This window comes from Lissotriton vulgaris, chromosome 2_2, assembly GCF_964263255.1.
Source record: "Lissotriton vulgaris chromosome 2_2, aLisVul1.2, whole genome shotgun sequence".
Classification (NCBI taxonomy): Eukaryota; Metazoa; Chordata; class Amphibia; order Caudata; family Salamandridae; genus Lissotriton; species Lissotriton vulgaris.
In genome coordinates, this window is record NC_141688.1 from 83,164,152 (window position 1) to 83,236,240 (window position 72,089).

The following is a 72,089-nucleotide window of genomic DNA, read 5'->3' on the forward strand; positions in this document are numbered from 1 at the left end:
GAAGAGTGGGACTCCCTAGTAACAGACAATGATATCTGCCTCTTTCAAGAGACATGGGCGAGGGAGCCGGTCCTTAAAACTGGCTATGCCATATTTGAAATCCATGCTACCTGGAATGGTAAGGGGAGGCCCTCGGGTGGGTTGGCGGTGTGGATAGCATCTCATATTGGCTGCAAAGCGGAAACTATAGTCACGTCTTCCCAAGACATCCAGTGCGTTCTACTGAACTGGAAGGGCGCCCCCAAGTTAGCTATAATAAACGTTTATTCCCGCCCAGTAGGACCAACGGCGGAGTCCACCACATTAGATGATCTAGCGTCTTTTTTGGGCCAGTTGCCGACAGACATCAAGGTGGTATTGGGTGGTGATTTTAACTGCCACTTTGAGCCCCTAGAGGGATTGAGGGAAGGGGCCCTCACCACAGAAGATGACTACTGGGGTATACCAGTGTGTCACTCGCCCCACCCTAGGTCCTGGTCTCCACTTGCGGTTCAAATAATGTCACTAACTCTTAATTTTGCGTTAAGAGCTTGCAATGGACGCACTCCTTCAGACACCCCTTCTAAGTGTACATTTAATAGACCCAATCAGGAGTCACGACTGGACTACATTTTTGTTGATACCAGTCTATGGCCAAAGGTGGATGATTTTACTATAATCCCCCGCACTGATAGCGATCATAACGCTCTCTTACTCTTCCTGGCTTTTCTCCCCGAACCTGTAGGACCCCCTCCCCCAGAGGAAAGAGATGAACGGGGAAATTTGGTACTAACTTCAAACAGGCGTAGGGTGAGATGGCAGAAATTTTCCAAATCGGAAGAAAATATTGGGAACATTTACCATCTGGTGCTGCCCAAATTTGAGGCCTTGGAAGAACTAATTAGTCTATCTAGTACCCAGGTCTTGCAGAAAACCCTACCCTCTATTCATGAAGATTTAGTGGGAGCACTGGGAGAGGTCCTCTACCCAGAGGTGCCTAAGCCCAAGCACAATACTAGAACATCTACTTGGTATAACTCTGACTGCAGAAAGGCCAAAGCAGACCTTATAAATGCAATCAAAGAGGGTCTACCCCGGACCAGGGTGTCCACTTTGCGGCGACAGTATAAAGACACAATGGCTCGCGTGAGGTCAGCAGCCCTAATAACCAAGGACTCAAGAAGATTCTGGTCCTTGGTTACTACTGGCTCAGGGGAACCCAAAGCTGCAGTTGAACCCAACATAGCAGCACAAATATGGGAAGATCATTTTGGGAAACTCTATGCAGATGTCCTTGAGAATACTGATGCCACTGTTGCAACACTCCTCTCCCTCCCTGGAGATACTCTGGAATTCACGCTAGGGGAAGTGACAAACGCAATAGATGGCTTAGCGATGGATAAGGCCCCCGGCCTTGATAAATTACCTGGTGACCTTTTTAGGTCCCACCCACAGATCTGGGCGCCCTACCTGCACATCCTTTTTAACTCACTTGCACGTGGCATGGCGATCCCCTGCACTTGGCTGGGGGCAGAGATAGTCCCTACCTTCAAGAAGGGCTGTCCTCTGCTCCCATCCAACTACAGGCCGATCAGCCTGATAGATGTCCCCCAGAAGATCTATTCGCGACTCCTACTGGACCAACTGTTGGACTGGATGGAAGAGAATGAAATCCTAAGTCCACTCCAGGCTGGCTTTAGGAAAAATACGTCCACCATGGATCAAATCTTCCGCCTAGTTCTCCTACTCTGGAAAACTGTGACCATCGAGGGCGGGAGATTGTACATGGTGTTCGTGGACCTAAAGTCAGCATTCGACCTGGTACCGCGAGGAAAGCTCTGGGAGGTTTTGAAGGAGTTGGGAGTGCCCACTAATTTACTACAGGCTATAATTAGACTGCACCAGGGCAACTTCGCCCAGGTACGCTGTGGGCGGGGCGGAGCACTGACAAATAGGTTTCCTGTCTCCCGGGGTGTTAGGCAGGGCTGCGTCCTTGCCCCTACTCTTTTTTGCCTATATGTGAACAGTGTCATCTCACACTTAGCCAATGTTGGGGATAACGACGCCCGAGTCTTGGCAGGCAGGAGGGTACCAGCAATCATGTTTGCTGATGACACCCTCCTGCTTTCCAAATCACCCATGGGTATCCAGAGAATCCTTGATGGCTTTGATCTCTTCTGCAGGCAGCACGGCCTTGAGATAAACGCAGGGAAGACCAAATATATGATTTTCAACCCCTCTTCTACAACTAGACCCAACCCATCCCTAAATTCTACGGTCTTAGAGAGGGTTAAAACTTTTCAGTATTTGGGTGTAACCCTCCAAGAGAACCTCCTTTGGGGCCCTCAGATCGCAAGCTCGCGATTAAGGCTCTCTCAACTCTCCGGGGCTATCTTAAAGGTTACTAACACCTCAACATATAAACCTATAGCTCCTGCAGTCGAGATGTATAAAGTGCAAGTGAAACCGGCTGCAATTTATGGTAGCGAGTTATGGGGGCACCAAGCGGCAACAGAGTTGGTAAGTGCCGAAAATAGCTTTATGAGGCGTCTTTTGGCCCTCCCAACTGCAACTCCCCTGCTTCCCTTACGTCTTGACCTAGGCTTACCTTCCATCAGGGAGGATCTCAAATCTATGCCCACAAGATTCTGGCATAGACTTTGGTCAACAAAGGAGCTTAGTCACTATAGGCAAGATCTTGTACATGTTATGAATCTAAACCACAATGACAAGATCCCCTGGCTAGCCTTTGTCAAAAAATAATTGTTTAGGCTTGGCTTTAATGATCTGTGGGTGACCCCAGAAATTGGTTGTAATAAGGTTTCCAGGAAAAAACTAGTGAAAGTATATAAGGAACAAAATCTTGTATCCCACATGACTGCAATTAACACTGGCACTTTAACGCATTGTTTTACCCAATCCAAAAACTCTTATAAATTTGAAACCTTTTTGGATTTTATCTATCCGATCATGGCAAGAAAGCTGTTTATACAGTGGCGGTTTGGCTCCCTACCCATTAAATCCTTCACAAGTAAATGGACCAATGGAGGGGATAAACTATGCCCTGGCTGCAACCTTTGTGATGAGGAGGAAATCCATGTTCTGTTTTTCTGCCCCACCTATAAATCCCCAAGGAAATATTGGTTGGTGCCCTTATGCAGGAACATGGCTATAAGGAATTGTTTGACATCCTACAGAATATTGAAATCTGACCCCTCCCCCCACATTGTTTTTGCAGTTTCAAAATTTCTCCTTGCCATGTGGCGCATTAGGTCCAAGTTGGTTAAGGATAAACCAACTTAGAATGAATGTCCTTGCCATCGCCCCACTGTAACCTATGGCTTCTGTTGGCAAATGCCTTTTTAAATATTCTCTAAATTTATCCTCATGCCATGAACTGTGCTGCTCCTTGTGTATGTATCTTAACTATTCGTTTTTTTTAAATTGATGTATATATTTGCATGTATCTTTTATGGTCTAAATGACCGAAATAAAGATTTTTGGATTGGATTGGATTGGAATACTAGTCAGGGACAACATTGGCGCTACATACACCCCTTTGAGGTGTGTTATAGATTCCTCACACATTAGCTAAAACTCACAAGTGTAAAATATGCTCCAAATAAGAAGCTTTTTGTGGTTACACTCATTTTTGCCTTTGTTTTATCCACAGCTGTGTCGTCAAGTGGGCATCATTTGCATGAATTGGCCTTTTAATATCTGTGCTTGTTTTGTGTCCACAATTTATTTGTTGTATGGTATTTTTGTCTAGGCATTGACCCTACATGGGTTGCGCAGCACTTTCTCGGTTTTGTCTCATGTGGTAATTATTGCATATTCTTTCAAAAATGTGTGTTGTTGAATATATTTATTGAGTTTTTGTCTTGTGCCTATGTGTTTATATGTTTGTAAAAATGTTATTTATGTTACACCTCTTTTCAGCCCTGACGAAGTTCAATCTCTTTGAACGAAACACGTTGGCTGAAGCTTGTTGCACATATTTGTTGATTACCTAATAAAGAACGTTTTTCAAAAAAGAAAAAATCGACCTTGTTACTGAAACAAACAATTGGGATAGTGCACCACTCCACTTGTTCTTAACTTTTATATATCTGCCTGGCAGTTTGCATCTCCCAATGGCAGGTGCAGGAGCAGTTTGTGCACACGAATTGTGACTTCATCACGAATTACCAACAACGGGAACGTAACTAAGAGGTGTGGCCATTGGAGCCCGCCATTAATCCTCGCCCTCCTCATATGCTGCTAATCGCTTGTCTCTTAAATTAGCATGGCAGGGATACTGTTCTTAGGCTTGTAAGGGAGAAGAGAGGAAAACTCCCAGGGATCCTGGGAAACCACAAATTAGGTAGGTGCAAGATGTGGATATGATCGATGACAGAATGGAAGGAAGTGGGAAGGGTTTACATTTAGGTACAGCCTGAAATGCTGCAATACATGTGTACACAAATAATTCCGTTTGGGAAGGCAGAGATGTGTTGGTGGAGGGAGTTTTTTTGTATAGAATGTGGTACTGACACCATTTGGCAATCTTCTGGGTTGGGGTAGGCAATTGAAAACTGCCTCAGGAATGCAATGGGAATGTTAACCAAACTGACACCCGGAACAGCACTGTTGGAGATATGGAAAGAAAACACCCCACCAAGGTATAGCAAAATACTATATGACTAGGTCTGGTGGTGGCAAACAGAGACATTGCCATGTTATGGGGTGTATGGAATGATAACATAGACTGGTGAATGATGACCAAAAAGTGGTGTACGAAGGAAGGTGATGCCTTAAGTAAATAGAAAGGGCCTTATGAACATCTTCGCTGTGTAGACTGATTTGATCCTCTGAAAATGGATCTGGGGAAAAACTGATATCTCCCGAACAATGAAATTTAGAATAGAGTTTAGGCGAAAATAAGGAACTTGGCCGAAGGGCCGCCTTGTCTGGAAATCTTAGAAAAGGCTCTGCATAAAGTAAACCCCAATCTACCAGATCCATTCCGCCAATCTAACCTATCCATCTCCCAGAACAAATGGACACTAAACATTTTTTCATGCTGAGAGAAATGTCCACTCTGCTGACACCAGTGGTTTGAATGGAGCACAGTAGGACTAAAGGAAAACCACATTGAAAGAAAAAACTCTTAATCAAATAAGAAGCTAATCTTATAAGAATCCCAGAAAACTTGAGATCGGCCTTTGTTCCCACACCAAGATTCAAAACTATGCCAATGGGGATTATATACCTTCAATGTAGAAGGTCTTCTAGGTTGTTGGATATGCTCAGCCACCTCTGGGGAACACCCATGAGCTATGAGATCCTCTAAAGAACCATACCCCCAGATTTAGATACTTGAGGCAAGCTGGATACAGAAGATGGTATCGCAGAGGAGGAGGATGGATTTGGAACTGCCAGTGAGGGAGGACAGATATTTGTAGAAGAGGATACCATGGCCTCTGGAACTAACAAGAAGACCTCTTCATGATTTTCCAGTATCTTTTGCATGACTTTGGGGGTTAACTGGAAGGGTGGGGAGTATAAAGTAGACCTGAGGGACAAGGTAGGAGCAGAGCATCACCCACACAAGGCCTCTGAGTTTGGATTGCAATGCAAAAATGAGGAAGCAGGGAGCTCTATTTTGTGGCAAAATGATGTAGCCTTGAATGGCGAAACATATCCATGGTCGTTTGAAAGATGAGAGGACAAAGGCAAAGAGCCACCCTAGGAGGAAACATTTGACTGAGTAGGTCTGCATGCCCATTCTCTTGCCATATATAATACACTGCTAAGAGAGATATGAGAGTCTAGTCTGCTTACAGGCATGTTTCTTTGGAAAGGAAAGCCAGAGAAAGAACTCCAATTTCTCACTGATGATTAATGTAAGACCTCACATCCTTGTTGTCTGTTTGGACACAAACAGTGGGCTACGACTGAGGAGGAATAATTCATTACAATTGGAAGAAGCACTTCTATCTTGCCTGCTTCAATGACCCTAGGCTTTGATAACTTTCAGGATTGACCCATCCAATTGTCCTTGAATTTATGGTGAGAACCAACAGAGGAGGAGATGCCAGCTGAAATCCATTGTCACAATTTGCCACCTTCAGCCACCATTGAAGTTCCTGCCAGATCTGTGAAGTCAACAGAACCAGGATTTTGTAAACCTAGGAAATTGGACTCCAAAACTGAAAAAATTACTATACCAGAGGGTGCAGATGGAGACAACTCCTAGTAAGGATGAAAAGAGTGGCCGCCATCGCTCTGACGCTCCTCCACCATTTCCTTGCCTTTGCATGAGTTTTCACTATAAGATTGGGCAAATGGAACATAAGCAGGTTCTCTTGTTCTTCTGAAAGATAAACATTTTCAAAATCTGTGTGAAACTGGAGAGTCTGAGTAGGAGCAAGATGGAAATTCTTGAAGTTCATGAAAACCTGTGGCCTTGTAGAACTTTGCCGACTTTCTTTATATCTTTCTCTGCCTTAAAGAAAGAAGAAAATGCAATTAGCCAATCATCCAAGTAGTGGTTGACCTGAATTCCTTGACCATGTTGAATACCCACCAGATGTGCCAAGAGTTTCATAAAAACTCAAGGAGGTGAAGCCAGACTGTCAAAACTCAGAACTGATTATAATTCCCAATCACAGTAGTTGTAGAAATGTTTGAACAAGTGCATGGGTTGAAAGTGGGACATGAGGTTATGCATCCAATATAGCTATTGAAGTAAGGAAGCCTCTAGGCTTAATCAGGGAAACGTGTTTTTTAAAGACTCAATCTTAAATGTCTGATGGACAATATATGGACTTAGTCCCTTGAGGTTGAGAACTGTCACACTAACGGCCACTCACCTGAATTGCCAGGACTTCTGTGGAAGCGGAGATCTTCCACTATTCCCTCTTGAGATTAATCCTTAGTTTCAGAAGAGATGACTGATACCGGTGACTGTCCCTGGGGGGAGAAGGGGGTCGGAGAGAGAGAGAGAGAGAGAAAGACAGGGGCATGTTATGGTGTACCTGGAGCTCCAGTGAAAAGGATAGATGGTGGGTGTTTATCCTTCTAAGCACGATCCCTCAAGTTCTAGTGGCAAGATACACTCCTTCAGTCAAGAGAGGTACTCTGCATCAAGAACACAATCATTTCAGATAATCATAAATGAATGCTTTACCCCCAAACTGATTCCTGAGTGTGTATCCTTTAGCCTCTGCACTGATGAATCCTAAATCTGTATCTTTCCTTGACAATGTGTTACTTTACACTACTATTTCTTTCCCTTTAGCCAAGGCCTTCTTATTCAAATTCAAATTGCTAGGGTGTTCTTGAATAAAAAATTGGATTCCAACCTCAGAAGTGCCCAGTTAGTGAACTAACCTGAGGTCCATGCAATAGGCCAGAATATATGGAATGTCAAACGGTGAAAAGATGGTCATAGTCAAGGTACCCCGGCAGATCTACTAGGTTCCAGGATGGAAGCTGTCTCAAAGGGATGGAGTTCCAAGAGGGGTGCTGGCCGCCGGCCTCCAGGTAAAGATGTTCAGGTTATTCTTGTAACATGCGGTGGGACTCTGAATCCTTCAATTACGCTGTTCGGAGACATATTTTTCTCTCAAGATCAATCAACGAAGCCAAAGAAGTGCACTGCGTTTGATAGTAGTATTTATAGCCTGTCATTCAAGTGTTAATCTAGACAAGGCAGTTGAACAAATAAAAACCAAGCAAGTTCAGAACATCTGTTTCATGAGGTCAACAGGAAACAGAGGCTTTGAACTAATCTGAGGCAGGAAATAGAGGCCTTTAAATAGATGGCCTGGTAGCTAAACAAATAAACAATAAGCATGCATATCAGGCAACCTCGAGGTCAGAAGGAAACAGAGGCTTTTAACTAATCAGCACTGCATGTTTGTTCAAAGAGAAATTCCAAGCATTTTAATCGAATTAAACATATCTTGAAACAATGCACTTAAACTAAAGTACACAGTATGCCCAAATAATATTCACACCAGAGTACATGCCATCTGGCCACCAAAAAAATAATAAAAAGTACATAGTAAAGTACATGGCACCTGCCCAACCAGAAAATAGTGAACAAAGTGCACAGCAGACTATATGGCACCTGCCCAACCAGAAAACCGTGAATACGCTTTTAGCAGAGTACACAGCATCTGCCCAACTAGAAATAAGTGACAACAAACAAGAACAAACAGCACAGGCAGGCCAGGGTATGACAAGATTTAGGCAAAAATCCCCCTATGTCTTCTTAAAAAGGAATAGGATGAGGAAGAAGCATTCAAATGTCTCTGATTGTGGAACTGTGACTATTGTGATTTTTCTAGCTAAAGCTGGATCCCCCCCAAAGAAGGACTGTTACTGAGCTGCATACCGGGAAGAGGAGTTTGACAAAAATGTTGATCAAGAGTCCCTTGAAAAGTATCTGATAGCCACCACACAGAATTTCCAGAGCCCAGGGGTCCAAAATAGAAGATATCCAGGTCTCGTGGAAGATAAAGATGTGCTATTCACTGTTTTTTCTCTGCTTTAGGTGTGGTTGGCTGTAGAAGAGGTGCAGGTTGGTGATGGGACTTTTAGTAAGGTCCCCTGCCATGTCCCCTTCCTCAAAAGGGTTGTTTACCAGATTTAGAAGTCCCTGGACCAAAAGCCCTTATAGCACCAAATCCATAACCTCTAGAAAACAGTATGACCTGGTGTCATCAACTGTTTTTTTAGCCATGTCATCTAGTTACTGTCAGAAGATCTTTGATCCCTCAAAAGGTAATATCATTCATTCAATAACTTTATTTCGGCCACAACGGACCATAAAAGTACATGATAAAATACACACAAATACTATATTACAAAGAATAAATAACATAAAACAGATCATAACAATCACAATCATATATATACACCTACATTAGACTGATAAAACCGTCACATATTAAGATCAAATTAAACCATTCACAAAAGTTATCGAAAGTGTACTGTTAATTTCATACAGCTATATAAATCAGAATTCAATTAATTAAAAAAAAATTCTACATTTGATTTCATTAAAAGTTTTCTACGTTGAAGCCACATCCCGTTTAAAAAGTGGGAGACGGCAAAAACGATAGGAGGGGCGTGTCATATTTTAATACTCTAAAGGCCTTATGACACTCTCTGAAGCCAAGGTTCCTGCAAATAGGTTTCCCCCACCATTTGCGTGCAGCCTGGTATTTAGGACAGAAGAAGAAGACATGGATCTCGTTTTCAAGATAGTATTTGCACGCTGGGCACTCAGTATTTTTATTTATGTCCCATTTACTAGCAAATGTCAAGAGCGGGAGACTACCCATCCTAAATTGCATGTACAATTTCCTCGCCAGTGTTGGGTAAATCAGGTCCAGAAAGTCCTCCTTTTTGTAATCCCCTTTTATTTGGAGGAGCTCGGATGTCAGTCTACCTGCGCTTGAGCTTGCTTGGAGAGACAATAGATTGTTGAGTCTATAATGGTATACCAGATCAGCCCTAGATAATAACGGGCACGAAACTTCCGGTGTACCCCATAACTCGGGTAAGCAGATCCTACTACAAAGTTCCTTTATGTGATGATGCTTGATGCATGATGCTGATCCGCATGCTGTGCAAAGTTCTGCCCCTCCTCCCTGAGCAAGCCAGACCCGAAGTAGTGCGGAGTACCATCTTAAGTCGACTCAACTATTGTAACGCACTACTTCTGGAGGCCCGATAACACTACTGGGCAAGCTACAAAGGGTGCAAAACATGGCTGCCAAACTCGCCCTCTCCCGCCCCTACCACAGCTCATCCACGGCAGCGCTACAGGAACTTCACTGGCTGCCGGTCCATCTACGCATTTGCTACAAAGCAGCTTGCATTGTGTTCAGGGCTATCCATGGCCTGGGCCCGGTCCCCTTGCAGAAAATGTTCGCCTGGTACCTCCCACCCGAGCCTTACGCTCTTCTTTATCCAGGTTACTTGTAGTACCGCATTTCCAGAGAGTGAGGATGGGCGGCCGATCGTTCAGAGTAGCGGCGGCCAAACTCTGGAACTCCCTGCCGATACCTCTAAGGAGTCTTGAGGATCTCTCAGCCTTTAGGAAGGCGTTAAAAACCTATCTTTTCCCCAGGACAGGCTAAGTCGCTGAAATTGTTGGTTTCATCGTTCGAAGCGCCACGATGCCCTTGGGGTGACAGGTCTGCGCTCTACAAATATACCACGATACGAGTTAACCACTGGATTTTCTTAGTTCTAATTTCAACCCACACATCCCTGAACTAATTTCTGTTGTGGACCAGTTCAGGGACTGACCAAAGTCTTCTCCAGTAGGTAAGAGGCCTTAGGGCCACTTCCTCCTCAATGGGCAGTAGCCCTAAATCCAGCCGGAGAGGTATCAACGGGGTACTAACTGGCAATCCCAACAGGTTCCTTATAAATGAGTGCTCAACCCTTGTCAGACTTGTGGGCCTGTGGTGCCCCCAAAGCTCTGCCTCGTACATAGAGGCTGCTCTAGCCTGCACCTTATAGATTTCTATAACTGGAGCAGCAGGCTTGTACACAGATACTCTGTGCATTTTCGAAATCCCACCCACTATTTGGGTCAACTTTAAGGCAGCCTTTGCTACTTGGGCATCCCATCCCAGATGGTACTCGAGGGTGATTCCCAGATATTCGAAGGTCTTTACTCTCTCCAAATGTGTGCCATTCAGTATTGGGTTTGGGCGGGTCTGCCTTGGAGGGTTGAAAATCATAAATTTAGTTTTGGCTAAATTTATCTCCAGGCCTTTTAATGCACAGAAGTCGGCGAAGCCGTCCAAGGTACGTTGGATGCCCATTGATGTCTTGGACAGCAGCAAAGTGTTGTCCGCGAACATTAGTGCGGGTACCCGACCAGAGACTAATCTTGGGGCATCTGTATCCTTTACACCTGATAGGTAATCTATAAGCCCGCTTATGAATAAACTAAAAAGGGTGGGGGCCAGGACCCACCCCTGGCGCACCCCGCTTTTTACCGGGAAGCGAGCTGTCAGTTCTCCATGCTTTCCGCATCTCACTTGGGCAAAGGATTCTGTGTGGAGCCTTATTAACACATCCAGGAGGTATGTCGGAATGACAAGGTCCAAAAGAACACTCCACAATTTTTCCCTTCGGGACCGGATCATAATTTCATTAAGACCATCATCTGGGTGGCATCAGTGTTCCAGGTTTGCACCCATATGTATCTGCAGAACGCTATGGAGGCCTCAGTAGCTGCTGCACATAGATTGCAAAAGGAAACAACTGACACAAAACAAACCTGCTCTTCCATCCTTGAAAGGGCGGTAGAGCAGTCTGTTGCCACATCAATCTGATCCACTAACATCTGGATGTCCTTTAACCCCTTCCGTGCTTCGAACATCCAACGGTCGTCGCGTGCACTACCTCGCTGGTGCTGCGCACGACCGTTGTACGTCCGAATCCCGTTAGCGCGATCGAACGTCCGCACTGGGGCAGAATGTTCGACGCGCTAAACGGGTTAAGAAGGGCTTTAATGTATAGGTTATTTAAGGAGCTGCTTAGATGGAAATATTTGATGCAGCATACAATCTCTTAACAGCGCTGTCTTTTTGTCAACAAAGTCAGATGGTTAAGCATCCTCTGATCACCATACCTTGTGAGGAGAGCTCAGTCATGAGATTATCAGCCTTCACATAAGCTTGGGATTTCTTTGCAAAGTTCTTTAGAGGTCAACATCTAGTCAAAAATCTCAAGAAAGATTATTTATCTGCCTCCTTCAAGTCACACATTAGTGCCCTCCTAACATCTCCTTTCAGGGGAAGAGATTCTGGCCAAAACATTAATACTTATATAAACAAAAAGATTCTATCAATTTGTAATGGTGATATTTTTATTTGGATTTTGATATGTTCAGTGAAAAAACTAAACTCTCTCTTATACAGTGGAAAGATGAGAGCATTTATGTGCTTTTTAAAATACCCCTCACACACTAAAAAAATCTAATAGTGTCATGCTTCATCATAGGGGTCTTCCCGTTCCTCTACGGGGCGGGGCTTGCTACGACCTACGGACTACGCGGGAGCACTAGGTATTCGTGACAAAGGCTATGTGATGGTGCAGTGTGTCAGTGAAGTGTAGGGACCTAACTAGTGAGTGTGATAAAAAAAGGAAAAAATTAAAAATTCCCTGGCTAGTAGAAAAAATAATTTATTCACTTCTCTGGCTGGGAATATTAAGAAGGGGGTTTTGTGGTAGAGCAATTAGCTTGCTACCTGGTCAACATGTTTCGTAGGCAGTCCCCTACTGCCTACTCATCAGGACCTTCTAATGGTCCCTACTGGGAGATGCTTGGTTTGTAAGAGGGTAAGCCAATTGTCCTACAAACTGGCAGCAAAAATCGGCTACTAGTTTGGACTATAGGGCATGAGCTGGCCCCATTGAAAACATAATAGTATCTCAATTAGTAGTCAAATATATTGACCTATTGCGGTCTTAGTTCAACACAAGTTTCATGCCCCATGAGCCGGCAGACAAAGGGTTTTCCTCTCGGTCGAATTTAATGCGGTATAGAATTCCAATAGAAGCACAGGTTAGATATTTTAACGATGTTCTTGCTAATATGCCTCTGAGTCCCCTCTGCTCAGCAAGAAGGGGAAGACAGTAACCCCTTTTGAGACTATCAAAGTTCGTCTCATTAGGGAATAAATATAAACAAAATTGTATCTATATACACATGAATAAATAATGTATACATTTCTTACCTTCTTGGTTGGGAAGGTATATTTCTATACTTCGACAGAAGAGAAAAACAGAAAGTGTTCAGAGTAAGTTCCTCCTTTCAGGAATTAGTAGAAATGAGTGTCATGTTGTGAAGATTATTTTGGTTGGGCTAAGGAAAGAATGTCTGTGAGATGGGGATGTACTCATTCTGTGAGGACTGTGCGAGGGAGACGGATCAGGAGGTAATGGAAGATTGACATGCATAAAAAATATTGTGAAGACTGATACCAGTCATCTTTGTTTTAGCTTATTTGGACTGAAATCATAAAAACATGTGCAAAAGTAAATTAACATTAGTAACTATACATAAAGTACCTCACTTGACAAGAGGACTGACGTAGAAATTCCTAACGAAAGACCCAGACTCATCTTCAGAAATGTATTCTCAGTTATGGGCAAGGCCTTACATTTTATATATCCCCAAATGCCAGTATATATATTACAATAGTTTCACCCTTATGAACATTTATCAGGGTGGAGTATTATGAGCACATGCATGCTACCCCGCTTCGCACGAATTAGTAAGTCCCACCTTTGCCTCTGTTAACCTTGTTAACCTCTATGGCCAGGATGATAATTAGTAGCCCATATTGGACTTCCATCAAAGATGACCCTAAGATTGATTCTGTCAAATGTCCTTTGCCTAGAAAGACATTTACGAGCTTTGGGGTAAAATTAGACCGCATGCGTCAAGTCGACTCTCAGGTAGCTTCAATGAGTCCTGTTCATTTTACAGATGTGCCAACTTTGCATCTGCCTTTCTTAACTTTCTTAGCTGTGGTCGCCCTCAGTAGTTTCCAGCTGGTTCATTGTAAGAATCTTTTTCTCTGAATCAAGAAATTCCTTCTGGACTGGCCACAGCTGTTCTAAAGCCAAGGTGCTATTCTATTAACTAACTTGCCCAGATATAACTCATCAGCTCCCATTCAAGAATCCCTACAATGCCTCAATATTCAAGATTACATATCCTGTAATACTCTCGAAAAATACTGTCCCTCTAGAGGTCTCCACTTAAGTAAGTACCTCCGCCATCTGGAACATATTACTCTTTATACTGAAATTAACATACATTCATATTTACTTCAGGAGGCTTTAAACACCTGGTTATTCTCTCACCTGTAGTCTGCTGTGGTGCTATTCTCGTGAGGACCCTCCCTTTTGTTAGTGCACACTATTAACGCTAGTAATAAAAATACATGTAAAAAGTTTGAATGTGAATCCTCTTTCTGTAGCAGTTATTTATTTATGCAAATCGGCTCAATCCTAGCCGAGGTACTTCCAATTGACATTACTCAAATTGATGGCAACTTAGGCATGCAGATTTCATCAAGATCTCATATCTGGATACTAGAAGTATGTGTGCGAGATCTAAGGACAGCCTCTTTAGGATAAAGAAGCAGGACACCCCCTCCCCAATTCAGTCCCCCACTGGTTAGTGAAGCGAGTCAGGAGGAAGAGTGCAAATATGCACCCCCTGCCTTTTGCCTCTACTGACTGAAAGAAGATTTGTGTTCCCAGTGAACCATATGCCACAGAAGCATTGAGGTCAGTGTAAAAAGAAGCTAACAAGGCAACTAGATCCTTGTCCAACTCCTATGAGGCCAAGATGTCCCATAGTAGAGCAAAGGTCCATGAAAGCTAAATAATGTTAAATATAGGCAGGGCTATTGGAATTATGTGATTGTGTGGACTCAGCGTTTTTTGTATAGGCACAGATTTTCTGAATTTGACACATAATCCATTATCTACTGCATAATCTGCAGATTTTAACACAAAAAACATAGTTTCTATCTCAAACGGTTCAAAATGTATTAAAAATATAGTGGCAAGTGAGAGAGCGCAATTTGAATGGAATATATATCGTAGTCATATTTAGACGCATCTATTATAAACGTAGGAATGAGACGTATATCGTAACATGAAGTTGACGACTATGGCGTAAAAGTTAACAGACGTGACCAAAGTAATATAGGAAATGTATAACTGTATTCACTTTAGAATGTATTAGATTTAGAAGGCCTGTATACTTAATGGGTAAATGTCGAAATGTGTAGAAATGCTTACGAACAGAAGAACGTGCAAAGTGAAATTCATGTACGTGTGTAACATTAAATGCAGAAACGGCGAGAAATGTAACATGAAGAAATGTGCAAGGAGCATATATAATGAAGTAACAAATGAGAATATAAAGTTATATTCTATGTATGAGATTTATATTCTGTGTGAACTTTATATTCTATGTATTAAAAGTATTCTACGTAATTGTATTCTATGTAAGATGTATTCACACATGAGCAAAGTATTTGCTAAAAGCGTTCATATATATATATATGTTAAAGGTTATACTGTGTAGAAGAAGTTGTAGGAATGTTAGAAGAGTTTAGGTCATTTGTGATTATAACCTGACTAACCAAGGGTTCGCAGGAGCATAGTCCAATGTATGTAATTTAGTGGGCTCACAGGAGTCGTGAATAGCCTTCATTTGAAGGTGCGAGCCGAAGAGTCTAGCATTTGTTAGATTTAAGGTGACAAATGTCGAACGAAGTTTATTGCCTAAACATGAGAGGAGACGATTGGAATTTGAGCTTTGTTTTGAATGACCATTCGCAGGATCTAGTAAGGTCAGGAATCATGTTGTAAGTTAAAGTCTTGTTTAAGTTCATTTGACTTTTGATCTGGAAAGTGTCAATTAAAGTCGCCAACAAGAAGATGAAGATGACATCTAAGGAGAAGGGTCAACCTAACGGACGACGCAAAGAGATGAAGCAATGGAAAGAGCCAGAAACTGACATCATCGGGGAAAGTCCGTGGTGGGCGTCAAGGGGCGTTCCACCCACACTGTGATTGTGTATTTTAGGGACAGCACCCCGGGGAGAAGGTAGCAATTGAAGATTAGGAACAGCGAGGCGAATTGCTCAGAGCGAAGAAGGGTAGATGCCTTGAGCAGATGCGCTGAGAGAGATCAGAGCGCAAGGGAGCAGTAGGCCGAGGACCCTTAGAAGAGCGGATGGGTAGGCAGAGAGGGTACTGCTTCTTAAACTTAAGTTACCTTTAGAGGCTAAGAGAGTTTGAACTTCTTTGGAAGTCAAACTGCTGACACCTTTTTAGGGAAGAAACTTGGGAAATAGGGAAGTCACCTAGTATAGAGTAGGGACAGATTTAACTTGATTATTTTTCTCTTTCTGTAGATGACGCAAAGGAACCACTCACATCGAAACTTTAAATTACTGATTTTGGAATTGATTTTGTATTCTTTGTATACTTTGAGATTTATCCTGAGAGGATTGTATTTGCATTTAAATTTGACTTTTATATAAAACTTTTAAACTTTATCCGTTGTAAGTGGTTCTTCAGAGTGGCGTCAGTTAATGGGGTTTATCTAAACCTATGTGGGGTTGTCTTTTACTCAACGACAGATACCAACGATCCAAAATTGACGAATGAGATAAATTATTAAATTGATCATAAATTGATATCAAAATCTCATTCCCCGCAGTTGGTAGCAGAGTAATGATGGTTATCTTCTTGAGGAAGACGACCTAGGCCAGGTTTAGTTTACCCCAAGGTCCCTAGTCATCGACGACCAGAAGAAGAATCCCTGCCGAAGAAGGTGCTGACGGTGCGTCGAGAGAAAAGCAGCAGAATCGGTCGAGAGTGAGTATAAGGGTCATGCGTTGTAAGATTGCGGTGTTTTATGTTGTTCCTGTGTTGTAATGTCAAGCGGAGTTGAATGCCTGTAGTGTGATTGAGGGAAGGTTGTGAGCGCGCGCAACCGGATAAAATCTTATGTCCAGAGGGCTTAAGTGGTTCGGGTGTATCGAACACCCAGAGTAATTTGTCTACCATTTAATGGGGGTCATGAGGTACCATTGATCGCCCGCAGACCGATGATAGGGGGAGCGTTTGAGTGAGTGTATGAGTAAACGCATGCTGGTCGTACGTTTACTGTGTGTAAGTAACCTATCAGTTGAGGCAAGCGTCCGACCGTAAGAGGAAAGACGTCTCGCCAGTTGAGGTAGCAATTACAGTTAGACTGTGGCCGTACAGTCAGAGAAAAGTGATCGCTTGGACGGAAGTAGTCATTTTTCGGCGTATGAATGAAACGCATGTGAGACCGCGAGACGAGTTGAGAAACGAAGGAAACTGCTGTAGAGGGAACAAGTGACGTCAGCGTAGAATCGCGCTGAGATTGGTCGGTCAGCGTAGAACAGCATTGGGATAGGCGGATTAGCGAGAGTCGCACAGGGATTGGTGGTTGTCATCAGGACGTAAATAAGGAAGAGAATTAATAAGAGAAAATCGTAGATTATCAAAACAATGAAGTGCTTTAAGGGTTTAAGAAAAATCTTTAGGAGGAATAGAAGAAATTTATATGCTGGAGAAGAAGCTCCACCAGAAGGCACACCAGCTTATCATATGGCAGTAAATGTCGGTTTACACTCGATATTATGGATTTCCGAGTGGAATAGGCTAACAGAAGGGGAAAAGGAACTGACGTTTCCGAGATTCGGAACGTTTAAACTAGACGTGTTGAACCAACTGAAAGCGGTAATGCTTGCGACAAGACCTCTACCGAGGCCAACACAATTCGAAGCTCTTAGTGCATGGTTTAGAGCGGCACACGAGAAGAGTTTAAAGAGGCGTCAGGAAAGAGTGAGACGATCAGTAAAGGCAGTACAGGATGCCAAATGGGATGAGGAAGCTAAGAAGTGGAGAGTGCAAAAGATAGAAGCGGACAAACTGTTCACCATGATAGAAGCCACGGGAGAAAAGAAACCTCTAGAGGAGGAAGATGAGGAAAGCGAGACGGAGGAGGATCTAATAGATAGGCTGTTAACAGATAGACCACCTCCATACAGCGGTGAATCCGCAAGTCCCATATTACAGCAAGGGGACGGAACTAGATGGGGAGAATATAAATCGATCCCAGTAACAGAGTGGGACTCTAACAAGAGTGAGGAAATACCCCAAGCTAGTTCCGAACAGAGAGTAGTGGGAAGATTCGTGGTCCAGAAGGTGCCAGAGACGCAATGCGCAAGGTCGTACCAAATGCCAGACGCTTTACAAGTACCTGTTACCATAGGCCCTATTGTGTCAATCTACAACCCAGAGGGGGTCCAGCAGGAGGAACAGGCACAATGGGACAGGGAAAGGGCAGAGGTGGAGAATAGGAATAACACGATGAATCCTCAAAGACAGAGATTAGCACCAGTGAGTCGGAGTACCCCATTAGATTCCGCGACGGGTCCCTGGATAGAACAAGGGGGTCAAAGAGGATCAATGGATTTGAGGGGACCGAAACCGAAATCCTATAAGGAATTAAGGGAATATCTGAAAGAGTGGGATACTGCTGAAGAGGCTCGGAATAAAAGTTTAGAAACAGGAGCTGAATGGAGAAATCAGGATAACAAAGTCCTCTCTCATTGTTGAGCTGGCGAAAGCAGCCCAGAGTGGGAGAGAGGGAGTCAAGAAAGCAGAAGAGATACGTGCCCTATCACTAGTGGCAATAGACAAATGTGCGATGATAGGAGTGCAGGGTGTGACGAAGTGCCTCGCGTCACTTTCAGTGAAGGAGAACGAAGGACGCAGGAATACCGAAACACTTTCAGATGTACACACCATGCTCCGGATGAAAATGTGCAACATTGGAATCACGGGAACATGGAGAGTCGCGAAGGGTCCCGCCATGCGTCCGGTGATCAAGAACGAAGTCACGAGAATATAGGGAGTCGCGAAACGTCTCGCCATACATCCGGTGATCACGAAAGAGATCGCGGAAGCATGGAGAGCCAGGAAGGTCCTTATCGTTTGTTAAGTGATACCAGACAGCAAGCGAGTTACAGTGGTTTAGAACAGCACGGAGGATCCTATCTTGTATCTGGAGAAACCGAATCGAAAAGACGGAATGTAGGATTGAAGGATGGAGCATTGTTCCACCACACCCCAAGGGAAGATGGAAAGGCTTGGGATTTAGAGAGGTGGGAACAAAGAGATGGAAGAAAAATTCCTCATAACTCACCTGTGCTCAGGCGTAGGGCGCATAGTGGAGGTGAGAGGGATATGAGAGAACAACCTAGGACTGACGTACTGAGAGCCGAAATAAAAGCAAGACGCATAGATGTAATGAGTTTAAAATCAGACTTAGATGAAATAATTGACGGCACAGTGGCAATCGAGAGGCTAGAGCTGTACGCGCCAGATGAAATACTGTTTTTATCCAAAGATGTTACTCGGAAAGCAAGAGCAGCTTATGAAAAGTTATCTGAATTGGCAGAAAGGTACATGATAGACATATCACGAACTAAGGCTTTACAGGCCAATCATAGGCTGAATTGCACGGATCTAGATTTAGATGAGCGCAGAACGATTGGGCTGAGAGTACACATAAGGGAATTGGTCATGTGTATTAGAATATGGAGAGATCTGGATAGATGGGAGGAAAGATGGTCCAAGAAGGGATCTGTCAGACGGAGTACACTTGTGAAGTCTCAGGATACAGACCTAATGCGAATGGAAGCTTTCCCTTTGCGAGAAATCGAGAACGGAAACTACGTGCATGTACCATGGAGTAGGGGGGATTTAGCGGCATTCACTAATTCCTTCCCGAAGCTTAGAGAAAATCCCGTAGAATGGTACAAGCAGGTAGAGAGATTCGTGAAGATCTCTAAGGTGCTGTGGATCGATTTGAACACATTGTTCGATATCGTGGTACCCGGAGATTTGTGGACGGCATGCAAACTTAGTATTGAATGGCCCACTTGTGAGCCTCAGAGAGATACCCAGACAGGTGGTCCATCAGATAGAGTCATGGAAAAATACGAAAGAGTAATAACATGGCTAAAAGAGAAAGTGCCGGTGCAAGACATAGACTGGGTTAAGATAGATCGAACAACTCAGGAGCCTAAAGAAACAGTTCACGAGTTCTATGAGAGGTTACTGAAAGCATTCAAACAGTACAGTGGACTAGACGTAATGGATCCTAAGGACATAGGACAGTTTGTGTCAAAGTTTGTTCTCGGATTGAGACCAGACATAAGCCTAATGATTCAACAGCACTTGATCTGTTGGCAGAACAAACCTTTAGATGAGATTCTGAGGTATGCAAGATACTGTAGCGATGAGATAGACTCGAAGGCGAAGAAGCTCAAGGAAAAGCTGATGTTAGTACAGATGCAAGCAGCTGGAAAGGGTGGACAGCGACAGCAGGGAACAGGAACGCAGGCAAAGAAATAGAATAATCAGAGCAGAGAAGAGGAAGAAAGACCGAGAATGGATATCGCAACACTGAAAAGGACAACCAGGTGTCATCAGTGTAACGAGGTGGGACATTGGAGACGCGAGTGTCCGTATAATATTGAGACAGGGGAATTAGAACAGGAGGAGGAAGAGGTACAGAATAACGTGGTTAAGGGAGCGACAGTCCCGAAGGGAAAGTTTATCAAAGGGGGGACTCAAACTCCTCGAGCCCCGTTTCCTCAACCGCCTCGAATTGCGAATGGAGGGAAAACCTACAGACAAATGCCATTATTCGTAGGAGGAGAAGAATGCTACTACGTTGATCCTCTTACAGGGCAACGAGTGAATAGGGAAGAAGATTGTACCTTAGGAGCAGCCCTGGAAGTAGATCAGAGGGGACCATACGTAGAGGCTGAAGTAGCTGGATGTCCTACGACCTTTTTGGTGGATACGAGAGCCACTAGATCCACATTGAGATCAGCGGTAGTCCCAGGTCTGCCGATATCAGGAGAGATGATTCAGGTGGTAGGAGTCGCAAACAAGAGGATGACGAATCCTCTGACGGAACCAGTGTCAGTAAAGATAGGGAATTACAGTGACGAACATCAGTTCGTGATCTGTGATTCTAGCCCGGTGTGTTTGTTAGGAAGAGATCTGTTGTGTAAACTGAATTGCACAATACATTGCACACCTGAAGGAGTAGAAGTGCAGACCAACGATGAAGATGCCGATTTTAAAGTTGTAAACTCGCAGGAATGCGTGGAACTATATCCTACCTTAACAGTGGAGGAACTTCCACAGGACTTGAGGGAGAAAGTGTCAGCTGAGGTGTGGGATTTTACTGGAGAGGAAATAGGATTAATCAAGGGGGTAGAACCAGTAAAGATCATGGTAAGACCCAATGCCGAGTATCCAAAAACACCACAATACAAGTTGACACCAGAGACGATTGCAGGAATAAAGCCTGTGATCGAATCCATGATTAAACAGGGAATACTGAATGAGATCGTGGGCAGTCCATGTAACTCACCGATTATGGGTTTGCAGAAGCCTAGTGGAAAATACAGAATAGTGCAGGATCTTCGAAAGATTAATAATATTGTTGTCTCATGTTGTCCAGTGGTACCGAATCCATCAGTGATATTATTTCAGATACCGTTCCAAGCTGAATGGTTTACCGTGATAGATTTGTGCCAGGCTTTCTTTTCGATACCTTTAGATGAAGATAGCCAGTATCTTTTCGCTTTTAAGCTGGAAGATCGCGTTTTAACATGGTGTCGTATCCCTCAGGGGTATACAGAAAGCCCATCGATTTTTAACCAGCTTTTAAAGAGAAATCTTGAAAGTCTAGTGCTGCCCAAGAACTCAGTTCTAGTCCAGTACATAGACGACCTCCTAGTTGCGTCAGAAACTGAGGAAGCTTGCAGAGTAGACACCATCACCTTACTAAATCACTTGGCCGAGAACGGACATAAGGTGTCTCCAAGTAAATTGCAATATTGTCTTACCGAAGTGCAATACTTAGGCCACAGGATTGAAAAGGGGAAACGGAAGGTGTCTCCAGACAGAATAGAGGCGATTATGAAAATGAACGCGCCTACAACACAAAGAGCGGTCAGGATGTTTCTAGGCATGGTTGGTTATTGTCGACAGTGGATAGCCAACTTCTCACTGAAGGCAAAGCCGTTATTACAACTGACGCACAAAGGAGTGAGTGATCCGGTACCATGGGACAAAGACTGTTTGATGGCGTTTTTGCAGCTGAGGGAGGACTTATGTCGTGCCCCGGCGTTGGGAATGCCTGATTATACAAAACCATTTTTGCTTTACTGCTGCGAAAGAGAGGGATGCGCTTTAGCAGTTTTGGCCCAGATTCACGGAGATGCGCGTAGGCCAGTGGCGTACTTTTCGGCTACATTAGATCCAGTAGCCGCAGCGTTGCCCGGATGTCTCAAATCCGTTGCTGCAACGGGTGTCAGCATTGAAAGATCGGAAAGTGTGGTAATGGGACATCAGTTAGTGGTGTACGTACCGCATTCTGTGGAATTGTTAATGACCAGGACTAAGACTCAGCATCTGACGAATAGTAGGCTCACACGCTACGAGCAAGTCATACTGGCTGCTGAGAATGTGACCCTAAAGAGATGCTCCGTCTTGAATCCTGCAACTTTGATGCCACTTCCAATTGAGGTGGATGATGAAAATTGTACAGATCATGACTGCCTTGATGTGACTGAACTATGCACCAAACCGAGACCCGATATCGTAGATGAGCCATTGACTGACCCCGATGAAATTTTCTTTGTTGATGGTTCATGCGTAAGAGACGATATTGGTCAGCTGAGAGCAGCTTATGCAGTTTGCACGATTACCAGAGTTATAGAAGCCGCTTGCCTGGAAGGAGTACACTCCGCTCAGGTAGCTGAGATTGTTGCTTTGACGCGTGCCTGTTTAGCAGGTAACAAAATTCGAGTCACCATATACACCGATAGCCAGTATGGTTTCGGGGTAGTTCATGATTACGGGCAGTTATGGTCTCAAAGAGGTTACATGACCTCCTCGGGTTCTCCCATTAGGAATGGAGAATTCGTGAGACTTTTGTTAGAGGCATTGCAAGGCCCGACGGCTATTGCAGTGGTTAAATGCGCAGCGCATACAAAAGGTACAGATTTTGTGTCACAAGGTAACCGCTATGCGGATGAAGTAGCGCGTTACTGTGCAGAGCAAGGATATTCTCACACTGATGTGAAAGTGGGGGGAATTCAAGAAAGAACTGAATTGACAATGTTGTTAGACACTGTAGATACGTGGGATGAGCTAAGGAGTGTTCAGGAGAATGCACCAGATGATGAGAAAAAGGGCTGGGAAACAGCGGGTTGTGTGAAAAGCGAGATGAATTTTTGGGTCTCTGCCGATGGGAGAGCAGTTTTACCAAATGAACTTGTTAGTCCAATGGCAAGGAAATTGCATGGATCAGCACACATAGGTAGAGATGCCATGGTGAGAGTATTCAGACAAACGTGGTTTAACCCTAAGTTTAGAGTAGCGGCAGAAGCAGTATGTCAGCGATGTGCAATCTGTCAGCAACTAAACGTGGGAAAGAGAATACCAGTTACATTGAGTCACATTGGGAGGTCTGGGGGGCCTTTCAATAGAATGCAGCTTGATTTTATAGAAATGCCTCCATGTAACAGACTCAGATACATTTTAGTGATCGTCTGCATATTTTCTAGATGGGTTGAGGCTTACCCTACACGTAGATGCGATACACTTACAGTAGCAAAACTGTTACTTAGAGAGTTAATACCGAGGTTTGGGGTGCCATCCTCTTTGGAATCGGACAGAGGAACTCATTTCAACAGCGAAGTAGTGAAAATGCTATGTTCAGCTTTGAATATTGATCAAAAGTTACACTGCAGTTATCGACCAGAAGCTTCAGGGATTGTAGAGCAAATCAACAGTACAATCAAGTCCAGACTGGCTAAAGTTTGTTCATCAACATCCCTGAGTTGGCCAGACGCACTTCCAGTGGTTCTTATGAGCATACGTAGCACACCTGATAGAAAAACAGGTCTCTCTCCACATGAAGTGCTAATGGGGAGAGCTATGAGATTGCCATCGGTTCCGACTGCAGCGTTATTGAACATCATAGACGACTTGATCTTGGACTACTGCAAGGGACTATCTGACGCCATTAATTCTGTGTCCCTCCAGGTCCAGGCTGCAGAGGTTCCATCAGCACAAGATTTGTGCCATGACCTAAGTCCGGGAGACTGGGTCCTGGTGAAGAAGCATGTCAGGAAGAACTGCTTAGACGTGCGTTGGCGAGGACCATTTCAAGTCATACTTGTCACGAACACTGCGGTGAAGTGTGGAGGCCTGCCAAACTGGATACACGCCTACCACACCCGAAGAGTGCCAACACCTCTAGAAGAAACAGCTCCTCTCTCGGATGAGAATCCGGCGGAAAACAGAGAAACCACAGAGGGGGAAAGCCAAGCTGTGGAGGTGATCGAAGAGGCTGAGACTGTGTTGGAACAGGACGACGAAGGTCAGGACACTAGCGAGACCGAAGTCGCCTCAGGAGAAGAAAGTAACTGGGAGACTGAATCGGATACCGAACAAGCTGAGAGTGACCAAGAGACTGGTCCAAGAACAAGGAGCAGAAGAACAAGGAGTGACGAAGCCAGTTGGCCGGAGAGAAAGAAAAGGCCAAGCTCGGAAGAAAAGCAAGAAAGAACTCTTGTCCCGATCGCTGAAGAATCGGATCAGGAGGAAGAAACGACAGACTCAGGAACTGAGAGTCCACGAAGGTCGAGAAGGGTACGTGTGCCCTGCAGAAGGTACGCCACCCCAGAGTGGACTTATCTAGCAGATGTCTTGGGGACAGAAATCTGGGAGAGTGAAGAGTGTGAAAGTAATCGATCTCGATCCATTTGTGGCAGTGGAGATATGGATGTTGACTCCTGGACTCGAGACTGAGGGATTACTGACTTTCACACTTCCCATACCCCCATACTTGAGTCGGATTAAGGATTTAGTGTTGAACAGATTACAATTTCCAACATTTGGTCATCAAATATCAGAGGAAGAAGACAAAGTCATTCGTTTTGAGTTGTTGGAACTTGTTGCAAGAGCTGCAGGTGCAAGAATAATTGTTGATGCATAAAGACTTTTGTATATAAGCTATAAAGAAGAAGATAACCTAGCGCCGAGTGGAAAGAAGAATAAAATTAGGGATTACAGTTAGAGGACGGAGAAGGGTTAGGGTTGTCTGTTGTTAAAAATAAAGAGACATTGTGGCGAAAAAGAGACTTTGTTGATAAAAGAGCATTTTACGAACTGAGAAGAAACAAAGCAAACTAAGGACTGAACTGAAAAACTTTTTCGCAAAAGAAAGAGTTGCGCTGTTTTGACAACATGGAGAACGGCAACCCAAACAGAAAAGCTAGATGTATAATAGGTACACTTATAGCAGTAGTAATTTTTCTCATAATTACAGTAGTGACAATATCATACATAATAGGACATGAAACCGATAAGGAAATAGCAGATGTAAAACTTGTAACGACTTTGAAACCTGCTCTTGTGGGAAAGAAGGAGGAGAGCAATGTTATACGTGAAAAGACGTTACTAGCAGATGAAGTTCGTAGATTACATGTAGATGAGTCACAGGGAAACTTTAGGTCAAACACATATGCTAAACTATTATACGAGTATATCGATGCCATGGAGGCCAAAGATTGCTACGTTTGTATGCAATTGCCGGCTTCTGTAGATGAGGGCATCCGATATCATCATCTCCCATTGACTTATGGGATAACATGTAGTTTACTGCTAAGTATATTTTATGGTAGAGAAGGGTTTGAGTACTACTTTTCAAATTATGATTCGGTACTGCCTGAAGTTCCGAATTATAAGCAAATGAATAAGTGGGACTATTACAAAAAGGAGGATAGACTAGCTAAATTCTTCCTTCCTTGGGATACACTAGATACTTCATATGCACGCAGAAATAATCTGACTTGCAAAGTGTCAGAGATTGAGAAAAAGTTCATAGGACAAGTAGATGACCGATACAGAAGGCAGAAGATTCTAAAAATGTCAGGACAGTGGAAAACTGATTGGACCGAAGAAGAGAAGGCACATAAAAAGAAAGGGAGCAATGGTCCAATAGCATTGGATAGAACGCAGAAAGGAAAGTTATGTTTAACTCGAAGCAAGACATATTATGAGAGTGAATTCGTAGGTGAAGTTAATTGTGAGCATGCTTTTAAGTTAGAATATTATACGAAAGATTTTATGAAAGGGATGCAGGCTATTCCTAATGTATATTTTGTATGTGGGAGAAATGCCTATGTAAAACTGCCTGACAATTGGTATGGTTCATGTTACTTGGCAATTGTCTTCCCCAAAATATATCATGCAAAGGATTTAGCGGTCATAGAAAGAAAGGCTTCGACAAGAACGAAAAGAGAAGTAGGAGATGCAGAAGTAGTAGGAGACGTATTTGGAGCGATGTTTCCTATGTTAGGTTTAATACTTAACGATGTTAAGATCAGGAAACTAGCTACAGTCGTAGATAGATTATCTGCAAGTACTGCAAGGTCATTAATGCTAATAGAAGGTGAGATGCAATCTATTAGAGCAATGGTTCTTCAGAATCGACTTGCTCTTGATGTGATATTAGCAAAAGAAGGCGGAGTTTGCAAGGCTTTGAAGGTTCAGGAATGTTGTACTTATATTCCTGATAATTCAAAACCACTTGAGAAGGTCATAAGAAACATTACACAGATTCATCAAGAAATCGAAGATTTGACAAAAATAAATGTTTGGGAAAAAGTAGGTAAAGGGTTAGGAAAGGTTGGAAGTTGGTTTGCTAACCTTGGCAAAAGTATAGTGTGGTATATATTAAAACCTGTATTAATAGTATTAATTTGTATAATCACATTGTTAGGATTAGTAAAACTATATAAATGGTATAGGACGAACCGGTTACAAAGATCTATGAGAGAACAGGAAAGGAGATTAGCTGCTTTACAAGATCAACAGTATAAAAGCTTGAGAGCACTTGAAATGAGGAAAAGAGGGAATGATGTAACTAGTTCTGTTTAAAGGTGTTATTCAAATTGCATCTAGTGATGACTCCTAAAAGTCATCAAAGGGGGGAACTGAGAGAGCGCAATTTGAATGGAATATATATCGTAGTCATATTTAGACGCATCTATTATAAACGTAGGAATGAGACGTATATCGTAACATGAAGTTGACGACTATGGCGTAAAAGTTAACAGACGTGACCAAAGTAATATAGGAAATGTATAACTGTATTCACTTTAGAATGTATTAGATTTAGAAGGCCTGTATACTTAATGGGTAAATGTCGAAATGTGTAGAAATGCTTACGAACAGAAGAACGTGCAAAGTGAAATTCATGTACGTGTGTAACATTAAATGCAGAAACGGCGAGAAATGTAACATGAAGAAATGTGCAAGGAGCATATATAATGAAGTAACAAATGAGAATATAAAGTTATATTCTATGTATGAGATTTATATTCTGTGTGAACTTTATATTCTATGTATTAAAAGTATTCTACGTAATTGTATTCTATGTAAGATGTATTCACACATGAGCAAAGTATTTGCTAAAAGCGTTCATATATATATATATATGTTAAAGGTTATACTGTGTAGAAGAAGTTGTAGGAATGTTAGAAGAGTTTAGGTCATTTGTGATTATAACCTGACTAACCAAGGGTTCGCAGGAGCATAGTCCAATGTATGTAATTTAGTGGGCTCACAGGAGTCGTGAATAGCCTTCATTTGAAGGTGCGAGCCGAAGAGTCTAGCATTTGTTAGATTTAAGGTGACAAATGTCGAACGAAGTTTATTGCCTAAACATGAGAGGAGACGATTGGAATTTGAGCTTTGTTTTGAATGACCATTCGCAGGATCTAGTAAGGTCAGGAATCATGTTGTAAGTTAAAGTCTTGTTTAAGTTCATTTGACTTTTGATCTGGAAAGTGTCAATTAAAGTCGCCAACAAGAAGATGAAGATGACATCTAAGGAGAAGGGTCAACCTAACGGACGACGCAAAGAGATGAAGCAATGGAAAGAGCCAAAAACTGACATCATCGGGGAAAGTCCGTGGTGGGCGTCAAGGGGCATTCCACCCACACTGTGATTGTGTATTTTAGGGACAGCACCCCGGGGAGAAGGTAGCAATTGAAGATTAGGAACAGCGAGGCGAATTGCTCAGAGCGAAGAAGGGTAGATGCCTTGAGCAGATGCGCTGAGAGAGATCAGAGCGCAAGGGAGCAGTAGGCCGAGGACCCTTAGAAGAGCGGATGGGTAGGCAGAGAGGGTACTGCTTCTTAAACTTAAGTTACCTTTAGAGGCTAAGAGAGTTTGAACTTCTTTGGAAGTCAAACTGCTGACACCTTTTTAGGGAAGAAACTTGGGAAATAGGGAAGTCACCTAGTATAGAGTAGGGACAGATTTAACTTGATTATTTTTCTCTTTCTGTAGATGACGCAAAGGAACCACTTCACATCGAAACTTTAAATTACTGATTTTGGAATTGATTTTGTATTCTTTGTATACTTTGAGATTTATCCTGAGAGGATTGTATTTGCATTTAAATTTGACTTTTATATAAACCTTTTAAACTTTATCCGTTGTAAGTGGTTCTTCAGAGTGGCGTCAGTTAATGGGGTTTATCTAAACCTATGTGGGGTTGTCTTTTACTCAACGACAGATACCAACGATCCAAAATTGACGAATGAGATAAATTATTAAATTGATCATAAATTGATATCAAAATCTCATTCCCCGCACAAGTGTTTCTTCACAGTGGAAGGCCCTTGGCAAACGTTGACTGGTCACCTGTCTGATTCTTATTGCTATATTTAGATGTTAAACTGAATGAGGAGCAACCTATGCCGAATTATTGTTAACACGTGTAAAAAAAGACAAATTAATTAAATAGTACTATCACAAAATGTGCCGCATTATGCCGCATATCTTTCCTTTTCTCGCTGTATAATTCAGTCAACCCTTCCGAATAATTTGGCCCTCCCCTGCCATGTAATTCCAGTGGCACTGATTATAGGGAAATTTTTTGTTTTATTTACAAACTATGTATTTTATTTGGGCAACACTAATATAGTTAAGGGCGCTCAGTCTACGTGTAACACCAGTTTCGAAACCAAGCTCGATATCAGCCAGTTTACCTGATTTAGAAGCCCAACCTTGCCTCCTTTCCGACAGTATATAACTAAATGTAGAAAAAGCTGCTGAACTTGTTGCTCCAGTCAAACGTAGGTGAGTAAGCTTAAAGTTGAATTGTGAGGAGGCAACATTATTATTTGTGGCATCATTCGTAGGAAATAACATGATGCACAATGAAGAAATATCCACAAAATGAGCCAGCGAAAGCAATACAGGCATTAATTGCATCATTCATAGCATATTGTGTGCTGTAAGCAGCATGACCGCGTTTTCCTGCTATTTTGAACAGTACATTTCCCTCACAGGACTCTTGCCCGCCATCGGGTCACCCAAAGCAGTCATGCACGCTTTCCGAGTTCTTGATGCAGGCTGCATTACAGCCTGCATGGAGAACAAGCCCAGGCTCCCATTCCCTGGTTGAGCGTCCAACTAGGATGCTCATAACAGCATTGTGATTGGTCAGGGGAGCTTGGGTCCTTACAAATCACAACGCTGCATTGCAGTGTTGTGATTGGTCAAGGGAGCCTTGCTGTTGTTCCTGGCTTCCTACCCCATGCCACGAGGAGAGAGCAGGAGCAAGGAGCAGAGACGTGGCCGCGGACCGGCAGTAAGGTAAGTGTATAATTTTTTATTTAAAAAATGTTTTGTTTTTAATTGTGCTACCTTGTGCCCGCACAGCCCCCACTCTACCCCGCACCCCACCCACGAGTAATACTGGCCTTGACTGTATCATGCCCCAGTAATATTACATTTAGAATTACTTCCTATTGCTACTGGACATAGACAATGGCATTTCAACACTTCCAGTCTTTACCTCTGCATTTGAAGTATTTGCTACAGCATTCTATACTAATAATTATAATCCTCCTTTTCATGTTATATGGGATGCTATCTAAGTTTCAGCCAGAGATTTTATTATTTCTTATGTTTCTACAAAGAAAAAATAAAATTCTCAGAAAGCCCTTGATATCCTGAAACACATTAAACATGTGAAAATTGTATACAATACTACTAATTCTGTGACTGATCTCAATAATCCTATTGTAGAGAAATTTAAATATAATAAACTCTCTACAGAGAATGCTGCCTCTTATCTGCTGAAGGGTAATGCAAGATATTATAGTGGCTAGAATAAAGCAAGTAAATTACCTGCTAATAATCAAAAAATTAGAAAAGAACGGACTAGTTTTTGTTAAAGGTGAAGAAATTTTAGATGAATTTACAGTGTATTATACTGCATTTTATACTCCTAAATCTATCCCAGACCCAATTCCCATACAACAATATCTCTCCTCCATTCATAGGAATCTTTACATCAGTTTAGATCTTTCATCATTAGAGATGAATATTTGTCTTAAGGATATCTCCCAAATGCTAAAATTGATTAAAACAGGGAACGCTACCAGACCAGATGGTGTTCCCATTGAATTCTATTCACATTTTCCCAAACTCTGGCTTCCAAAACTTCTTTGCCTTTTCTCCCATTTTACTTCTACTAAAACATCAAATGGTTCTGTTCAAGAGGCACTTATATGCCTAATTACTAAAGATAGACGAGACCCACACTTATGTAAAAATTATAGACTGATTTCTTTAGTTAACTCTGATTATAAAATACTTGCTAGAATCCTTGCTCTTCGGTTGGATCCCTTTCTTCCGCTTCTTATTGGGAAAGAATAATTGGGCTTTATTTTTATTTTTTTTTAAGTTTAGAAAGCTTTATTAAACAAGATATACAAAGTGAAACATCATTACATGAATAAATGACAACGACAAGAGGTATAAAAGTATTAAAATGTGATAATAATGCAAACAACAACCCCAAACGGGGTAAATAAGCTGTACCAAGGAAACAAGCTTTTTAAAAGTATTTTTTGGGGGGGAAGGGAAGGAGAAGGAGAAAGAAAGAGAGAGGAGGTGGAGGAAGGAAAAAAGGGCAACCTAGAATATAAACTCAATACTTAAAATTTCTATAAATACAAAAGCATTGAAAAACAACAGTGAAACGTCATTGGAAAAAAATAAAATAAAAGATGAACAATCAAATCACCCATTATATAGAGCATATTTTACCCCAATTTCTCTTCTTGTTAAGAGAAATAGGGGTATATGTACAAGCCCTATTGCCCTATTGCCACAGGAAAATCCATTTTAGGACGTTCCTGTAGCAATATACTTACTGTGGCTTAATGCTGCCTTGTAAATAAGGTCCCCTTTCACGCTATGCTTAGCGTGAAAGGGGAGGGCAATGGGTGTTGCTGTGGGCGTTCTACCGCAACACCCATTGATTCTGACGCTGCCTCCTATTAACAAGGGAGGCGTAAATAGGAGGCAGCACGAGAAAATAGACCAGGGGATACCTGGTCTTACCCTGGCGTAATGAAGAGAAATGTTGCATTACTCCTTGTTTTTGCTCTTTTCATGTGTGCTGTGTTGTGTAGCACACATGAAAACAGCAAAAGGCCAATGATTGTTTATGTACAGGAAGGTCCCCCTTCCTGCACATAAACAATCTTTTTTTTTTTGCACTTTTTCAACTTCTATGTTTGCTGCATTAAGCAGCACACATTGAAGTTACAAAGTGGCATTTAAAGCTTGTTTATGTGCTGGAAGGGGGCCCTTCCTGCATATAAAAAATCTTCCCTTGAACGCAGACACCCTTGCTCTATGGTGCAAGGGTGCCTATGTTGGCGCTAGGCTGCTAAACTTAGCGCAAGGACAGGGAGAATTCAGGGCTGCACCATATTCTTGTAAATATGGTGCAGCCCTGCGTTTCAGAAGTGGCGGAGCATTTTGTTAAGCGAAGGAGGCTAACAACACGTTGCTCTGCCACTTCTTTGTACATGTGCCCTATAGTATTTGGTCAGCGGTTACTGTTTTTTTGAATACCTGTGCCCGAAATACTCTTCATCACTAACATCTCATGTTTTTTTAGAGTTGCCCCCAATCACGTGTGGGGGAAGTGACAACAGATGCCAGAAGCTACCGCTGTTGCTGCTGGTGCTAGAGTGCTAGAGTGCTCACCCGTGAGACGGTTTTTCCAACGCGGCAGGTCTTCGGAGCCGCGAATCACTCTTCGCTCCTCATCGCGGTAACACCCGCTGGACATTTCTGAGCGCGGCGGAGAGGAGCTGTGAGTTATCTCACAGTGCCCCACAGTGCCCCACAGTGCGACAGAAGCCGCAAAGTGACTTTTAGAGCGTCAGGAGCCGCGAGTTGCCTTCCAGTGCGGCAGGAGCCGCAAGTCACCGCAAGTCGCCGTTTAGTGCGGCGGGAGCAGAAAATTGCTTTCTTTTGCCTTATTGTGCAGCAGGAGCCGCAAGTCGCCACTAATTACTTTATATAAAAACATTTTTAATTAAAAGCTGCGATTTCTCCCCAACGCGGCAGGATCCGCAGGGCATTGTTTAGTGCGGTGGGAGATGAGTGATGCCTTCCTGCTAGCTGTGGATTTCTTGCACGGCAGAGTCCGTGTGAGCCATGTGGACTTCTCATCGCGGAAGGGGCTGCAAAAAAGATTGCCGAGTGTGGCAGAAAGCCATGAGTTGCCTTCATCCTGTCAGGAGCTGCAATTCATTTTGAGAGAAGCAGAGGAGATCAATGACCCTGTGAAGACACGGTGAGGAGCTGTATGGGATTCAAGGAGAGTCTGTGAGTACAGGAGACAGAGGACAAAGGGGTGGTGGTGGATGAAGCCTATCACTGGCATCTGCCTATAATCTCATCTAAGTGGCCATCCGATTTGTAAGTTTCATTCACCATACACTTTAAAAAAATAGAGAAGACAGGCACGGATCACAGCTGGAAGTCCCTGCTTGAGTACAGTTTTGAGTACTGCTTACGGAGAATTTATCGTCACTTAAGGATTGAAGGACCAGAGGAGCTATCGAGCAAAACAGCAAAGGGGTAAAATCGAAACGAAAAGTCAGGGGTCATTTAACATCCAGCAAGGGGAAAGGTAACGGCAAGAAGTGCAACAAAGGCGCAGTAGGGGAATCAGAAATGCGCTCAGGAAAAAAAAAGAGCCGCCCAGGTCCAGGATCAGGATCAAGACCAAGTCCAGGACCAGGGGGAAGGCCTCTGACAAAGGAATCAGAGATATCCAAAGAGGCTAAGGAAAGATTCCCCCAGACAGGAACAGCAACAGGAAAAAAAAATACCACGGAAGGGCATTAATGAAAAGAACGCAAAGGAAAAGAACGAAAATGAAAATGAATCTCCTGGTACGGCTTCTCATAAGAAGAAAGCAAGGATGGCCCATAGCAAAAGGAAAGAGGGATACAAGATAACAGACTTCCTAATCGAAAAAGGGTCAACAAAAAAGGGAAGTTCGAACAGTGCAACACCATTGACAGAAAACAAAACCAAAGGTGCATCTTTAATAAAACAGCAGTCTGGTCATGAAAATGGAATGGATTTACATTTTATAAGCAATGAAGTAGTCACAAATGATGGACAAAGCAAAGAAATTGCTGCGGACGTCTCAATTCAGAAGTGCTTAATTCAGAAGTTCTCAGTAAGCACGCACACAGTAATAAACTCAGCCAGGAAAATAACAACAAATACAGTAATTCACAATCATAACTCAAGTGAAACACTCTTTTCCTTCAATCTCAGTCGTTGGGAAGAGCAGGGGGAGGGACTCAGTCATATTCAGCAACAGGAGCCATTAAATTCACCTGCCCAAGAAAAAGAGTTTGACCCCAAATCATTGGAATGGTTGGAAACAACTTCTCCTTTACCCATAAGGAGGACACTAAACTGCAACAACAACAGACCCCATCAGTTATAGGAGAGGGCGTGTCACCTCCACCTCTCCAAGCAGAAGGGATAGTTGTGTGCAAGGCTGAAAGTCCTCTAGCTTTAGACATAGGGTCAAAATTCCATTAATAACAGAAAAATTAAAGGTCTCATACATCTTACAACAGCTGGTGGCCCAACATCTGGAACCAAGCAATCATTCCTCCCCAATCAAATGTATTCATCCAACAAATGCTGAAGATCAAGTCCCTTCCAGTACTTGGGGCTTCCTATTGTCAACATTGGAGACAATCTCCACAGCAATTTCTCACCAAGCGGACAAACACGATATCCAAGTAGATCTATTAAACATAATGGCAATATACATAGTAGGTATTGACAAGAAGCAACAGACACTCAACGATCTGATTACGAAAGCACAAGAGTATAACTACACGCAGCAAGTCAATTGCAAATACTCATCGACATGCGGAAATCCGCTAACAGTAACAACTATTTTGACTGACATATTGACGGAAGTGAGAGCCCAAGCTACCAGCTCATCCAAAAAAGACAGGGCAGGTGAGGTTTTGCCAAAGACAACAACAGGACTATCACAAAAAGATTCAAACAACACACAAACTACACAAACGTCTATTTCGCAAATATCCGTCTTAACAGAAACAAGTGAAATCAACACTAAGGTAAAAGACATCAACCCCGACTCAAGTGGAACAAAGGATAACAAAAATATACAAAATAGTGGAGGTTAAGCCTGCGTTCTCAAAGAAAGAAAAAAATAGGCAAATAAAAGCTCGAAACAAAGGGAAAGCAGCCCAACAAAACAAAATATGGCCGTTATTCTTGCAACATAAGAATGGCAGGTCACGTACCTTAAATAACGACAAAAAATCGGATTCGGAATCTGTAACCCCACAAACAATCACCCAAGAACTCAACCCTATAGGATACGAGAAAACAACTTGCTTACCTGCGACAAATGATTCTGAAAATGGATCATCGTCAGTAGCAGCCGAACAAGAGTCATCACCAAACAGGAAAAACTCTATGGCCCATAATTGTTTGGAATCCTATACCACCAGAAAGGAAGGGAATACTAAGGCAGAGGGACAGGACCAAAGGAGATCAGGGCTCAGGGTAATTACCAAAGAAGCAGTTAGAACAAGAAGTCCTCGCAGGTCGGAAGGTGAGGACATATCACTGCTGCAGCCGCAAAGTCCAAACATACCAAGGGAAAATGAATTAAACAAACTAGTGTTACTTCCAAACTATATTTCAAGAGGTAACTTTGACACATTAAACAGAGGTACAATCATAAAACTGGTAACGGAAGTACAGGAAATAGCCTATATTAACTCTTCCAACTTACTATCGATTGAATTTAAACCACATCCATCCATGAGAGAGGTAACGGTAACAACTTGGTCTTTACCGGAAATTGCAGAGCATATCATGACTCAACAGCAAAAGTTTAAAGCTTGGGGCATTGAACTACAAAGGATAAAGCCCTCATGCTACCCAGGTCCGCTTCTCCCCAAAAAGAAAAGTGAGGGATCTCTACTGAGAGGTGCCATAGGAGCAGCAATAAAGCACAAATCCTTTGAGAACCTAATAATTACCAGGCCTCGGGAAACAGCCCAACTTTAAAAGAGTATAGATGAATGTAACACAATTAAACAAGTGATTAAAGACAATCGGATGAGGCGTCAAAAACTTCATCTTAACTCGCAATCCTGACGAATCAAAGTACCACACGAAATTCAAAAAATTATCAACATTTGCTCTTGGAATACCCACGGTCTAGAAAATCTTATAGGAAACCCCGGTGCAGTGGAATTCCTGCAAGCACACAATATCATCTTAGCCCAAGAAACGTGGTGCACAACTCCGAACAATATCATAGGCTTTGCCGGCCATCATGAGCCAGCAATAAAATCAGCAAAATTTGGAACCCCAAAGGGAGGTTTGTCCTCTATTTTCTCGACCAAATTGGATTGGACTCTAGAAATATTAACTATAGGGATGAATTGGGTTCTTGTATCCAAACTAGAACAGCACAAAAGCGATGGGTCTGTAACAATATTAATACTACTTAATGTTTACATCCATGAGGAGACAAAAAACGAGCACATGAATATGTTGTTAGGAATAATAAAATCACTCCAGAGGCTGTATTGCCAGGCACAGTTCATCATTTCCGGTGACTTTAATACTAACGTATGTATTTCCACAGGGAATATGAATAAAAAGGGAAACAACTTCAGACGACAACTTGAATCATTAGGACTGATTCACCTCATTGGAAATACAAAAGAAGATTCACCGGCGGCAATAACCTTTTTAAGTGGGTCTAAAAGCTCAACCATCGATCATACCTTAGTGAATGAATCTGTAGCATGCCAAACACAAAAATTCCTAATTGTACCACGCATAGAGAACAATCATATGCCACAATTATTACAATTGGAGCAATTCACAGCCAGGCTGACAGCAGCAAAAAATCATTTCTCCACGCCACAAGCCTACAATTTAAAAAGACTGAAATGGCGTGGAATAGGGATTGAAAAGGTGATGGCAGAAGTATACAGCCAAGCGGGTACTAGTGAAGAAACTTCAGTGGAATCCGGAAGCCCAGATCCACCGCAAATCAGGGAGGGTGAAAGAGTAAGAGCCTGGGACACCCTATGCTTTTCGGATAACAAGAGTCAACATTCAGCTAGGCACCAGAGGAAGCACACGCGGTCAAGCAGTCACCATCCCTGGTTCAACCATGAACTTCGCAAGCAAAAAAGGCTAATAGTGCGCAGAATAAGAGCAATCTCAAACCAGCTAAAAACAGGGGGAAAACCTGACAGAAGAGTGCTTAAAAATGTAAGAAAACAGTACAAGAAAAACTGTCGAGTAGCTGAATCTAGTTATCAGGTCGCATTATGGAACAAACTACTTTTGGCTAGTAAACAACGGAATGGAAAACACTTCTGGTCTCAGATAAATTCACCGACACTCAGAAAAAACATACATCATAATGAGGGGATAAACGAGAAAGCATGGGCAGCTCACATAATGAGTTTGCACAAAAAAACAAAGTTTAAATCAACCTCAGGTAATCCATCATCAAAAAAGAACAGTAGGAGGCACATAGAACAAAATACACAGTCTCCCTGGGGGCATAAATGTGAATAACAAACCAATCTCCCCGAAATGTAAAATCTCTGACAAATTAACAGAAGTAAGCGAACTAATAAAAATCATTAAAAAGCTAAACTCGGAGGGCGCACCAGGACCAAATGGCATCCCAAATACCTTTTTCAAGGGAGAAGCTTCATATTGGGCCTATTGTTTTTGCCCACTCTTTAATGAATTGTTTGAAACAAATGGAATCCCTGAATCCTGGAGGGGAAGTATTATCCAGCCAATTTTTAAAGGGGGAAATTCAACAATGCCGACGAACTACAGATTAATTGCTTTAATTGATGTTGAAGCAAAGCTATACGCAAGTTGCTTACTAATCCAACAAAAAAAATGGCCCGATGAAAACAACCGCATCCTGAGATCTCAAACAGGGTTTCGGGTGGGAGCAGGAACCTTAACAAACCTAACAGCATTAACATAGTTAGCCGAAAAAGCTAAATTTAACAACACCTGCCTGTTTTCCTGTTTTGTGGACCTTAAGCAGGCATTCGACAGTGTGCCCCGTGAACGTCTATGGGAAAAACTGGCTAGCTGGGGCATCCACATAAATCTGTTAAAGGCCATCAGAGAATTACATTCACGTACATTGAGCCGGGTAAAGTTAAGAGATGGACGGTGGGTAACAAAGAAAATAAACACTCAAAATGGTCTGAAACAGGGGTGCGTGCTAGCTCCTACACTTTTTAATCTGTACATATCTGATCTTGAAGATGCCCTTGTGGAAATCAATAGTCACCCCCCATTGATTGTTAATGAGGAAATTAGGTGCCTTCAGTACGCCGACGATTTAGTACTCCTAAGTCAAACGCAAATCAGCTTACAAAGAGGAATGAATGCCTTAGCCAAATATTTGACAGCACAAGGGCTAGAATTGAATTTATCAAAAACAAAGGTCGTATGGCTAGTAGATGCCAAAAACAAAAACAAGAAATATACATGGCATATAGATGGGAAAAAAGTTGAAACAGTTGCTTCATACAAATACCTTGGATTTATGGTAGAACGAAAATTAACCAACAAATTACAGCTCATTTCAATGAAGTCAAAATCTCAAAACCTGACATATGGCTTTAATGTATTAAAAAATAAATTAAGCTGTCCATTATATGGCAACCTATTAACAGTTATGCAGGCACAGTTAATCCCAACATCAACCTATGGCACTGAAATAATGAAAGGGTGTGAAATCCGGGCTTTGAACAAAATACAAACAAAAGTATATAAATAAATCTTCCACGTCCAGCAAAGCGCATCGCATGCTCAGTTGCGGCTAGAGTTTGGTTTATTAAACCAGGAATTTCGCAGCAAAGGTGCATTCATAAAACTGTGCTGGAGGTTGCGTGCTTCTGCAATCTGAACCATAGATCACCTATGCTGGAAAGACATAGGAAGACAAAAAGAAAAGAAAATGCAAGGATTCTGGGGTAGTCACTAAAACCACGCGATAAAGGACCTCTCTTCCCTAGATATTTGGAATCTTAGCATAGGAAAAAAGGCAGTCAACAAACTAATCAACATCACAATAAAATGTTTGTCTCACTCAATGAATGAGAACACCCTACTGCAAAGACAGCATGCCTGGATGGTTATTAATTCATATGGGAAAAGGAAGCCTCAGGAATATTTATCAGCCTATTTCTCACTTATTCTAAAACATCAATTTATGAGGTTGCGTCTGGGCATGTGGGATTCAAAAGACTTAATCCCAGCATGGAAGGAGAAAAGGGAAAATCGAGACTGCAGACTATGGGGATATAAAGAGGAATCTATTCAGCAAATTTTTTGTGTATGCCCTATGATTCTAAATGAATGGAAGGCACTATTAAAATCACTACTGAATAGTTTGAATATATTCTCATGCAGAGAAGCTGTAACCACCTGGCTCGGCGGGACCTCAATCCCATTAGTATGTAGAGGGATGAAACTTTCAAATGTGTATTTAAAGGAAATCGGTTGAAACTCTATAGAGAGCGAAAAAGATTCTCTATACAAAACTAACGGTCAACCAGAAAATTAAGAAGAGTCAAAGGCTGTTTTTAATAATAATGATGTTAGAAAGACATGATTTTTTTAAATCGTCATTTAAAAATGAAATTTTAAATATTTGATGCTTAAAAGTACCTTATAGATTAATTTTGTAAGATTCTGCAAACGATTTTATGTGTTTCTATGTAGTAGTACTATTTAAAAATTCTTATTTGGTGTAGTGGTTTTTGTTTTTAAAAAGACCGATTACCCAAAATAAAAATCTTAAAATCTTGAAATCTCTTAGAAGAGGTGCCCAACCCCTCGTGAATTGTATTTTTCCATTTTTGTTTAGAATACATTATTTGGAAACTTTTCTTGATGATATGCACTTAATGATTTTGTGTTTATCTTTATTACTTCACTCTCCTCTATTGTCCTTTCACAGATATTGATATTTCTTGTATTCTCCCTCTATCTTTCCTTTTCCCTCTTTGATTATGCAACCAGTTATTTATATGCAACCCATTTTATTCCAACAAGATATAATACTTATGTCTAACTATCCAGTTGTTCATTGCATTTTTCAATTTCTTATGTATTTATGTACATTTTGTTGCAACTTTGTATATAAACTTCTTTAAACTCAAATATAAGACCTCAATAGCCCAGGATTCTTTAACTCAAATAGCAGAGAAAATACTTCTAGATATTGTATTCTAGCTACCAATCCAGCAATATTCCATGACACCCTCGGTAACATCCTTCTCAATTTTATCAATACTCTCTCTAGCTGGTGAAGCAACACTGAGGTTCCGTGACGATTCGAACCCGTGTTTTCGACATTGTCGTAAACTCATAATTTCGGTACCAGTGAACCGTAAATGATCCATATAATACATCCTGGTGTTTTCGCTATGCTACGAGCAAGAGCACTCTAGTTATGAACACATTTCCGATGCACCGATGGCATCCATTTTAGATCATGGCATCCATCTTGTATTCTTGCCCTCACATAGTCAATGGACACACAGTGACCTCTGATCAACTCATTTCACTTAAGTACACGTAGGCTTTAGCCGGCGATTCACCTTGCTAGTGACACGTGCACCTTAGGACAGAAACACTGTGGCCGCATGACTCGGCAAAAGCTGCCTCCTCTGCCTGAGGCCAGTCCTGCTATACTGGTTCTCGTGCTCGTTGGCCTGATCATGATTAGGCGGCCGAAGTTGGTAGCCTTGCCCATTTACGACCCACAAACATCTATTATCCTGCTTTACTATCTTCTACACCTGGCTCTGCTCCTTTCCTTCTGGGCCTTTATTAGGGGGAGGTAACGAAATTTACGATGAGGCAGTCCGGCTCTTGAATGAAAAGATGACACAGGATTATGATCGAACAGTGGGAACCTCTCATTCGTAATGTTTTGACATCAGAAATGTGTTGACGATCCCTGTTTAACGCCAAATATTTATTGTTTAGGACATAAAGTTTAAGAAACGTACTAGTATGTGGAGAATGTTGCCCCCAGCTAGAAAATTTGTATTTAAGGAGCAACCAACTTAGTGCAAATCGAACAGGCTCCTAGAATCTGCCCGTGTGTAGTTTCTGTGACTTCGGTGTCCCTGCAGTAATAAACCTTTGGTCTTTGACGCCACCATCGAGAAGCCCGTGTTTCTGTTTATTTGTGCACCGAGACAGGTAGAACTCAGGGGTCTTCGGGTGTTGTCCCTGACACCTCTGGACCTTAATAAAAGTCCAGAACTCCAATTGGCGCCCAACGTGGGGCGACGTCATTCGGTACCGGTCCAAAAGCCTGAAGAGTTCGAGAAGCTTCGTGTGAAGATTCCAGAGGGAGGCGCCCCACTTCATCGATCCCGGCATATCGCAAAAGTGGCCCGACGTTCTCTTCCACGAGGGTTCCCGTTCGGACGGCTGCAGTGGTCCGCTGCCTTGACTGTCGCCCTGTCTTGGACCCGAGGTGCAGACCTTAGTACGGCGAGACGTGACGGGTTTCTCCTTGGTGACGTCTTCAGTGCCTCAGTTAAGTATTAAGTGGTTGCTAGTTGTTTGGTTACCTCGTAAGGGTTTTTCTCTTGTTTGGAAAATCCTTTTAGTTCATTGGTTTGGTTTGGTTTCGTAAGATTATCACTGGTTGTTCCTGTTACGATAATCTTTTGGTTTGGTTTGGGTATCGATACATTAGTTCACTTTGGTAGGCCTAAGTTCTCAGTTCGAGTGCGCCCCTTTGTTTGTGTTTGTTCTGTGTTCCGGTTTATAAAATGGTAAGTCGGAAAAACTGTATGTTTTCATGTTTTGGTTGCAACAAGGATTCCCGGTTGGAGGACTCGTGTCCGGTTCCTCCGATTGGAACTCCTCTTTATGATCTTTACTGTAAGCACGGTGTGGGTCCTATATCTTATAATGAGGTATGGATCCGCTACACGGAGAAAGATGGTGTCCTTAGTTGGCCACTACATGGTAGTTTTGAACCTGCAATTCTCGATAATTTAGAAATAAAGTTGTTTAAGAAGAAAGCCCGGCCGGCAATGTTTGATTCTTTCCGTTGTTGGCGAAAGGAATCCAAACAGAGAGAGACTAAAAAATTGAAGAAAGAGCAAAAAGAACAAGAGTTGACTTTAGAACAGTCTGCCAAGCAGCTGCAACTCAAAGACTCTGAGAAAGCGATGGAGGTAGCCGATAGAGAGCGTAACTTAGCGATAGACAAGTGTTACCCTGCCTTGCCATTGAATACTGCTAAGACAGAAATGGACCCTGAAAAGGATCCCCTGTTGTCTTACTTATTGAGATCACCTCCACCGTATGCGCAGGGTGCTACAGCTCCACCTCTGCCAAACGTTGTGTTACCGGTTGCTGGACAGCCTGGTATACCTGCCCCTGTTCCCCAGAATCAAGCTCCTGCACTCCCTGTGGTTAACAATGTTCCTCCGGCACCCCCTCTTCCAGGGTTGCCAGCTCCTCTGCCTCTGCCTGCACCGCTTATACCTGTTGTTTCACAAATTACTTTGCCTGCTACTCCTACTCTTGCTGTTTCTTCTGTCCCAACTACTACTCTGCTTCAAACTTCCTCAAGCTATATGACTCCGCTTTCTGCTCGTCGGAGAATCACTGAATCTGTCTCTAATATTCTATCTCCCTTTTACAAAACTCTGATTAGGAGTCCCGCCTCTGGATCTGTTCAGAGACGTAGTCAGCTTCCTAGTGTTGAGGAACGAGGAATATTAGATTCTACAGCTCTTAGATGGATTTCGAAAGTTGGAAGGTATGATGTACGAGATGTATTAGATACATTTATGCAATGGAATGAACCGACACAACGCTATGTGTTTGATGTTATGTGTTCCCTTTTACGTGAGGAGTGGGAGGAGAATGATTCTGAACAAGTTCCGGATGAATTAAATCATGTTCAACAAAAATTTGCTGCAGGTATGATAGTCGGTCAAGAGATAAAAGAAGCAATGGAACTGATTTTAGGTTTCAGATTTGATCCTTCCCTCCGTTCACCAAGGGACTTAGAGAAAGGTAGCGCAAATAAAGGTCGTCAATATCCTATGAGGGAGGTTCCGCCAATATGGCGCGAAGCCGTTCAAGCTGATGCAGTGCGTGGTATTGCGGCCGCTCCAGCGCAATTCCAAAGAGTGTGGATACACATTCCGTGGAAGCGAGCTGAAGTGTTAGCAGTAAAGCAGGCCTTGCCAGATCCGCGTAAAAATCCCGCTGGATATTACAAAGAGCTGACTCAGACGGTTCAAGCTTGCGTAATGAATTTAGCGGACATTGACATGTTATTTGGCAATGTAGTACCGCAACCAATCTGGACTAAAATTCGCAGAGAAAATCATCCAGTTGCTCTAGGTGGTGATTGGCCGGCTATAATAGCGGCAGATGGTCAACAAATTGGTGGTTCCAAACCCGAACCTCTAATTGCTAATTTGCCTGGTAGGATAATCGATTTAATGAAAACTCTGATGCCAGCATTGCGCGTTAACTGGGACAAATTGTCCGCATGCAGGCAGAAGAAAGACGAAAGCGTTTCCGACTTTTTCACTAGATTTGAGGAAACTTTCGTAGATCACAGTGGTCAGGATATGAGCACGGAAGGAGGTCAGAGATTATTTGTTGATAAATTTGTGCACAATTTGCTACTAGAGCTTCGTAATGAATTAAAAGATTCTGAAAGTGCGTGGGCTGTCTCTACGACTGCACAGATACTTGCAACTGCCCAGTACTATGAAAATAGGGATAAAGAAGAGAAAGAAAAATCAGAAAAGAAAACAAAAGATTTAAAAACTAAAGTCCTTTTACAACAAGCATATCCGCCCCGCACGAATCAGACAAACTCACAGCAGGGGCCATACCAGAGGACCGATTACGGTTCTCAGAGACCGCAATATCAGTGGAATCAATGTGCTTATTGCAAAAAGGAAGGTCATTACAAGAATGAGTGTCCAGTGCTAGCACAAAATAATAATGCTGCAGCTCAGAGAGGTCGTGGTGGTTTTACGCAACCTTCTAGAGGTCGAGGACGAGGTGCTATGCCTCCACAAACGAATGATCGCCCTTCTAATTATTTTGATCAACGAAACGGACAATCTGTACAGCCAACTAGATCTCAACAGTATCACGTTGAGGATTATTGTGAAGTTAGTGAGGAATTTCAGCAAAATGAGTACTAGGACAGCCATGGACAAAGAGAGGGAGTAGTATCAGTTCCAGTAGATCAGAGTGGGCCTTATGTCGCAGTAGCTACATCAGGTGTAGTCGAACCGTTTCTGTTGGATACTGGTGCAGCAAAAAGTTCTATCATACATGCGAAACTCCCTGGCGCACCTTTGTCCGGCTTAACAAATGTTTCAGTAGGTTTTTCAGGCGCCCCTGTTCACAACCCTGTTTCTGGTCCTTTGTCTATTTCTGTTGGGCCTTGTCAATTGAAAGCACCTTTGATTTTGACGACCGGTTGTATTGAAAATCTGCTTGGTTTAGACTTGTTAAAACGCCTGTATGCGACATTGTACTGTTCTCCGTCAGGAGTACAGCTTACATTAGGTAAGAGAATCATCTCCCCGATGTACTTGTCAATGGATGCGCTCCCACTGGAGCTGCGTTCTCTCCCTGATACTCTTTGGGCGACTGGTCCTAACGATGTAGGTCTTTTGGAAATTCCTCCTTATGTAGTAACTTTGAAGGCAAATGTCAAATTCCCACGAATCCCACAATATAAGATCTCTAGTGAAGGCGAACGTGCGCTCTTATTGATAGTGCAAGATTTGATTCAAAAAGACGTAATAGAAGAAACTAGGGGAAATGTCTGTAACAGTCCTGTACTGCCAATTCTAAAACGCACTGACCCTTCAAAACCTCCAGTCTATAGATTTGTAATTGACCTTAGAGAGGTTAACAAAATTGTGGTTCCACAGTTTCCTGTGGTTCCAGACATTACTGCATTGTTAACGTTGATTCCTGCCACAGCCACATGGTTTTCCGTGATCGACTTGAAGAATGCCTTTTTCAGCATTCCGATAGCCGAAGAAAGCAGAGACATTTTCGGCTTCTCTCTAGGAGGCCGAAGCTTCAGGTTTAAACGTGCTCCACAAGGCTATTGTGAAAGCCCATCCATTTACAGTCAGGCATTAAAAAGTCAGTTAGATTCTTTTGTACTTCCTCCTGGTTCTGCCTTGGTGCAATATGTAGATGATCTTCTAGTGGCTGCCGATGACAAGGAAACTTGCAAAGCAGCTACAATTTCCCTACTGCATCATTTGTCTGATTTAAATCACAAGGTGTCACCTTCCAAAATGCTATATTGTTGTCAAGAAGTGACCTACCTAGGTCATCTCTTGTCAAAGGAGGGAAGAAGGTTGACCCCAGAGAGAATAAAAGCAATTACGCAGATGAATGTTCCTAACACACAGAGAGAAGTACGTGCGTTTTTAGGTATCACCTCATACTGTAGGCAATGGATCCCAAATTTTTCACTTTTGGCAAAACCGTTGGTGGCCTTGACTGGGAAAGGTGTTCCGAGTCCAGTGCCATGGTCTGCCGAATGTCAGCAGAGCTTTTCTGAATTACGGAGTGCACTGTGTTCAGCTCCGGTGTTGGGAACACCTGACTACAGTAAGCCATTTACACTCTATGTTCACGAGAGAGAAGGTTCTGCATTGAGTGTTCTGACGCAACGATTTGGTGATAAACAACGCCCCTGTGCGTATTTCTCATCAACATTAGATCAGGTAGCCAGAGCGTTGCCAAGTTGCTTGAGAGCTACAGCAGCAGCTGCAGTGTCCATTCGACAATCTGCTGGTTTGGTTATGAACAACATGCTAGTGGTCATGGTTCCACATGCCGTGGATACACTCATGAACCGAACAAAGACACAGCATCTCACCAGTGCTAGATTATCAGGCTATGAGTTGACACTGCTAGCAAGTCATATTCAGATAAAAAGATGCAATGTATTGAATCAAGCAACACTGTTGCCGACTAGTCAGGAGTCGAGTGATTCTGAACCACATGACTGTTGTTTTAGAACCGAGGAGGAGACAAAAGGACGGATTGATCTTAAAGACACTCCGTTATCAGATCCAGATGGCACGTTGTATGTTGACGGGTCTTGTTTTAAATTGGAGAATGGTGATGTAACAGCTGCTTACGCAGTAACGACTTTGAGTACGATTGTGGAGACTGCAAGAGTGAGTCAGAATTCTGCCCAAGCTGCAGAATTAATTGCATTGACTAGAGCGTGTGTTTTAGCTAAGGGAAAGAGAGTGAATGTGTTCACAGATAGTCAGTACGCGTTCGGCGTAGCGCATAGTTTTGGTCGACTGTGGAAGGAAAGAGGTTTTATTACGTCCCATGGGACTAAGATCCAGCATGCTCAGCTAGTCAATGACTTGTTGGAAGCTCTAACCTTACCAATGGAAGTTGCGATTGTGAAGTGCAGTGCTCACCGAGCAATCACGGATGATGTTGGTCGTGGGAATGCTTTTGCTGATGAAACAGCTAAACAGACAGCTAGGAATACGATGAGTGGGATGTATGTGGCAACGTCTGCAAGGTGGGTTGCTGAATCGGGAATGTGTGAGGACACAGTGGAAAGTGTGAAAGCGATTCAGGATGAAGCGACTGAAGAGGAAAAGCTTGCATGGAAAAAGAAAACGGGTAAATTGGACTCGAGTGGATGTTGGATCGATTTGTCGGAACAGCAGCGTTGGATGTTGCCTGATGCGTATGTGCTTGCGGTGGTAACGATGGCGCACGGAGCAGCGCACATCAGTTCTAAAGGGATTTGTAAGATGTTGGCTCCAGTCTGGAAGAATGATGGAATTAGTAAGTGTGCAGAAAGAGTGGTGAGAAACTGCATGATATGCCTGATGCATAATCCTGGCAAGGGAACCCCCACACCTGCTGGTCACTTCGCTCCTCCTTCCTGCCCCTTCGAAGTGATTCAGTTGGATTTCATTCACATGGATCGATGTAACAACCTTAAATATGTCCTAGTGGTAGTCTGTGCCTTTTCAAGATGGATTGAAGCATATCCACTAAAAGATAATACTGCCTTGTCCACTGCCAAAATCCTCCTAAAAGAATACTTCCCCAGGTATGGTATGCCACGGATTGTATGGTCGGATAATGGGAGTGAATTCATAGGGAAAGTTATGCAGAGTGTGTGTACGGGCCTAGGGATAAGGCAGAAATTTCACAGTGCGAATCACCCCCAGTCAGCAGGTTTGCTTGAAGGGTACAATGGTACCCTCAAGCTGAAACTAGCCAAAATACAAGCCTCCACGGGCTTGTCTTGGCCAGACGCACTACCTTTGGCCCTGTTATCTACAAGAGCGACTGTGCATTCCCGAGTAGGGCTCAGCCCCTACGAGATTGTGTTCGGCCGCCCTGCTAATGTTTGGGGGGTACCAAGACCTAAGGAGTTTAAACAGCTGGAATACCCAATGCTAATTGATTACCTTTTTGACTTGACTGCTAAATTGAGTCTCATTCACCAACAGGTTTTCGATGCATTGCCAAAGCCTCCGGAAAGTCCAGGTCATCAGCTGAAACCCGGTGACTACATCGTCATCAGAAATTTTGGACGGACAAGGAACCTCGAACCCAAATTCGTGGGTCCCTTCCAAGTGCTGTTGGCGACAAGGACTGCTGTAGCTGGACGGAAAAACTGGGTCCACGCGGCCCATACTAAGTGTGTACCCCTTCCACTTCCTTATGACAACTGGGTTAGGCAAGGAATTGGTGCCTCTGGTACAGAAAAACAAAAAACAAGGAGAGTTGGAGGGTCTGTGAAACAAAAAGCCGAGCCTATGAGGTCCTCAATAGAAAACCAAACTTTTGGATTGCACAGAACCAGACCAAGTGGTCATAAGACACTAGGTGTATGTTAGATATCCTATCAGCCCACCCATTCGGCGGAGCCTCGTCATGTAGGACGTCTGAAGCCAGAATGGTGTGTCCATGCCCAGTTGAATTGGCTAGACAGCACACAGTTCTGGTTCATATAATGGAAGTGTCCGTGCCACTGGTCGGTGCTGGTTAAGTGCAGTGCAAACAAAAAAAGTGACTAAGTGATGTTAAAATGACGGTCGAGGCAAAAGAAAAACTTTTTATTGAGATTCACCCGGACGCCAGATTAAAAAGAGATGTAGAACAGTGTGACAAAATCACTGTTTGCTTTGCTGTGTTGTTCAATAGGCCAACATGTTTCTGCCAATAGGTGAAACTACACCGGCATTCTTCAGGGCCACATATATGAGATGTTGCTACTGCATAAGTACACTCTAATAGAAAATATACAAAGTGAAAAAGACAGACCAAGTAATGATAAAGGACTGTCAGACTAAAGGCCTCCCCTTTGGCTTTGGTTTTAGCCGAGAGGTACCGACGGAGAGAGCGGGGCCTCAATCTCCGAGCCGTTGCCGGGTGAGGTGAGGCTTGACTCCCACACATTGCTGGGACCGCATCCTCAAATTGACAAATGGTTCCAGAGGATACGATAGGATGGTCCCTGTGACCACACCATTAGTCTGACAGATTGTCTCTTTTTTCTTAGGCTCATTTCCTTGCCTCTGTTTTTTGTCTGATTCTCGGTTTATCTACCCCATACATGCCAACATTATAGAACAGGAAAGTGGGAGATTTTGAAAAATAAAATCAGAGGAATGTATTTTACTGCTGACTTATATTGATGTACGTGTTGAAAGAGTCCAACTACATAGTACAGGGTAACCTTAATCACCACCTATAAGACCCTACTGATTCTGCTGCACTTGCCTTAACCCAAGAAATTCAATTTATTTGCTTAAATCCGCTGTCACAGGGTCCAACTTCCAAAGCAAGTCACACCTTGGACCCGATCCTTCATAAAAATCCCAGCATTACCTGGTCACCTCCCTTGCCTTTAACATGGACAGACCTGTCTGCTCTGCCATTCATGCTGAATTGTCATCAGCTTAGCCCTGCCATTCTTTCACAAAACTAAAAGAAGCTCAACTAGTGTCCAGTAAGGTTCCATTTCCTATATATTTAAACTGGTGTTTGTTTACGGAGTGGAATGCTTAAAGTGAGTGATGTAATCGAATGTTGATGTATGGCGTGGAGTGGCTGTCAGGAGATAGGGATAGTTGGAGGGACGATGAAGCTCTGCCTACTGGTGCTGTAACATAAGGGCCTAAAATGAAATAAAGAACTTATCTCCTGCTTGAATGACTCCAGACTTCTATGAAGACCCTGCCCTTCAACTACAACATTTTGGCGACGAGTTACTATGGGCCTGTGTGATAATGTAGCCAGATGGGAGCCATTTCTGGCAGGGGAGGATGCCTTTCATGAGAAGGAAGATGGCCTTGTGAACATGGAGGACTAATATTGGACCCCTTACTCTCCACTCCACGGCAAGTGGTGTCAGCTCAGGCTGCTGGGCAAGAAAAGCCCAGTAAGAAGGTCTGGCAAGGACAGGAGCCAGCTGGGGGGGGGGGGGAGGGTTTACACTTAGGCATTATGTCTCAGGGTATAGTCCTAAGCTTAAAGACAATGCATTGAATAGAGCTTTATAAGGACAGCACTGTGAAGATAGTGCCATGGAGACAGTGGGAAGAGGCATGAAAGGTTCTTAACTATAGAATGACCCTTGGAGCTTTAGTCAGCAATACATTCAATGGTGACAGTGACATAAGGAGTAGCGTTGGCCAGTGCACAGTATGATTTCATATATTAGGTGACTGTTGCACTTCCCAGTCATGCCTTTGGAAGGTGCTGTGTGCTCAGCAGGTTGTAGTATTCTGCAACAGTTGCACATCCGTCCACTTGAACTAAAGTATGACATGTGCTGGGCTCATACATCACCCATAAACCGGCAGCATCGATCAAGGGGCATGTGCTCTGTGACAAGCAAGAACCCTGGTGGGTGCATGAGGCCTGTCCTGGTTTGAGGAGGACAGCACGCTGTCTCTCAAAGATCTGGTTAAAGGCATTCTGACAATTTTACGGCGCCCAGCGCATAGCGACCAGAGAAGATGGCCTGGCTCCTGCTGGCACTATGGTCACGGCAATGGATAGAAGTCTTGTGATAGTGTGCAGCACCAGGTAAATGAGGACTTTCCACTCTGGACTCAGTTGCCGGTGCTGCAAGAAGAGAGTGTGGGTTTGGGGAGTGGCAGAGCCACTTGCTCTGTATTCCAGACCTGGGAGTTGGATTGGCGGCTCTGTCTGTGTAGAGCCTGACTACACGAAGGAGGGTCGTAAGCTGATATTTCATTGCGATGCCTGGAGAAGTTGAAAAAGAATATGCTTCCCTGTTTGTAAATATTTTTGAAATGCAAACAAATATGAAAATTGGGTGTTCAATTGAGAAACTCTTATTTATATGAATCAGGACTGTCAGGCCAATGTCTATGCAGCTGGAGAAGAAAAGGAAATTTAAAAAGACAAATGTCTTCCTACTTAAGCTTAAATATCTGCACTTGCACGTGTTGGTACTATAATAATTTCAGACCAATGTATGTCCACAAAAACAATATGACCACTTATGTCATTAAACAGTAGAAATAAGTGTGGAAATACGTGTGGAAATATACCGGTTTAAACTTACTTTTCAACTGAACTCAAAATATATATAAATACAACTACAAAGAACAGTGCAGACGGAAATGTTACAAATGAATATGCCATGAATCGGAAGCTCTGAGTATTTCAAAATGTGTGTTTTTTTATGTTTTGGTGCAGAAACGTGTATGTCGATCCTTGCAACACACACCTCGGTATCCGTTCACGGATGGTGCAGGTAAAGATAGATGTGGCAAGACCCACGCTACGTTTATGTTTCAAGGTGTGTGTGTGTTTGTGGACACGCGTGTCCACATCAGTTCCTGTCTCTCTTATGAATGTATGTATATGTATGCATATGTGTAAACAATGACTGCATAAGTTATTACGAAGGAGGTGGATGCACCACCCTGCCCATAAACATATCACAGGTGGATACGTTGGACCACGGATGAAATGGTGATGTATTTTGTGTGACATTGGATGGTGAAGGATGAATTGGTGAATGATAATTTGTGATAAATCTCTAAGCGGGTGGGTGTTTAGATGGCTGGATGTTTCGGTGGATGTGGGAAAGAAAAGGAGGGAAGAAGTGTAATGTTGAGCATAAGGTGATTGATATTTGACGAAGGTCTGTGCGTAAAGAGTATGTTGTTGTAAAGGAAGCCCAAGGATAGATAAAGGGGAGTGGGAGTCTGATGGATAAAGGAGACAGAAAGATAGAAGAGCTGGAAGGAAATCAGAGGAAGACATTCTCTGTTGACTTCAAAATGAGTGCGAGTTGTCAATTCCTTCAAAAATGTACTTTTAAAACAAGGGAGGAACCAAAAGCGTGAAGTGATAATTGTGAAGCGTTGAAACAATGGAAGGAGGGAAACAAGGCCTCCAGGGGGCGCACCGGAGGAAGAGAACTGAACTTCCAGGGGTTTAATTAAGAGAGGGAGAAAAGCCTGCAGTGCACCAAAGATAGAAAGGCTGATTCAGGAGCGAGCTTAATTACAGAAAGGGGTCTTTTGCGAAAAGGATCTAAGAAAATGGGTTAATTTTAGGATTCCTTCGTGTGCTCAACAAGAGATGGCACGCTGACAATCCGCGACAGAGAACGTAATTAAAATTCTTTCCAAACATTGGTATTTCTGTTGGTAGAAATTCGCAAGTACCGGATGAGCAGCACCAGCACGTTTGACGCCAGCATAATAACCAAGCTCCCGGGGGGGGCACAATTCCCTGAGCTGTGCACGCGGGACTGACGCTCCACACTCCCAGGGCTTCAGAGAGGCAGCTCAGGCCAGGGGCTGAGGAGGGCCAATCCCTGTGTGTGTCTGGCGAGCCTCCTCTGGCTCATTGAGGCTGTGTCTGCCATAGGAAGGCCTTACATTCAGCCTATACGTTTATCGCATTGTCCACTGTCCTGAGGTGAACAATGCACCTGCTTCCAATGGTCTCTTTCCAGATTCTTCTATGTGTGATGTATTTCCTGCCCTTTCTTACAGGTGGCAGTGCTTGACCTTTTAACCTTTGTCTTTAGGCTACGTGCAACAGAGGTGCAGAAGAATTGATTCCATGGCCACGTTTTCGGGATGTCTTACAAATACATTTACATATAATCAGTCTGAAAAGAAAGCGCAGCCCTCCTTTACGGGTTTTTGGCGTGGGCAGCGTAGTAAATCACCTTGCTGTGCTGGCCTACACCAAAGTGAAAAGGCAGGAATGCAACCTATTTATAGCAAACTGGACGGAATGCTGATAATGCAAGCATTCTTCCCCAGGTCCTACCTGGACCGGAAACAAGCATCCTGGGACCGGGTTCAGGGTATGTCACCCTTCTTCAGCCAGGCCAGCTTGAATCCAGTGGCACAGTGAGCAAGGGACCCACGTCTGGGCATACTCATCCCACTTAGGGCGAAAAGTGTTACAGCAAAGACATGATGGACGGAATGCTGACAATGCAAACATTCACCACAGTCAAAAGATCCCAGTTAAATCCATTGTTCTTTTGCCCACGAGGCACAGGGTAAAACTGATTTGCATAAGGCCAGGTTTAAACTGGGGTGGCATGGTGAGCAAAAGATTGATGGATTTAACTCAGCTCTCTTGACTGGGGGTGAATGTTTTGATTTGGTCTGCATTCCGTCCATCAATTGTGTGTCTTTTGCTTCCTCGCCTTAAGTGCGCCGGGAATGCCCAGATGTGGGTCCCGGGCTCACTGTGCCACTGGATTTAAGTTATCCTGGCTGAAGACAGGTGAAACCCCGAAACTGGTCCTAGGATGCTTGTTTCCGGTCTGGGGAGGACCAGGCTTAGCAGTTCGGACTGGACTGTTCCTATGAGGCACAGGGTCACGACTGATCTGCATATTGCCAGGTCTAAACTGGGGTGAGCAAAAGAATGATGGATTTATCCCAGATCTCTTGACTGTGGGTGAATGTTTTGATTTCTTCTGCATTCCGTCCATCAATTGTGTGTCTTATGCAACAAATGTATGCAATACAGTGCATTACCGCCCTTTCTCCATGCTCTGGCGCCGTTTCGGAAGCCTAGCGCTGACGTAGGCACCCTTGCACAACAGCGTAAGGGTGCCTCCATAGCATGCAGGATTGTTTTTGTGCAGGAAGGGGCATCTTCCGGCACAGAAACAATCCTAAGAGGCATTTTCCTCTTTCTATCCAATCCGCAAGGTGAGGCTTCTGTAATACGTGACAACATTTGGAAATCAACCCGGTGGGGAAAAGGGAAGCCCGCCGGTCACATCATTGAGTTAAGGAAAACAAGGTATCGGGAGAAAAACCGGAGTAATCCCCATGCCCAGAGCGGAACAAGGACCTGTGAGAGCGACGGCTCCAAGATCGGGTGGGAACAAATGTTCTTATTGTTTTTATAACACACGGGGTGGCTGGCAATGTTTAAAAGGGAAATGTACCCGCGGTGACCAGGGTGCACAAGCATTTGTCTCAACGCAACGCGGTAAAGTGAGAATTATGGCAAATTAAATGATTAAGGAGCGAGAGGCATCAGCTCTTTGCATTCTCCTATTGGAATAAACTGCCCCTTGAATTGCGGATGGAACCCTCCGAGAGGAGATTCCGTATGAAACTTAAGACGCATCTCTTCCCTATAGACTAGTGGTCTGTGTCTTGTTAGAGATTCTACTGGTTTGGCTGGTCTGATGGTTTAATGATGGGGTTCTATAGCGCGGGGACACACTGTTCAGTGTAACCAGGCGCTCAATAAATGGTTTTATTATTATTATTATTAAGTCAAAGTCTGCTGTCAATGTGGATAGTAATGCAGATGCTTCTAATGCCAATGGTACTACTATGAATCTTAAGCAAAGAGGAATAACACTAGAAAGACTGAAAAAAAAAGAAATCAGTCGGTGGTGGGAAGCCACTTCACTGAAAAACCACTTGGAAGTGGATAGGATCCCAAGAGGGTTGAGGATTTTCATCATTCCCACATTAGCAAATCCAAGTCCAGAACTGTTGAAAGACTGGACTGAGAATACAAATGCATGTTCAAAACAATGCTTAGAATCTTGATTAAAAATGTGTGGGTAGAGCACAGTGAATTAACATTAAAAATCAAAACAATGATTGATGATTTTGACAAAGAAATGGATCTGGACACCGTAAGGAAGATTTTTAAAGCAATTGATGAACGCCTCTAGACCCATGAAAAAGAAATAATACAGCGAAAACAATGCAAATTCCTACGTGATGAACAGGATTATAATACAGGTAGGATTTTAACATTTGCAAAGAAATTTGACAAAGTCCGTCAGAAAGTCACGAGGGATAGAACCCTGGGATCCATTGACAAAAGAAGATCAGAATCAGGCACTGACCAACGCTCAGATCTATAGAGGATTTAAGTAGCAATACTACACCTAAGATTTCTTTTTTCAGAGGAACTCAAGATGTTACAAAAGGAAAACGAACATTCCTTTCAGGGAAAATAAAGAGGAAGAGGCAGAGGAACAAAGGTCAGAGCAAGAGAAGATGTCAGCGAAAAAAGCAAACCGACATGGTCATGGGAACAAGGGGCCAAATGATGAAATGCAAGTAATGACAGTACAATCCAAAGAAGTAGCGGTAATGAACCTTTCGAAAAAACAATTGTCACTAGCAGAAATTGAGACTCTGAAATTGTGTCGCTCGTTCTGCCCAAAATCAGGAATTGACTATGCACAACTAAGGATTGATCTACACAAATTTGTTAGAAACTTTAAATTGTATAAGATGCATGCATTACGACCCAAAAGTAGTATGGTAGATAGAACTTCCCAAACAGCATCTCTCCCAGACAACTTAACGATAGGGGACCTAGAAACACTCCAAATGTTACATAGCCTAGAAAGGACTGAAGAAGTGAGTGCTACACTCGGTATTACTAGTGACCCCTTTGACCCTACCAAAACTGAATATATGAGCAATAATTTAGGGATTGATACTGGTGGGACAGAGGCAACTACTTTCAGGTTACCATCAAGATCGATACCTCAACTACCAAAAGATAACATCGATGTATTCCGTGATACAATTGCAAATGATATTTTTAAAATAAGCAATGAAACCTCAAAACAGAGAAATTTGAACAGGGTACAATAGAACCTCCTGACTAACCTACAGAAAGATCAAACCATAGTTATCAAACCTTCTGATAAGGGGGTAACATAATTATAATGGATAGGGAGAACTATGTAAGAGAGGGACTATGACAGGTTAGAAACAGTACATGTTACATTCGAACTGACAGAGGATATCTACGGAATGTAATCTCTAACGAAAAAGAAATAGGACTTTCCTGGCACGAACATCAATTGTTGAGTTGGTACGAACTCCAACAAATGGAGCCGATTTTAATTGCGGGTCTGTCAAAAAGTCTTCTTTATTTCACTTAAGCCACAGCGCATTGCAGCTGACACGGTGGCCTTAGTCACACACAATATTCCTGCCAATCACTGGCATTATCTTTTCAGAGGTCAAACTGCCAACAAAGAAAGACTACCAGTTCACACAAAATTTCCTGGTAATACCTTCCAACTCGAGTTACAATCACTCAACATGGTTTGAAACCTGTACACGGCATCACAATAATTTTGAGGCGTACAGAATGTGATTATATCATTTTAGGGTATGATGTGGCAAAATAAACATATATTTCAAAATGTTTTACTAAACATAGTGGATCAGACCTCAAGTGTCTGTGCTAGACAGGACAAGTGTCAGATAAATGCAAAGTGAGATGCACAATTCTTTTACGCAAATCACATATAACAACCAAAATTGCATTAGGCTAGTTCCTAATTGATCAACAACTCAAATTTCATCACTAGCAACTCAGGTATCGGATAGCGCCCAATGATGCCATTTGCAGTTCTTAGCCCTCGGAAGTAGGCCATGTCTGCAAGGAGTCAATTTGAATATCATAATTACACCTATTGTCTCACCATTCAAATTAAAGTTAAAGACAGGAATGGAATTTTTCATCACAATTGAGCCCATTAGGTGTTCCACTGTCAAGACTAAGGATGTATCTTGTTTCAAGCTCCCGTAATGCTCTTACACGATCACCACCCCACTTGTTTGATGGGACTGCATCTATCACAAAGTATTTAATTTGTGTGGGGTCTTTCTGATGTGTGGTTTCGCATTGTCGAGCTGCACGTATGATCTATCAGCATTGGTGATCACCCTCAGATGCTGTAGGATGCTTTTGTGAACTTGCAGTGTGGTGCTACCCACATACTGCATATCACAAGCGGAGATCAGCACATAGATTGCAAATAATGTCTTGCAATTGTAGCCCCCCTGATCTTCACCTCCCTGCCACCAAAGGGGGTAGAATAAGCTGCACTATTTTTGCCTATACTGCAAGCTCCGCACCTGCTGCACTTCTTAAAGCCAGGTGTGGGCCTTAACCATCCTTGGTTACGTTCCATTTCTGGGCTCGTTTTAACAATAGCATCTCTTAAGGACGGAGCTCTATGATACGTAAGGGGGGAATGTATGGACAATATTTTCCCTAAGCCTGGATCTGTTTTAAGAATATGCCAATTTGCATTGACAAGATCCCTGAATTCTTTGTTTTGGGTGTTATATATAGTGAGGAATCGCATTTGAGGTTCTATCTTTTCCTTTCTAGATTCCTTTTTTGAAAAATAAGATCACCTCGCATTTCTTTCTTTTTGCTACACGCCTTACTTCCTCCACCATTGTTTCACCATAGCCCCTTTCACAAAATCTCTGGCTCATCTAATTCTGGCATTTGATTAATTCATTAGATGTGCTACAATTTCTATTTGCTTGTAGCATTTCACTGTATGGATGCTCTGTTTAGTATGGGCCTGATGAAAGCTAGATGCATGCAGAGTTGTATTGCCTGCTGTCACCTTCCTGTAAAGTTTGGTTTCGATTTTCCCTGCCTCCACATATACCTCTACATCTAAAAATGTTACATTGCTTTTACTGATGGTATATGTGAATTTCAAATTCACATCATTGTTGTTTAGCCGATTGACAAACTGTTCTACTGAGTCAATTTTACCTCTCCAGATCACAAATAAATAATCTTTAAATCTGGCCCAGAATACTATGTGGTTTTCCCATGTCTGTGCATGGACTCTGCGGAGCACCTGTTCCTCCCAACAGCCTACATGTAAACATACATAACGAGGGCGAAACAGGTGCCCATCGCAATTCCACGCTGCTGCTGATACAGTTCGCCTTCAAATAAAAATAAGTTGTCCTCTAGGCACCTCTTTGCCATGGCTAGCAATATTTGAGTATACTTCCATAAGCTGACAGGTCTGTCACTCAGGGCAAATTCCATGGCTTTAAAACCATCATTGTGGGAAATGCTTATGTACAGCGCTATGTCTAGTGCAATTGATACAAAATCATGTTCCATAGGTATATATAAATATATATATTCACTGAAAAAAAACATAGGTTTTAGGGGTGTTATAGTTAGCTGGACATTTCACTCTTACAAAACCATTGAAATTCCTCCGTTATAGTTAGTTGTACTAACTGTAACTCTCGCGCCCGCAATCCAATGGTGATGATGTCACATATTACATCATTCATGACATGGTCAGTGACATCACTGATGACATCTCAAATTAAATCACTGATAACTTCATCCAGTGAATGTGGTTTGGTTTGTTATTTAAAAATGTATTATATATACACCAATCTGCATTAGTGGATATATAAACATCTGGATAGAGGATTTAGTAGAAGTGTGATTGACTGTTCAATTGACTAATTTATAGTGTCTCACTAAATATATTGGATAGTGACTAAACTGTGTGAATATCTGTATTCCTTTGTCAGTTGTTGTGTAAACTGCTGCACCATTTGGTTACTAGCTACGTGATAACGTGAAAGTGTATATTAGTTATTGATTAGTTAACTAAATATTTGTATAACTGAGTGAATGTGTGTGTGGTTCGGTGAGGGGTGTATGACTGCCCAAAGATGTGTCAATAGTTGATTCAGTAGGTATATGACGTTCAGACTACATGTTATAATACTTGTTTGGGTGAGTGAATATGTATATGGATGTGCTGATGAGCAAATATATCTCTCAATGGTACATGTCCGACAAACTAGAATAATAAAAGGCAGTGTATGGGACATTTGCTGTATGTAAATAAGAATACATAAGACTCAGTGATTGCATGAGTGACTGTATGGATAACTGTATACTAGTAAAAGTGATTTTATAACACACTAAGTATGAGTTACTATCAATATGAATAAATGAAGTGGTGTTTGTATAAGTGTCTAGCTGAGTAAATATAAGTATGATCCATTGGTTGCATAAGTGAGTAGGATGACTGCATAAGTAAATAGGATGTGTGCTGGTGTGTAATGTCAATATAGGTGTATAATTACATTTGATACTGTTCTATTGATCATTGACAGCATGTATGAGTGAATCTATAGGTAATTGATTGCATGTTTGTGTAGATCTAGGAATGACTGAGTGGGTTTTTAGATACTTGTATTGGTTTGTCAATGGATTCAAATATGGTACGCTGTATTTTACAGTGAGTGTTGAAAGATTACAGTAGTGTATGATAAGGTGTATCTGATTGTCACGTGGATGATGTCATCAGTGATGTCATTTGAGATGTTATCAGTGATGTCATCAGTGATGTCACTGACCATGTCATGAATGACGTAATATGTGACATCATCACCAGTGGATTGCGGGCATGAGAGTTACAGTTAGTACAACTAACTATAACAGAGGAATTTCAATGGTTTTGTATGAGTGAAATGTCCAGCTAACTATAACACCCCTAAAACCTATGTTTTTTTCAGTGGCTTTCTAAGGTTTTTAAAATGCTAATTCCTAACTATAACCTGGCTGAAACCTATGGTTTTTTTCAGTGAATTTCAAACGTTTTTTAAATGCTAATTCCTAACTATAACCTGCCTGAAACCTATGTTTTTTTTTGTGAATTTCAAAGGTTTTTTAAATGACAATCCCTACTTATAATGTTGACCACTTCCCCATATTTTCAACAAGAAACCAAATCTGCAAAGCTACCTACAAAATCAGGCAATAGTTCCACTTACCACTAACAAATTAACATCAACATTTAAGTACTGTAAGAACGTTGAATATGTATTGCGTAAATTACATTCAACTCACACCCATGTTTTATTTATTTATTTATTTATTTTCTTTGTTTTGTATAGCGCTCGGCTACTCCGAGGAGTGTCCCAGCGCTTTGACCTAACACGAACAAAGGACAAAAGTAAAAAGGGGAAAAGAGAACTACTGCACAAACAACCAAGATTTCAAGTCCTTCCTAATGTCAGGATGAAGCCTCACCGCGCCTACCCAATTTGTTATGGAACTACATTTCCCATGAGCATCTGTTTCAGGAAGTATATGGGCGGTGGAGACAGGAAGGAAGTTGCACGTAATTCTGAGCCTTTGCTTTGTTTCTGTCGAGATTGGAGAGAGTCCTGTTAGCGGTGGCGTTAAGCTGTGCAAATCGGCTGGAACCACGGACCCGACATCACTCGTTCTTGTGAGGTACTGTGGCGGGCATTACAGCCGCTGGGAGCCGCTCTGCTCGCGTGCTGTATTTCTTATTGTTGCAATTATCCCCGTTTGTGTCCCGGAGGATACGCGTCGGCTGACGCATGCTGGTTCAGAAGGGGGAAACTGATTTTGTGGTTTCCGCGGAACTGAGCGGCGGCTGCTGCCAGTTGCCGTGACATTAGTTTGTTCTTGGATTGTGACTTTTTTCTTGGGCTTGAGACTGAAGTGGATTGAAGGTAGTGTTCCGTATAAAAACACTGAGGGTGTTTTTGATCACGGTATCGCTGGGGTAGAGTGGTGGTCACAACTACCTACCGCCGGTGCTTTTGGATACTTGGTGAATAGTTGTTTGCAGCGGAACGTAGTGGCGGTCGCAACCACACGTTACCGTTCAGCAACATGAACGTGTTAAAGGGTGAACACTAATCTATTGTTTCTCCGTCTGTTGGTCCATTATTCTTTCCTTGCCCATTTTCAGTTAAATGACAATAACATTTTCGAGTGATTATAGAGCTTCCTCTCTTCAACTCTTTTATGTTTTATGAACTACTGGGGAAGTGATCTCTACTGCATTGAATACTTAGAGGACTACAAGTCTATGGGGTCATATGAGCAGTCCTAATCCTCATGATATGGTGTGTATGGGTATTGGTGTTAAAGAGCTGGTATGGAGGTGTAGTGAATAGCGATTGGTGTAATAACTACTGTGTTCTGTTGCAGGAAGCTGGACTATATCTGTCTTATGATGGTTGGAGGAATGTGTACAGCCTCATAAGGTATTCTGGTTCTAGAGAGAATTTATGAGAGTAGACTTATACATAGAATTGTGCTATAATTCCTATGTTTTGTCATTTCAGATCCTTTGTCCCTGCTGGCCCCTTCCCTTCCCCGGTCTCTTTTCATTATTTATCCCTCGCCTGATGGTTCGAACCCCCTGTGTTTTACATCCAGGGTGTTGGTAACATCAGGAGGTGGACCCCTTTGTTCATCGATCGTATCCTGCGGAGCGGGCCCTGACACCTAAAGGCCAACAGGTTAGGATTCCTGTGCAGGGTGACCGGCAGTGTATTCCACAGCTGAGGGGCTAGGCGCCGAAATGACCGGCCGCCAATCCGAGCTCTTCCTATGGCCGGGACCGAGGCCAGAGCCAAAGACTCTGATCTCAGTGATCTGGCAGGTTGGTAAAAAGCCAGCCTTTTTTTAATGTATTTAGCTCCGGTCATGTGGAGGGCTTTAAAGGCCAGAGTAAGGGCTTTAAAAGCGATACGCTTCTGGATGGGCAGCCAGTGCAAGGTCTGCAAGAGGTCAGAAGCTCTGGTGAGCCGATGGAGTCCGAAGATGGCACGCACCGCTGAGTTCTGCACTACCTGCAGACGTTGGAGAAGGTATTCAGGAAGACCCAAATACAGGAAGTTGGCGTAGTCCAGATGCGACCCAATAAGCACCTGCACAGTGATCATTCTATGTGCAGGTGTCAAGAGTGGAAGGAATTTGCGCAGCATCTTGAGCAAACCAAAACACCTCCCGGTTAGGCCAAGAATCTGGAGTTTCATCGTTAGATCCTTGTCAATTTTTATCCCGATAGCGATTTCTCCTGAGGCGGAAGCCGGAAGTAGGCCTGTTTGTTTGTTTTAAACTTTGAGTGTCACATATAACTTGCTGTTTTTACCTGTTCACTCTCCATTTGCCCAGGGCGCCTTCACGCTCCTAATATCACCGCGCTGTGGAGCTTAACGCTGCCGCGGGACCTTGCCATTGTCGCCATCCCCACCGCCCACACAGGCCACGCCCCTCTTTTGAGAGGCCACGCCCCCTATCGCCACTATTTAAGACGCTGAGTACAAGCGCCAAGTCAATATGGATTTCTCCTGAGGCGGAAGCCGGGAGTAGGCCTGTTTGTTTGTTTTAAACTTTGAGTTTCACATATAACTTGCAGTTTTTACCTGTTCACTCTCCATTTGCTCAGGGCGCCTTCACACTCCTAATTTCACCGCGCAGCGGAGCTTAACGCTGCCGCGGGACCTTGCCATTGCCGCCATCCCCGCCGCCCACACAGGCCACACCCCTCTTGTGAGAGGCCACACCCCCTATCACCACTTTCTTTCCTCTATAAAAAATGTGTATTTTCTGTACGCGCAGCGGGCGCGCCGATTGCGCGCCGAAGGCAAGCCCGTCTGCGCCCGTCCGCGCCCGATCGGGACACGGGGCACAACACTCTGCGCAACTTCTTACATATACCTCTGACCAACTGTGCTCTTTAAAAGCCAATTGGCAGTTGAATCTGGCCACATTGTCCTATGCTCAAAAGCTTGGCATTGCTTCTCCCATGTCCACCACACAAACCTCTCCCCCTCTTCCCACTACTGCTCTCCTTCTCAACACGAGATCAGCCGTCAAGCACCAGACCGAAATATATGACCTTCTGGATTCTAATTCTCCAGACCTTTTGTTTCTAACTGAAACCTGGTACAGGCCCGACTCCTTGCCAAGCGTCCTTGCCTCCCTCCCACCTCACTACTCCATGCTCCGCGCCGATCGACCTGAGAGCAAAGCAGGAGGCGGGGTAGCTTGATTGCTCGCAAGGATTTTCATTTTCAGACTTTGGCCTCGCCCACACTACCAGCAGCCGACTGCCTTGTAGCACGATCTACCTCCCTCAAGACTCCTGTCACTTGCGTATTAGCCTACCAACCACCTCAGTCATCCCCCGACTTCCTCTCTGCCTTTCAGAACTTACTAGCCACCCTGGTGATCAACAATGCCTCTGTTCTTGTTTTGGGCGATTTAACTATTGGCCTACCGACCCTGCCGAGGACTCTACCTCCAAAGACTTCACTCAATCGCTCCGTAGTCTTAATTTTACCCAGCACGTTCAAGGCCCCACCCACATCCGGGGCCATACCCTAGACCAGATCTGGACACTTAACATTCCAATGTCCACCCCTACCATCTCGCCCTGTTCCTGGTCGTATCATTCCTTGCTTGCCTTTTCCCTGGACCTGAGCCATAAAACATCTCTTCCTTTTCCCAAAAACACCTGGGCTAGGAATTGGCATAAAGTTGATATCCTTTCTCTTTGCAACTCGTTAGCTGCCACCTGTCCAGATCTTTCTGGCTCGGACCCTCATTCCCAGGCTGCCACACTTGATCGGTGGCTCACTTGTGCCTGCGATCCTGTGGCCCCCTTGAAGCGGACTACCATCAACCGTTCTCATTGCCAACAAATGGTTCAGCCCTGCTCTCAAAGCTAAGAAATTAGAGCTAAGGCAGGCTGAACGAGCCTGGAGACGAGCATACTGCCCCACTCGCAGACAACACTTTGTTACCGTGCTCAACGAATACAAAGTAGCCATTTTGACAGCCAAGACCGATTACTTCTCTGGGCGCATCTTAGCGGCAGAATGCCAATCTCGTGAGATATTTTCCACCGTCCACGAGCTGGCATTGTCGGATAGAACTCTACCCAAGATCCCCCCCCCCCCTCAGGCCTTATGCGACTCGCTTAATGAGTTTTTTATTGACAAGATAGCCCTCATCAAAGCCAACATCCCCCCTCCCCTCACTTTCACTCCCCCTCAACCCCTTGACAATAACCGCTCCCTCACCATTATTCCTCCACTCACTAGAGAATCCTTGTCCTCTCTGCTTAGCCGTGTCAAGTCGGGCTCTCCAGCTGACATTGGCCTGGCACGCATTCTCAGCCAGTTTTTCTCGGCGTGTCCATCTCCCGCCCTTGCCCTCCTGAACAACTATTTTACCTCTGGCTTTGTTCCGGCCTCCTTGAAGACTGCCATAATTTTTCCTATATTAAAAAAATCAGGAGCCGACCCTTCTTCCCCTGCAAATTACTGCCCTATATCCCTTCTCCCTTATTTGGGAAAAGTAGCAGAGTCCCACGTCACCCAGGTGCTCAGCTCCTTCATAGAGAGCAGCAATTACCTTGCACCCTGCCAGGCGGGCTTCCGCCCCCGGCATTCCACTGAGAAGGTGGTCATTTCAGTTATGGACCAACTCAGGGAAGGACTCGATACCAACACCCCTCAGGCTTTGGTCCTCCTCGACCTGTCCGCCGCTTTTGACATGGTAGACCATTCCATCCTTGTGTCCTGTGTCAAGGCGGCGGGTGTAGGGGAACAGGGTCTCGCCTGGATAGGATCCTTCCTGGAGGGTCGCACACAGGCGGTCCATCTTGCCGAATTTTCGGCCCCACCTTGCAGGGTGAAATCCAGATGGTGCAGAACCAGGCAGCTCGCCTGGTGCATGGCCTATCGAAATACCATCACTCCTCCCCTCTTCTCACGGCCCTCCATAGGCTTCCAATTAAACAAAGAGCCCTCTTTAAACTTGGCTGCCTCACCTTCCACCCCCTGCGTTTATTAATTCCGCTATTATCAATTACAGCCCTGCCAGAGACTTACGTTCTTCCTCCAAGTCCTTGTTAGTCATCCCCCGGTTCAAGAAAAAACGATCCGGTGGCCAGAAATTTTCGGTACTTGCACCTACTTTCTGGAATTCCCTTCCCCCCCTCTCAGATCTTCCCCCTCCTACATGTAGTTTCGCAGAGCTCTTAAGACCTTTCTGTTCCAGCAAGCTTTTAGCCCATAGCACCCGTCTTTCCCCTTCAGATTGAAATCCTATAGCGCCAAGAAACTGCCTAGTGAATGTGCGCTCTACAAATAGCTAAAAATTCAAAAAATTCAAATTCAAATTCAAATCCCAAGTTTCTTGGCCGTCGTAGAGGCAGCCGAAGGTGGAAACATCTTCTCAGGCCACCAAGGTTGCCAGATGGGATCCGAGCGACAACCAAAGAAAAGCACCTCTGACTTATCAGAGTTACACTTGAGGCTGTGTAGATGGAACCAGTTAAACACAGCCCCCAGGCAACCTCTGATACTCTCCCCATCAAACTCAGCCCCTTTCCCACAAGTGAAAAGGAGCTGCGTGTCATCGGCGTATGACAGGATCTGGGCTCCAAAGGACTCCGCCAATGCCGCCAGAGGGGTCATAAAGATGTTAAACAGGGCTGGGCTCAATATCGACCCCTGCGGGACCCCGACCTCCAGTGGTGGCACCGCGGCAGAGAAAGGAGGAGCCGATACCGTCTGACTCCTGCCAGCCAGGAAAGAGCGGAACCAGCTGAGCACCATCCCCCGCACACCGATCTCCCTGAGTCTTACTAGGAGACCCTCGTGGGGGACGGTGTCAAATCCCGCTGATAGATCTAACATAACCAACATGGCTTTACCTCCAGAGTCCAACACCTCCTTGATGATTTCAGTAACTTCCAGCAACGCCGTCTCGGTACTCAAGTTAGCCCAAAAACAGGACTGCGAGCTGTGGAGAAGATTATTAGTCTCCAAGAAGTTAGAGAGAGAAGTCTGTACATGTTTCTCCACTACTTTAGCAAGAGCGGGTAGAAGAGAAATCGGCCTATAGTTGCCATACCCCTCTGGGTCCAGATTGGGCTTCTTAAGCAGTGGGATGACAAGTGCCTGCTTCCAGACTGACGGAACCACCCCCGTGCTGAGAGACAGATTCAGCACCGGGTTGATAACAGGATTCAGCACTACCGCCATTCTGGCCAACAAATTAGCTGGGCAAGGATCCATAGGGGAGCCGGACTTTAGTTTGGACAAAATTCAGAGGGAATTCAGAGAAGGTATGGGCCAAATCTCCCGTGAGCACGTTCCATAGAACATATCCCACACACCTAGTGTGCATTTCTGCATAGGATTGGAAATAATCACTGCATGAGGTCCTTCCATAGAAGAAAATATCCCACAGACCCAACACCCATGTCTGCATAGGCACACCCCTGCCTCGAGGACATTCAATGCTTTGTGAAGTACCCCTCGAGGAACACCATTCTCTCACAACATCTGCATGTGAACATGTCCCCACAGCCCGAGTGGAGCTCCGCCATTCTCAGGACATTCCCCTATGAGAGCCTCGCCGGCTGCCCCGTCCATGGCTGTGAGATCATTGATATTTTTGTTGTTGTTTAACCGCTTCGCCGCGGCGGCTTTTCCCGCTGTGCGCGGCAATTTCAAAATTACCGCGTTACGTGACGAGCTGGCCTTGTCATCCGCGCAGGACAGGTAAGCGCGATGACGAGCCCAGCTCGTCAATAGCCCCGAAGGGGTTAAAGAGCAATATGTGATAGAGGTTCTAATTATACACTTCCGACACCCAACAAAATCACAATACCCAGCACCACGATCACCACAACCATAACCACGGACCCCTCCCCCCTACTACCTCAGAGGCAGCGCAAAACAGGATAATGGAACTTTTCCAAAATAATATATCCCCTGAACAGTACACTAGCTTAATCTACAGAGATGTGGCAAGCAAGTATGTATAAGGGAAAGAACTCGAACATCAACAATAATGTACACATTGCTAAGACTTCTGGGGAAATAATATACGCAATTCACTATAGAAATCAAAAACTTTTCAGTGTGTACATATACTGTTGATACGTGTAGTGTACTGAATAGTGGACGCAACCATATTATCTCAGACACTGGGGAATATTTCGGTCATGTAGCAGTGTTCACTCCCACCCTTTGAAACAGAAGCGGAGTGGGCTAGTCCAACGTAAACAACATCAACGTAAAACTATAGCTAATTACGCTATGCCTTGGACGTGGTTCACTTCTGTGGTGTGGCTCACTGGTTAGAGGCGGCAGACCCGTAAGCAGAGAACGGCCCGGGACCAGGGTTCAATTCCCAACGCGGCAGGGTCGTGGACCAGGGTCAAAACGGACTCGATAATTCTCGCCTCGGTGCCTACTCTAACCAGGGAACACACTCAGCAACTCTGGGCATTAAGCTTACCTCATCTCTACAACGGCCCCCCACAGATGCCGGGGATGCCTGGTTTCCCCTTGGAGATACCCAGAAAGGGACCCTCTCACAGGGAAAACCAGGACCGGTTCCCCAGCGGTCTTCAGCGCCAGGATACTCCATGGAGTCGCAGTGCGCTTTACAAGTACACCCACATTTACATTCTGCAAAGACAAGAGACTCCGCCGCAGGGAAGGTCCTCACCCTGCCACGTAGCTGCCAGCATGACCGCGTTCCTCCTCGATACAGGCCCATTCCGAACTCACCGCCAGCACCGCAGACTTATGTCTGTATCGACTACTGCCATTGATCTCCATTGCGGACAGCAGAGTTCACAATTTGAAATCAGTTTTGCATCTGTACTACGTACAGCATTGAATCCAGCCATGCTTTATTTAAGGTAGAGACAATTGAACTCTATGTCTTCGAAATTTGTTAAAGGATGTGACAAAAAGCATTCATCTATAACTGTGCTGACAAGCATGGGCGCAAAATCCGTTCCGCTTGTGGATTTTGCGGATTTTCGGCAAATTCGCAATCCGCGAACTCCCACGAATTTGCAGAAAATCCGCGAATCCGCGAGTGGAACGGATCTGGGGGGCAAAAGTTCAAGCTTCAAGCTTGTAACTATTTTAGAATGGTGCCGGCAAGCTGCCAGCGCCATTCTAAAATAGCTACTAAGTTAGCTTCAACAGGAAGCACTAATTGAAGCAGGTGCTCGAGTTTAACTGAATTCGAGCACCTGCTTTATGTTATCTATTAGTGCTTCCTGATGAAGCTAACTTAGTAACTATTTTAGAATGACGCTGGCAGCTTGCCGGCGCCATTCTAAAATAAAACAGGAGAGGGGCAGATGGCAGAAGGGCACAACGACGAGTGTGGCAGAGGGCAGAAGGGCACAAAAACGAGTGGGGCAGAGGGCAGAATGGCACAAAAACAAGTGGGGCAGAGGGCAGAAGGGCACAAAAACGAGTGGGGCAGAGGGCAGAATGGCACAAAAACGAGTGGGGCAGAGGGCAGAAGGGCACAACAACGAGCAGTCTCGCAAAAAAAAACCGCTAACACGCAAAGCGCTCCACGAGCACGCAGCGACACTATGGCCCCCCGAGTGGTGGCCCTTGAAACTGGGACCTGTCCCCAGTCCTAAACAGACCGTTAAAAACTTGGGGGTGCTATTAGATCAAGCACTAACATTGAAAGATCATGTAAACCAAGTGGTTGGCACCTGTTTTCGTGCCATTGGACTGCTGAGAAGGGTTTTTCCATACTTACCTGACAGTCATAGGAAGACACTGGTCCAGGCTTTAGTCATCAGCAGATTGGACTATTGCAATGGTCTTCTCTTATCAGCTAATGAAGAACAGCTCAACAAATTGCAAATAGTCCAAAATACCGCGGCGAGGCTTGTCCTTAACGTTCCACCTAGGACTCCCTCCCTCTGCTGACTAAACTCCACTGGCTCCCAGTGCGGCAAAGCATTAAGTTCAAAATCTTATGCACTAGTCACAAATGTTTGTCAGGTACCAGTCCCAAGTACCTGACAAAAGCTTTCTTACCTTATGTTCCTGGACGCTCCTTACGTTCCAGTAATCTGCAGTTAATACAGGTACCCAGAATTAAAAAATCCAGGCAGGGAGGCCGCGCCCTGGCCCACACTGGACCTGTCCTCTGGAACTCACTGCCTCATATACTGAGACAAATCACTAACCACCTAACCTTCCGAAAGTCCCTCAAAACTCATTTATTCATAAACATCTAAACCACATAATCAAAGTCTAATTATCCCTCTGACCATGGATCAGCACGAGTTATATTCTTCCACTGGCAAAAGCGCGGAGATATCCCTTTGGGGTCGAATCAGGCACTATATAAGAATATAAATAAATTAATAAATAAATAAATAAAGCGCCCGCGAACACGCAAATCGGCCCGCGAACACGCCAAAAAAAAAAAATCCGCGAATTCGCACACATTCGCGAATTTTGCGGATTGCGAATTCGTAAATCCGCACATTCGCGAATTGCGAATTCGCAAAATTCACCCATGCTTAGTGCTGACTACAGCCTTCAATCTACACTGCGGACAGTAGGGTTCAAAACTTGAATTCAGCTTTGCATCAACACTACCGACAGCATTGAATCAAGCCTTGCTCTATATAAGGTAGAGACAATTGTACTATATGTCTTCCAAAATTTGTAAAAGGATGTGACAAATAGCATTCATCTATAACTGTGCTGAATACAGCCTTCAATCTACACTGCGTACAACAGGGTTTACAACTTGAATTCAGCTTTCCATCTACACTACGGACAGCATTCAAGATATCCTTGATTTATGTAAGGCAAAGACTATTTTGTTAAAGGATGCCACAAAAAACATTCCTCAATGACTGTAGTGAGTTTTGTTTTTAAATGTACACTGCGATCAAGAGAGTTTACGGCTTGATACCAGTGGCGCATAAGCACTACAGACAACATAAAATTGAGTCCCGTGTTGTCAGATTTTGTTAAAGTATGTGCAAAAAAAGCATTCCTCGATGTCTGTGTCAACTACAGCCTTCGATGTACTCTGAGGACAGCAGGGTTCACAACTTGAAGTCACCTTTGCATGTATAATACGGACAATAAGGAATTCAAGCTTGATTATTTTAATGCTGAGACAATTGTACTGTATGTTTTCATATTTTTTCCGATAGAATGACGATTGTACATGACGCATTCCAGTAGACAAGAGACATTATACCACTGCGACCCCCCCGAACCACTAATCATCACAGGGTGAGTTCTTTCGGTACCACTAAATCACTGCACCACAAGTCATATCCCTGTAGCCTTATTAAAGCAGAATTCACTAGACACAAAACATTGCTCCCAGTACAGCCCCCCTGCATTATGCATTATTGCAGAGTACGTACAAGGTCAGCGCCAAAGATACTACTAACTCAGTGCACCATAAATTATCGAAAAGAAGAGTGAACAGTTTTATGTCAGCAATGAGGCATACTATCACTTTTTAGTGGAATTCATGCAGAATCCAGTCGACAAAACACATTACTCCAATTACTGTCTCCTCTCCCCCAGACCACGCATCACCGCAGAATATGTACACGCTAAGCACCAAAGATACTAGTAACTCAGTGCACCAAATATGATTATCATGTGGCCTTACTAAGGCACCATTCACAACACAAAAACATTACTATCAGTACAGGCTCCACATAACCTTCATGTTTAGATACCACTAACTCAGTCTAAACCACAGTAAGTATAACACCTATCAAACCCTACACAATATCCCTTTATTATGCTTCACTGAAAAACTTATTTGATATCACTTATACATTTAGTTCAATAATAAAATGCATGCTGCATACATGTTCTATCTTCCACTTCAATCATAATTGTAGATGATGCACTCCACCCTAAGATGTACATTGCGGACAGCAGGGTTTACTACTTGAATTCACCTTTGCATCTACACTACAGAGAGTAGGAAATTCAACCTTGATTTTTTTTTAATGCAGAGACAATTATACTGTATGCATTCAGATTTTGTTAAAATAAGTGAAAAAAGCATTGTTCTATAACTGTACTAACTACTAGCTTCCATGTACACTGTGCACAGTAGGGTTCACAACTTGAATTTAACTTTTCATCTGCAATATGGACAGCATTAAATTCAGCCTCGATTTATTTAAAGCAGACAAAATAATAGTGCTGTTGCACAGCTAGTATGCGCAAGCAGCTTCATTCGTTGCATTCTGTGAACTATGTTAACAAAGAATGTAGAAAATTACGCCAAAATGTATCTTCACCACCGGCAATACCAATACCTCTCGGATAACACCTTCAACATCGCCACCAGACATACGTCCCCATTTTGAGAAAGTTAGAATGCACTACGTGAAATGCAATTGTTTAATTTGTTATGGGGGGCAATCAGTAGACCTAGTTTACAGAGCAATTGATAACCATCAATGCTAGTTTTTTTTCCCCCCTCAAAGTTCATATAGTCCAGTATGCAACAGTGAATGATTTCAGTACAGCCCGCTCAGATCACGCATCATCGCAGGGTGAGCACATGATAAAAACCGATGTACCTCTAACTCAGTACACCGTAAATAATTGCCACCTGCCCTTGTTTAGGCAAAATTCAATAGTCAAACACATTTTTACCAGAGCGGTCTGCCTGAACGACGCATCACCAACCCTCTTAGCTATGAGAGCCAGTGTGGGCTATTCCTCCTTTTTAAAAAAAAAAAAGCATATTTATATAGCGCAAAATCAACCCAAAACTATATCAGCTATTTACATGAGCTCCGTATTTACAATACATTCTCAGGCATGCGTACATTATGTCATTACTCTACAATAACAGAATGTGGATGCAATTTCCAAGATTCGAACCCTGATTTCCAGCATCAAGTTCTACAGTCTACCTGAATGACCACATAAGTATATATATCTTAGCTGCCCTTCATGTGTCAAAACCACAACTTAAACCTTTCACAGCCCTGTAGTACTACAGCTACAACACTCCACTGAATATACAATAAACATTCATAATCGCAGAAATAGGTCATGTCCACCATCTTTTATCTATGCAACTTTGAATGAATATAGAGTCAATTGATACCCTGTACCTTCCATGTTGGCCAAGTTGTAGATCTTTACAGATATAATAAAACATTTGCTTTTAAGACCTGGGTGACGTCAGCACTACAAAACGGACACCCGAATCACTTGATTTCTAATATATCGCTCATGACGGGACCACGCCCATAGCTCCGGAATCATGGTCCAGACCCTCGCGCAGCACTGGCATACGTCAGGCCAACCCACTCCACTTACGATTCAGGAAAAAACAAAAACGCAACTTTGCCCAGATTTCCATTGTAGTGATTTGTTAGTTCCAGGTCTAGTTGTCAGAACGGCACATACAGACTTCCTCATGGCTGGTATACATCCACACCACACCCATGCAGTGCATCCGTCACTACATACGTGACCCTACCTATAAAAAAGACGGGGCGCACGTGCTGTACACAATTTTAGAGTTGCTCCCATAGCAAGCGTTGTGATGGCCCGTCCTGGTGGTTAGGACGCCTCATGTAGGCCCGAATCACCGAACAGGGGCCCACCACCATGTGCGTGGCCTCTTTGGTTACTGAGTTAGTGGTACCAGAAGGACTGAGCTGGTGAAGAACCTGCAATGATGATGATGGGAGCACAAGTATGTCGTTAGCCATAGCGATATCAAGACTCAGCACCAAATGTGAGACTTCTTGGTGACAGAGCGGGACTGCATGATATAGAAGGTGTCCTGTCCACGAAAAGGTGAGCAGTGAGGCCTGGGTGCGCGTCGATGGGCTGCAGCAGACTGGATACAAAAAAGCGATGCAGCGATTGAGGCGTACGCAATCCTATATAGCGTATCTTATTGCATGTATATTTTAGTTTTTCCAATAGCAAGAACGTTTTTATAATCGGTCAAACGTCCGGAATATAAACTATACAAATAGTTGTTTTTAAATGCGAGAGGGAAGGTGTGTGAAAGGGCGATGTTATTTAACTCCACATTAAGATAGTAACAAATACCAATCATTATATCTTTCTTATACTATCTTTTAGATGGAAAGCTTCAGGGTGCATTATGTCCCTGCACGTGGTGAAAAACACACCGGAGACAGAAAGGTGAGCTGCGAATATTCTTTGCAGTCACTCTCTCACTACCTCTCTCCTTTGATAAAAAAAATGACACACAATGTTAACTTCCTTTTTATCTTACAGGTTGTGTTTCACAAATTGGCGTCCCCCACAACACCTCTAATACTCAACTTTCGAGGATTCTGCGATGATGCATAGCCATTGTAACAACTTCTAAGAAGGCTGCTTCGACACATAGTGCACCCTCTTTGAATCATGCCAATGGCACAAGGTAAGTGTTGGACTTGGCCCTTCTGGCAGGTTCCCCCCTGAACCTTTTGCCTTTTAATGTTACATCATTATAGTGATTTCTGGTCTTTGCGCACTTTACCAATGTGGAGCAGTATAAAGTGTGTGCGCTCACTGAGTGCGTGTGTGAGAGTGGCCTGCCCTCCCATAGGAATGCATGGGGAATGTATGTGTCCATGGTAATTCCTGATGCGTGGGTAGTGCAAGCTCGAGTTTGGTATGTGCGAACTTGTGAGAGTAAATGCTGCACGATGATGCGTGCGGCGTTGATGTGTCTAGTGTGGAAGTGCCACTTCTAGAAGCTGGCATGTCTGTGTAATAAATGTGAATTGGCTGTCTGGCTTGTGATTGGCTGGAGCTGGCTGGTGTGCCTGGCTCCAGAAGTCAGGATGGGTCTGCCCCGGTGGTGAATGGGGAGATCTGCATGTTGATGGCAGGGAGGGACTGCACCTGGGACCTGAATAGGGCTGGGTTTTCCCTACACAATGCTGGCTCCACCCCCTGTG